General features: G+C 41.8%; 1 pseudogene; it reads left to right on the top strand.

Moving 5' to 3' along the window:
- The first annotated feature begins 38,276 nt into the window (after positions 1 to 38,276).
- On the top strand, positions 38,277 to 50,354 carry LOC149974421 (uncharacterized; annotated as a pseudogene).
- The last annotated feature ends 21,735 nt before the right edge of the window (positions 50,355 to 72,089 follow it).

Here is a 72,089-nt window from a genome sequence, read left to right as displayed (position 1 = left end):
GGTTTAAGCACTAACTCAGAATTTTTAAGGTTACGGTTGAGGCACTAACTCTGAATTTTTAAGGTTACGGTTGAGGCATGAACTCTAAATGGTTAAGGTAAGGGTTAAGTCCACCCCCCCCCCCCCCCCCACCCCCCGGTTTCCAAGTCATCTCCCGACATCGTCAGACATGGATGGACGTTGAATTATAACTTGTTTCATGGGCAACCTGGCTGGTTTAATCACCTGTACGTGTTTTAAATTGGAGAAGTATTTCAGATGAGTGTACTGTACTCAAAACTATTTTTGTGTACTTCAACCATGTTGGGAATCCAATTGGCCTGCCATAATTACACTTAAACACCTTTGTCTAGATATAGCAGACTGGAATGGCAATACCAAATATTCCAAGTCACGAGCCTCTGAGGATCAATGAAGCAGCTTGGAGGCTTTAACGAAAGGAAAGAGAACCCTGGACATGCTTTCCCTAGCTCTACAACTTGCCCCCACAGTGGTATAACTTGTGCCTCCAGGATCGGGCTCTTAACTCAACTCATTATTTCGAAGTAAGGTTTGATTCATTGCTAGTCCAATATGGCTGCCTGAATACAACATGACCTTCCGCTGGCTCGTTGTATTTGTGATGGGCATTGAGATGTTCCTGTAAACTCGTGCTGTTTGGGTTGGGCTGGAACATTGCAAAAAAAAAAAAACATGTTCACCATCCTGGCTGTCTGACCTGGAGTTCCCGAATATGGTCACTTGCTGCCACATCTGGGGGCCCATTCAACAACCTAAATACAATCAAAATACAATCTGGAAGGTGCTGACTCGCCCTGAAGTGCGTGTCACCAGTCCGGTGCCACCTGTACCGGCACCACGCACTCGGCCTCCAGTGCGCAACCCCAGTCCAGAGCTTCCGGCGATGGTTCATAGTCCAGAGCTTCCGGCGATGGTTCATAGTCCAGAGCTTCCGGCGATGGTTCATAGTCCAGAGCTTCCGGCGATGGTTCATAGTCCAGAGCTTCCGGCGATGATTCATAGTCCAGAGCTTCCGGCGATGGTTCATAGTCCAGAGCTTCCGGCGATGGTTCATAGTCCAGAGCATCCGACGATGGTTCACAGTCCGGAACCTCGTGCGACGGTCCACGGTCCAGAACCTCCAGCTCCAGGGCAGGAACCTTCCTCTGCGCCGATGCCCAGTCCAGGCACGGTGTCCAGTCCCGCTCCAGGGCAAGAGCCTTCAGTCCAGGCACGGCGTTCTACCCGGCTCCATGGCCGGACCCGTGGTCTCGGCGTGGGCAAAGTCCCGCCGATGCTGGATCCGCTGGATGAGTGGGTTCCTCGTCCCGCACCAGAGCCGCCACCAATGCTGGCGGATCCGCTAGCGGAGTCGGTACTTCACCCCGCACCGGAGCCGCCACCGACGCTAGATACTCACCCGGACCCTCCCCTATAAAGTCAGGAGTCTGCACCTTTGGAGGGGGGGGGGGGATACTGTCTTGCCCTGACCATAGAAAGCCTTTTTATTCTATTTTTTGGTTGGGTCGGGTATGACTAGGGTGGGTAATCTAGTTTGTTTTATTTCTATGTTGGTCTGGTATGCTTTTAACTATTTTCTACATTGTAGAATAATAGTGAAGACAACAAAACTATGAAAAAACACACATGGAATCATGTAGAAACAAAAAAAAGAGTTACATCTAAATATGTTTTATATTTGAGATTCTTCAAAGTAGCCACCCTTTGCCTTGATGACAGCTTTGCACACTCTTGGCATTCTCTCAACCAGTTTCACATGGATTGCTATTCCAACAGGCTTGAAGGAGTTCCCACATATGCTGAGCACTTGTTGGCTGCATTTCCTTCACTCTGCAGTCTAACTCTTCTCAAACCATCTCAATTGGGTTGAGGTTGGGTGATTGTGGAGGCCAGGTCACCTGATGCTGCACTCAATCACTCTCCATCTTGGTCAAATAGCCTTTCCATAGCCTAGAGGGATGTTGGGTCATTGTCCTGTTGAAAAACAAATGATAGTCCCGCTAAGCACAAACCAGATGGAATGGCGTATCTCTGCAGAATGCTGTGGTAGCCATGAGGTGTGCCTTGAATTCTAAATAAATCACTGACAGTGTCACCAGCAAAGCACCATCACATCTCCTCCTCCATGCTTCACGGTGGGAACCGCACATGAGTAGATAATCCGTTCACCTTCTCTGCGTCTCACAAACACATGGCAGTTGGAACCAAAAATCTCAAATTTGGAATCATCAGACCAAAGGACAGATTTCCACCGGTTTAATGTCAATTACTTGTGTTTCTTGGCCCAAGCAAGTATCCAAAAAAGTGTTAAACAAATCAAAATATATTTTAGATTTTAGATTCTTCAAAGTAGCCACCCTTTGCCTTGATGACAGCTTTGTACACTCTTGGCATTATCTCAACCAGATTCACCTGGAATGCTATTCCAACAGTCTTGTTGGCCTCTTTTCCTTCACTCTGCGGTCCAACTCATCACAAACAATCTCATTTGGTTTGAGGTCGAGTGATTGTGGAGGCCAGGTCAGCTGATGCAGAGCTCCATCACTCTCCTTCTTGGTTAATTAGCCTTTACACAGCCTGGATGTGTGTTGCGTCATTGTCCTGTTGAAAAACCAATGACAGTCCCAGAAGCGCAAACCAGATGGCATGGCGTATCGCTGCAGAATGCTGTGGTAGCCAGCTGGTGAAGTGTGCCTTCAATTTTAAATAAATCACAGACAGTGTCACCAGCAAAGCACCCTACAACATCACACCTCCTCCTCCATGCTTCACAGTGGGAACCACAATTGCGGAGATCATCCATTCACCTACTCTGCGTCTCACAAAGACATGGCGGTTGGATCCAAAAATCTCATATTTGGACTCATCAGACCAAAGGACAGATTTCCACTGGTCTAATGTCCATTGCTCGTGTTTCTTGGCCCAAGCAAGTCTCTTCTTATTATTTGTGTCCTTTAGTAGTGGTTTCTTTGCAGCAATTAGATCCATGAACGCAGGATTTATTTGTGCTGCAATTTGCAGCAGAGGTAACTCTGGGTCTTCCTTTCCTGTGGCGGTCCTCATGAGAGCCAGTTTCATCAAAGCGCTTGATGGGTTTTATGACTGCATTTGAAGAAACTTTCAAAGGTCTTAAAATTGACCGAATTGACTAACCTTCATGTCTTAAAGTAATGATGGACTGTCGTTTCTCTTTGGTTATTTGATTTGTTCTTGCCATAATATGGAATTGGTATTTTACCAAAAAGGGCTATCTTCTGTATATCACTCCTACCTCGTCACCATACAATTCATTGGCACAAACGTATTAAGAAGGAATACAATTCCACAAATTAACTTTTAACAAAGCACACCTGTTAATTGAAATGCATTCCAGGTGACTAACTCATGAAGCTGGTTGAGAGAATGCCAAGAGTGTACAAAGCTGTCATCAAGGCAAAGGGTGGCTACTTGATTCCGTATGTGTTATTTCATGTCTTCACTATTATTCTACAATGTAGAAATAGTACAAATAAAGAAAAACCCTTGAATGAGTAGGTGTCCAAATTTAGCATTGGTATTGTACATACATAATATATGCTACAGTAGAAACGACAACATTATATACAGAAAATAAGGCACTTACTTTAATAGGAACGCACAAATGTCCAAAGTTATTATTTGTAAGGAAAACAACAATACAACAATGCGAGCCCCAGGCAGAAAATGTGCCAGTTCGTAAAAGACTGCGCAAATGTCTACATACTTGATGTGCTTAAAACATGGGGAAGGGCTCTTCTCAAAGAGGGAAGTTTGTCTGAGGGAAGTTTGTCCGGCTCAGTAAAGCCTCAAACATAAATTGTCCGCAACACTGAAATGGGCTACTTCTATGTGAATTAATGAGGAGGCGGAACACACCTCAATTCAAACTGTTGCTAGAAAATAATTTGAAATGGACGAGTTGAAACATAGGCTTTAGATAACAAACAGGCAATACATGTTAACTGTCCTGTAGGTAACAATCACATTTTCGAACAGTGAGCACATTCTAACATAACGTGCATAAAAAATGTCACGCTGGAACTCACGTGTGAAAAGGTTTATAACAAGAAAAACGATTTCTTACCTTCTACAACTTTATAAACAGTTTTTTGGCTCCCCCTCAGAATGATCAGTCCCTCAGATGCTGTCGAAAAACTCTAACAGCTACTTTACCACACCTCTATCAATGAGGTAACCCTAAGAATTCGTCCTACAATTTCCATTAACTGAGTATAATAAAATCTAAATGTAAGTATAATAAAAATGTAAATAGGTATATGGGCTAGGGGACAGTATTTTCACGTCCGGATGAAAAGCGTGCCCAAAGTAAACTGCCTGCTACTCAGGCCCAGAAGCAAGGATATGCATATTGTTAGTATATTTGGATAGAAAACACTCTGAAGTTTCTAACACTGTTTGAATAATGTCTGTGAGTATAACAGAACCGATTCGGCAGGCGAAACCCCGAGCACAATCCATCCAGGGGAAAACATTTTTGAGCTCAATGTGTTTTCCATTAAATTTCTATGGTAATCCCTTTTTAATAGAAATATACTTGCAATTCCTATGGCTTCCAATAGATGTCAACAGTCTTTAGAAATTGGTTGATGTTTTTCCTTTGAGAAATGAAGTAGTAGCCCTGTTCTTTCCATGTGTCACACAAAGGGACTCAAGTCTTTTGGAGCGTGCTTCACTTTGTTTTCGTCCGGTATTGAGCACAGTATTTCCCGTCTTAAATTTTATAGATTATTTACGTTTTAGTATACATAAATTTGGATTAGGAACGTTGTTTGAAATGTTTGGACCAAGTTTACAGGTAACTTATTAGATACTTTGTAGGCATGTTGGGCGAGTTGGAACCGGTGTATTTCTGAATTAAACGCGTCAAATAAATGAACATTTGGGGGATTTAATGAAGGAATCTATCGAACAAAAGGACCATTTGTGATGTTTATGGGACATTTTGGGGTGCCAACAGAAGAAGATCTTCAAAGGTAAGGCATGAATTATATCGTTATTTCTGATTTTTGTGTAGCACCTGCCTGGTCAAATTTGATTTTCATGTGTTTGTATGCGGGGTGGTGTCCTCAGATAATCGCATGGTCTGCTTTCTCCATAAAGCCTTTTTGAAATCTGACAATGTGGCTGTATTTTGATGTATGTTTAATGAATTCTTATTATGAGTATTTCTGTTTTTGAATTTGGTGCACTGCAATTTCACTGGATGTTGTCAAATCAATCCCGTTAACGGGATTCGAGCTTGAATGGGGTGAAGGGATCGCTAAATTAAGCTAAAAAGCTACGGCAGAAATCTTCTTCCAGCAGGCGACAGGTTCTTCTAGCAAACTCAAAAAGAAAGTTCCCCATTCTCCCAAATCATGCCTCCTTTAAATCCTCCATCTTCCTTTTTGTTAACGCCCCATGACGCATTCAGTGGTTAACACCTAAAGTGGACATCACTCCTTTCCCCGCCTAGGCAGGACGTTCGCTTACACAGGACGCTGGCCTCCTCCAGGGAATTTCCAATGCAAGCTAGAACAATTGTTAGGTTGTTAGGTTCTAAATATCATAGTAAGAACTCGATGGACACTATGAAAGCTCAAACCAAGTTAATTCATCCCAAAGGATCGAACAGCTGAACTGACCAAAACATACTCACACAAGCACTGATATTTAACCCTTTCTCCTGTGCTGAGTCTCCTCCTACACATCTGAAAAGCCAATGCATCTCTGTTGCTCGACAGAACCTTAGTGATATCTGTTCTTCCTCACTTCATCTGACCTGACTTCTGCCCCAAAGTGCTCACTCCTCCCAAACTCACGGCAGTCGTGGTGACTGGTACCAGACTGTCTCTTCTCCTCGCAGAGGATCCCTCCCATATGATCCCTGGTGGCTAACAGAACCCAATACTACATCATCATTAACTTTTAAACCATTACATTATTAAACATTAGCATTCCCTTCTTTGCTCAATTATAATCTTACTCCAACCCAAATTATTACTCCCATTACATCTTAAACCTCCAGCAACTTAAACATTTCATTGTTACAACATCTGAACCTTAACTGACCAACCTCCTACAGGCCCTAAGGCCTTGTTCATCTAATCTTAACAAACAGTCTATAGGCATCATACCTTAAAGCAAACAACATTATAACGTTAACCATTTTACTGCATTACTTCAATCACCCTTTAATATTCCCCACATTATGTTACCCCATGCTTTCAACATTTACCATATTTAACCTTTAATTATTATTTTTTATAAATCAATGTCAATTCTCTCTCAATGTTCCTTCTTCTTTGTGCTCCGTGTGTGTGTGTGTGTGTGCGTGTGTGTGTGTGCGTGGGTGGGTGTATGCTGTATGTGATCATGGTAGCTTGGGCTTGACTGTGAGATAGTGGTCTCTGCTTGATCGGTTCCACCACCTCTGCAACCCCTTTACTTTCCAACAAAGTCCATGGATCATCTTCAAATGTTAAAGGTAAAAGGTAAGGTAAATAAAGGAAACAGTTGAGTAAATTAGGGATACAATGTATATTGAAAGCAGGTGTTTCAACACAGGTTTGGTTGCTGAGTTAATTAAGCAATTAACATCCCATCATGCTTAAAGGCAAATTCCACCCCAAAACTATCTTTGGTATTTGTTTCATTAGTCCATTGCTGACATTGTCCCAAAATGTTTTGCTTGTCAGCAATCAAGTCTGTATTTTGAAATCATCCCAGATGATTACATTTTGGGACTATGCCAACAATAGACTAATGAAACAATGAAACAATGGAGTGGAGTTTTCCATTAAGACAATGTATAAAAATGCCCAATTGCTCATTACTTTGACTACCATGGCTAGAAGAAGAGATCTCAGTGATTTTGAAAGAAGGGTCTCAATAGAGCATAGGGGTTTTAAAGGGTGTGTGTGTGTGTGTGTGTGTGTGTGTGTGTGTGTGTGTGTGTGTGTCTCAGTCATCAGATCTCAACCCAATTGAACACTTATGTAAGATATTGTAGCGGTGCCTGAGACAGCGTTTTCTACCACCATCAACAAAAAACTAAATTATGGAATTTATTTTGGAATGATGGTGTCGCATCCCTCCAATAGAGTTTCAAACATTTGTAGAATTAATGCCAAGGCAAACTGAAGCTGTTCTGCTGTCTTGTGGTGGCGCAACACCCTATTAAAACACTTTATGTTGGTGTTTCCATAATTTTGGCAGTTACCTGAACAGTGCATTCGGAAAGTATTCAGACCCCTTGACTTTTTCCCCAACTTTGTTACATTACAACCTTATTCTAAAATTGATTAAATTGTTTCCCCCTTCATTATACACACAATATCCCATAATGATGACGCAAAAACAGTTTTTTATACATTTTTGCAAATGTATAAAAAATGTCAAACTGAAATATCACAAGTGTTCAGTTACTCAGTACTTTGTTGAAGCACCTTAGGCAGCAATTATGGCCTCGAGTCTTCTTCGGTATGATACTACAAGCTTGGCACATCTGTATTTGGGGAGGTCTGGATGGGGAGCGTCACAGCTATTTTCAGGTCTCTCCAGTAATGTTAGATCTGGTTCAAGTCCAGGCTCTGGTTGGGCCACTCAAGGACAATCAGAGACTTGTCTCGAAACCACTCCTGCGTTGTCTTGGCTGTGTTCTCCTGTTGGAAGGGGAACCTTCACCCAAGTCTGAGGTTCTGAGAGCTCTGGAGCAGGTTTTTATCAAGGATCTCTCTGTACTTTCCTCTGTTCATCTTCCCCTCGATCCTGACTAGTCTCCCAGTCCCTGCTACTGAAAAACATTCCCACAACAGGATGCTAACACCACCATGCTTCACTGTAGGGATGGTGCCAGGTTTCCTACAGATGCAGGGCATTCAGGCCAAAGAGTTTAATCTTGGCTTCATTAGACCAGAGAATCTTGTTTCTCATGGTCTGAGAGTCTTTTCATGCCTTTTGGCAAACTCTGTCTTTTTACTAAGGAGTTGCTTCCGTCTGGCCACTCTACCATAAAGACATGATTGGTGGAGTACTGCAGAGATGGTTGTCATTCTGGAAGGTTCTCCCATCTCCGCAGAGAAACTCTATAGCTCTGTCAGAGTGACGATCGGGTTCTTTGTCACTTGCCTAACTAAGGCCACCAGACCAAGGCTTGGATTTTTCTCTGACATGCACTGTCAACTGTGGGACCTTTATATAGACAGGTGTGTGCCTTTCCAACTCAATGTCCAATCAATTGAATTTACCACAGGTGGACTCCAATCAAGTTGTAGAAACATCTCAAGGTTGATCAATGGAAACAGGATGCATCTGACCTCAAAAGAGTCTCATAGCAAAAGAGTCTGACTACTTATGTAAAGAAGGTATTTCTGTTTATATATATATATATATATATATATATATATATATATATATATATATATATATATATATATATATATATATATATATACATTTGCAAAAGTTTCTAAACCTGCTTTGTCATTATGGGGTATACGTGTGTAACGTAACAAAATGTGGAAAAATTCAAGGGGTCTGAAAACTTTCCGAATGCACTGTACATATGTGTGCCTTTGTGCAACATCCTTCATAACCAATGCTTCATAGTCGTAGTCTATAAGCTACACTTTAAGTTAACCTTTAGTTAACCTGAGGTCGCCCTTACGGCTTCTGTTACTCTCCTTATCTCCTGTTAGGCCTGCCCCAGACCATAATTACAGCCAACTATCCAAAGTAAATATCAGCCAAATTATAATCCTACCCAAATTCCTAAGGAATATAAAGGAATAAGTAGAACGTGTCCTGCAGGACTTTTTGCCACACTCAACATACAAAATTCCAACCACAGGTCAATTAGGTGTTGGGAAGATCTAAGGGCAGGTCTGTTTGTAACAGCCCGTTCACAGACTGTCCTTCACAACCAGACAACCAACCATTTCAATAATGGAGTATCCCCAGCATCAGTCAGGCTGAGATAACATTAGTCAATGGGTCTCATTGGCATGCAAGCTGCATGTGCTGAGTGCCTGCACCCAACTGTTGTAGAAATGGAAACGGCAAAATCTAGGGAGGCCCCAACGATAATCTGTGACACCCCCCTACCTAAATTACAAGAGTAGGGGCTAACGATACAAAATCCGTCAAGGAACCTTGGACCCCAAAAAAATTCATTTCGATTTCTGAGCCCACTTTTTATGCTTGGAGTCGATTACAATAGCCACAACATCAAAAGACAGTGTAACTGTATGTATTTTTTGAAGGCCCATAAAGCACTGAATGCGAGCAAATTTTACTTTGAAAGTTGTCTATTAATTAGCTACCAAAAAGTAAAGCTAACATTCATCATAAATATTCATACAGTGGCAAGAAGAAGTATGTGAACCCTTTGGAATTACCTAGACTTCTGCATAAATTGGTCATGAAATTTGATCTGCTCTTCATCTAAGTCACAACAATAGACAAACACAGTCTGCTTAAACTAATAACACACAAACAGTTCTACTTTTTTACGTCTTTATTGAACACACCGTGTAAACAATCACAGTGCAGGGTGGGAAAAGTATGTGAACCCTTGGTTTTAATAACTGGTTGACCCTACTTTGGCAGCAATACCCTCAGACAAAAGTTTTATGTAGTTGCGGATCAGACCTGCACAACGGTCAGGAGAAATTTTGGACCGTTCCTCTTTACAAAAGTTTTTCAGTTCAGCAATATCTTTGGGATGTCTGGTGTGATCCACTCTCTAGAGGTCATGCCACAGCATCTCAGTTGGGTTGAGGTCAGGACTCTGACTGGGCCACTCCAGAAGGCGTATTGTCTTCTGATGAAGCCATTCTGTTGTTGATTTGCATCTGTGTTTTTGGGTCGTTGTCCTGTTGCATCACCCAACTTATGTTGAGCTTCAATTGGCGAACAGGTAGCCTTACATTCTCCTGCAAAATGTCTTGATAAACGTGGGAATTCATTTTTCCATCAATGATAGCAAGCTGTACTGGCCCTGAGGCAACAAAGCACCTCCAGACCATGATCAATCAAATGTATTCATAAAGCCAGTTTTACATCAGCCAATGTCACAAAGTGCAGAAGCACAGCCTAAAACCCCAAACGGCAAGCAATGCAGGTGTAGAAGCATGGTGTCTAAGAAAAATTCCCTATAAAGGCAGGAACCTAGGAAGAAACCTAGAGAGGAACCAGGCTCTGAGGGGCGGCCAGTCCTCTTCTGGCTGTGCCGGGTGAAGTTTATAACAGTACATGGCCAAGATGTTCAAACGTTCATAAATGACCAGCAGGGTCAAATACTAATAATCACAGTGGTTGTAGAGGGTGAAACAGGGCAGCACATCAGGAGTAAATGTCAGCCGGCTTTTAATAGCCGATCATTCAGAGTTAGAGACAGCAGGTGCGGTAGAGAGGGAGAGTCGAAAACAGCAGGTTCGGGACAAGGTAGCACATCTGGTGAACAGGTCAGGGTTCCATGGCCACAGGCAGAATAGTTGAATCTGGAGCAGCAGCATGACCAGGTGGACTGGGGACGGCAAGGAGTCATTAGGCCAGGTAGTCCTGAGGCATGGTCTTTGGGCTCAGGTCCTCCGAGAGAAGAGAGATGAGAGAAAGAGAGAGTTAGAGGGAGCATACTTACATTCACACAGGACACCGGATAAGACAGGAGAAAAACTACACATATAACAGACTGATCCGTGCCCCCGACGCGTAAATTATTGCAGGATGAATACTGGAGGCTGAGACGGGTGGGGTCGGGAGACACTGTGGCCCCGTCCGACAATACCGCCGGACAGGGCCAACCAGGCAGGATATAACCCCACCCACTTTGCCAAAGCACGCCACACCACTAGAGACATATCCTCAAACCACCAACTTACTACCCTGAGACAAGGCCGAGTATAGCCCACGAAGATCTCCCCCACGGCACAAACCCCAGGGGGGCGCCAACCCGGACAGGGAGATCACGTCAGTGACTCAACCCACTCAAGTGATGCACCCCTCCTAGGGACTGCATGAAAGAGCACCAGTAAGCCAGTGACTCTGCTCCCTTCACCATACTTTACAGTTGGGATGAGGTTTTGATGTTGGTGTGCTGTGCTTTATTTTCTCCACTCATAGTGTTGTGTGTTCCTTCCAATTAACTCAACTTTAGTTTCATCTGTCCACAGAATATTTTGCCAGTAGTGCTGTGAAACCTCCAGATGCTCTTTTGCGAACTTCAGATGTGCAGCAATGTGTAGCCTGGGGGTTCACATACTTTTTCCAACCTACACTGTGAATATTTAAATGATGTATTCAATAAAAACAAGAAAAATACAATCATTTGTGTGTTATTAGTTTACGCAGACTGTGTTTGTCTGTTGTCATGACTTGGATGAAGATCCGATCCAATTTTATGACCAATTTATGCAGAAGTCCAGATAATTCCAAAGGGTTCACAAACTTTTTCTTGCCACTGTATTTGATATTGTATCTCTGTGTTTACAGGTATATATTTCCAAGATACATTAAGATATCCTAATGTTGTGTATGTAGGACAGACAATGGACTACTTGCACTCCACATTTTAGCAATATCAGAGCTTGCAATATTGGGTTACATGAGTTTATGTGGTCACTCCCCCCTCCAGCCAGACATTATTCTGCACTGTTTGAATTTAGGGGGTGTCACAATATCTATCAATTGAACCACTTTTGCAGTAAAATATTTTTACACAACCATCCATTTCATAAATGGGAGACATAAGAGATGTTTAAAAAAACATGGTTGTGTTTTGTTGTTCCACAGGTAGGGGTATCTCCAAAAATGTGGAGGCCTTGCTACTAGCCTAAATGGAACCAACCACCAATCAAATGATCTAACATACACTTAACACTTTTTGCAAAGACAATGTCCTAGACAATCAATTTAACTAAATACAACAAAAAAAATTATTACCCCCTCTGCTCTACTCCTCTCTCCTCAATTGAGCTGGTTAAAGGTCAAGTGCAGCCGGGTTTTTTAAAATTTCAAATATCAATATAATTTCTGGGTAACAATGACGAACCTTACTGTGATTGTTTTCAATTAAAAAATAAATAAAAAATTGCTTCTTGGCAAAGAACAATTTCTCACGCAACAATTTTGCTAGGACTGTCTGAGTGGGGAGGGGAAAAACTGAAAACTAACAGAAATGTGGAACTCTCTTTATTGGTCTTTTAAACTAATTTATCGCCTGGTGATACTCCATCCCACCAAAACAGGCAGTCTATTCAAACAATTTCACAGTATTATTCCAACCTCATAGTGTGGAAATATATATAAAACACAAGAAAAATCACATTTTTGACTGCACTGGGCCTTTATTAATGAGTTTCCTCCTATCCAATTCATGCACACCCAGCGGCCGCTGACAATTTACTGTGTCATCCCACAAATCACTTAATGCCATTCCTTAATGAAATCACAAAGTGATTGGATGTTTTCAGCACATGTGCCATACATAACCTGTGAGTGTTCCCTATTAAGGCTTAATCTCTGACCTGACCCGTTCCACTATTCTCCTGCAAATAGTACAATGTGTAGCGGTATCAGCCATGTTGCCCTCCCAGCACATTGGGGTCAACCTTCAAAATTAAAATTAGGTTTCAGATTAGAAGTGCAATTAGACATTTCAGCTTTATCTGCCGGTGTGCTGTATCAATTCCCCGTATTAAGGTAATACACCTCAACATCAATCTTTGCACTGGGGAAGAAAAATGTGTGAGGAATTATAAAAGATAATTGTTTGACTAAGTGATGTATTTCATCCATTCAGGACTGTAGGATTTGCGTCATTTGGAGAGGCCATGTGCCTTCGAAAAGTATTCAGACACCTTGACTTTTTCCACATTTTGTTGGTTTTTTTTATATTATATTTAACTAGGCAAGTCAGTGTCGTGACGTTGTATTAGTTAATGTGACGACTGTTGCTCATCGAATGATTACAAGTTTCTAATTACATGATTAACTGAATCAAGCAATTATTAACTCATTAACCTGGGGCACCATGGGAAAACTAGTTTTTATTGAAATTCTATTTCCCAAATTAACTCAAAGAATATCAGAATATTGATTTTACAACAGCCGCAAATTAACCAGTTGCCTCTATCAGTCTCATAATCTGAACACCGTACAGCCCTTGAATCTGCACGGACCCGGGTCCCACTAATGAATTCATACCACACCAATCTTAATTGAATATTTATTTACTAAAAAGCTAAAATGATGATAAAAGATTCACATAGACAAAACACATTATAGGCTATTGATTAGAACTTAGTATAACGGGCCAACACACTATGGCGCGTGTTACCCACAATGGGAATTTCAAAAGAGAGAGAAAAAGAAGTACACGAGAAATATACATTTGGGTGAATTTATCAGCTATTCTAACCCTAGCCTTGCCTCAAACTGCCGCTCTTATGGGTCAGAATATAATGATGTAATTACGTGGGGATGATCTCCCGTGATTATCTGCGTGTACTGTTCAGTTGTTCGATGACACACTTCTCATGCGCACCTCGTTGCTCGTCCTCCCGGTGTCCATGTCCCTTTTGGCTTAGGAGTCCCCCCCCCCCCTTTTCTCTGGAAGGGGTCTTCTGAGGACAGGCAGCTCTGTAGCTCAGAGCTCACAGCATTGGAATGAAACCCTTTAGATACCACGATTCGATGGGAGATGGAGGCTAGGTGGTTCGACTTGAATTCACCTGCTTAAACACAGCTACTCATCATAGCTTGGGTAGAAAAGGATTTCTTTGTCCTCAAACTTGCGTTGCGTTCTGAGTTGGTTGACTTTTTCAGACCCTGCTGCAGCTGGGGTCACGTAGTCCTGTCGTAAATTCTATACTCACAGGTTTTATACCCTTGGGTCAGAAGTGGGCGTAACCGCCTTTAGGGCAATTCTCAGGGCGTACCAAGTTAATGAGGCAAGGGCTAGATTTTTCTCAAATCCCATTTTAGACAACTAACTTAACATTTCATCTTCCCCAAAACATTCTCTTTGATTTGGATATTTTCCATACAACGTACAATGTATAAACATCAAACATATACTAGGAAAACTCTTCATGTTACAATGTTTTCGTAATAATGTAATCTATTAACCTTTAATAACAGAACAAAAATTCCATACATTTTCATATTTCATCTATTGTCATGACCACCATTGTGGCTGACGGAAACCATTGTTCCAAAGTCCCTTTATTTCACGTTTAATGTTCTGAGGCTGGTTCTCCATAGTGACAGGACAAAGGAATTTGTCTGTGGCCTGAGATTTACCAGCGGCGTGAGGGGCCATAAAACCCCCCACATCTTCAGACCCACAGATCTCTCCTCTATTGGGGTTGAGAGATAATCTGTAGGGTTGTGGTCTCCTGTAACCTGACCTGATCAAGACAGTCATGACATCAGCTAAGAACAAATTATTATTTACAATGACGGCCTAGGAACAGTGGGTTACCTGCCTTGTTCAGGGGCAGAACAACAGATTTGTTTCAGTTACTGAATCAACGCTCTAACCACTAGGCTACTTGCAAGTTACAGTCTTATTCTAAAATGTATTAAAAAAAAAAAATTCTCATCAATCTACACACAATACCCATAATTACAAAGCAAAAACTGTTTTTTAGAAAAACTTAAACATCACAGTTTTCAGACCCTTTACTCAGTACTTTGTTGAAGCAACTTTGACAGCTATTAGCATCGCTGCACAGCTATTTTCAGGTCACTCCAGAGATGTTCGATTGGGTTCAAGTCCGGGCTCTGGCTGGGCCACTCAAGGAAATGCAGAGACTTGTCCCGAACCCACTAATGCGTTCTCTTGGCTGTGTGCTTAGGGTTGTTGTCCTGTTGGAAGGTAAACCTTCATCCCAATCTGAGGTCTTGACCACAGGAAATTCATCAAGGATCTCTCTGTATTTTGCTCCGTTCATTTTTGCCTTGATCCTGACCAGTCTCCCAGTCCCTGCCGCTGAAAAACATCCCACAGCATGATGCTGCCACCACCATGCTTCACCGTAGGGATGGTGCAAGGTTTCCTCCAGAAATTACATTTTGCATTCAGGCCAAAGACTTCAATCTTGGTTTCATCAGACCAGAGAATCTTGTTTCTCATGGTCTGGGAGTCCTTTAGGTGACTTTTGGCAAACTCCAAGCGGGCTGTCCTGTATTTTACTGAGGAGTGGCTTCCGTCTGGCCACTCAATCATAAAGGCCTGATTTGTGCTGTGTTACAGAGATGGTTGTCCTTCTGGAAGGTTCCTCCATCTCCAAAGAGGAACTTTAGAACTCTGTCAGAGTGACCATCGGGTTCTTGGTCACCTCCGTGACCAATAAACTGTTGTTGTCCAAGATGGCGTAGCAGTGCAGATGTTTTTGTCATTGTCCCGTGTAAATGTTATGGTTTTTTTTTTGTCCTTTTTGTATAGATTTCAATATATTTAAATCTCTTTTTCCATTTTTAAATTAAATATACCTTCCGGAAACCCGCCTCACCCATCAGAAGCTTGCCATCAGAAGCTTACCAGCTCATTAGCTACTAGCTATTTAGTCATTCTTAGCCACTGCTAGCGGCCTTTACCTTTAGCTCAGACACCAGCTGCTTTTAGCCTGGATAATACCTGCCCGTCTGTACAGCTCGATATCAACCCTGAACATATTGGACTGTTTTTCTCCACTACATCACCGGATTCCTGCCGTAAGCTCTGGACCATTACTCCGGATCATCACAGCTAGCTGCTACCGAGTGGCCCAGCCCCAAAGGTAGCCTTGAGCCAGTTCTATCTCCCGGCCTGCTCAGTGGACATTATGATCACTTGGCTACACAGCTGATGCCTCACGGATTCTTCACTAACATGACTAGAAAACATTACATCACCGGATTCCTGCCGTAAGCTCTGGACCTTTGTATCGGATCATCGCAGCTAGCTAGCTGCTACCAAGTGGCTATAGTGGCTAACGCCCTTGTCCCGAAGCTAGCAACAGTTAGCCTCGAGCCAAGCGCATCTCCCGGCTAGTGAACAAAATTACTCCAGCTACAATACCTCTTTTGCCATTTGGCCTTGACCCTTTGTCGACAAGGAGCCCCGCCGATCGATCACTACTGGTCTGCCGACATAATTCTGTTCGATGTGCCCTCAACCGGCCTTTGCCGTATGTCGGTGAAGACGCTTCTGCTAGCCCCAGCCTGCTAACTGTATGAACACCCTGTCTCCCAATTGCTAGCGTGGTAACAACTACTTAACAGCTTCCCTGTTTCATATATTGCTGTTCACTGGAACCTATGATCACTTGACTACATAGCTGATGCATGCTGGACTGTTCATCAACAGTACTCCATTTAGTTAATTTTGCTTATCTGTCGGCCCCAGCCTCATACTAAGGCCATGTGTGTAGTTAACTGAGCTTCTCTGCCCATTCATCACCATTTTACCTGTTGTTCTTGTCTTAGCTGATTAGCTGTTGTCATCTTACCCGTTGTTGTCTTAGCTAGCTCTCCCAATCAACACCTGTGATTGCTTTATGCCTCACTTAATGTCTCTCTCTTATGTCAATATGCCTTGTATACAGTTGTTTAGGCTAGTTATCATTGTTTTATTTCACTACGGAGCCCCTAGTCCCACTCAACATGCCTCAGATACCTATTTTGTCCCACCTCCCACACATGCGGTGATCTCACCTAGCACCTATCGTCACTCAATGCCTAGGTTTACCTCCACTGTACCCGCACCCTACCATACCTCTGTCTGTACATTATGGCCTGAATCTATCTTACCACTCCCAGAAATCTGCTCCTTTTATAGTCTGTCAATAACGCACTAGACGACCAGTTTTGATAGCCTTTAGCCGTACCCTCATCCTACTGCTCCTCTGTTCCTCGGGTGATGTAGAGGTTAACCCAGGACCTGTGTGTCCCCAGGCGCTCTCATTTGTTGACTTCTGTAACTGTAAAAGCCTTGGTTTCATGCATGTTAACATAAGAAGCCTCCTCCCTAAGTTTGTTTTATTCACTGCTTTAGTAAACTCCACCAACCTTGATGTACTTGCCGTGTCTGAATCCTGGCTTAGGAAGGCCACCAAAAATTCTGAGATTTCCATCCCCAACTACAACACTTTCCATCAAGATAGAACTGCCAAAGTTGAGGATTTGCAATCTACTGCAGAGATAGCCTGCAAAGTTCTATCGTACTTTCCAGGTCTATGCCCAAACAGTTCGAGCTTCTAATTTTAAAAATGAATCTCTCCAGAAAAAAAGACTCTCACTGTAGCTGCCTGCTATGGACCCCCCTCAGCTCCCAGCTGTGCCCTGGACACCATATGTGAATTGATTGCCCCCCACCTATCTTCAGAGTTTGTTCTGTTAGGTGACCTAAACTGGGATATGCTAAACACCCCGGCCATCCTACAATCTAAGCTAGATGCCCTCAATCTCACACAAATTATCAAGGAACCCACCAGGTACAACCCTAAATCCGTAAACATGGGCAGCCTCATAGATATTATCCTTACCAACTGGCCCTCCAAATATACCTCTGAGGTTTTCAATCAGGATCTCAGCGATCACTGCCTCATTGCCTGCATCCGTTATGGGTCCGCGGTCAAACGACCACCCCTCATCACTGTCAAACGCTCCCTAAAACACTTGTGCGAGCAGGCCTTTCTAATCGACCTGGCCTGGGTATCCTGGAAGGATATTGACATCACCACGTCAGTAGAGGACACCTGGTTGTTCTTTAAAAGTAATTTCCTCACCATCTTAAAAAAATAAGCATGCCCCTTTCAAAAAATGTTGAACTAAGAACAGATATAGCGCTTGGTTCACTCCAGACCTGACTGCCCTCAACCAGCACAAAAACATCCTGTGGCATACTGCACTAGCATCGAATAGTCCTCGCGATATCCAACTTTTCAGGGAAGTCAGGAACCAATACACACAGTCAGTTAGGAAAGCAAAGTCTTGCTTTTTCAAACAGAAATTTCTTTCCTCTAGCTCTAACTCCAAAAGGTTTTGGGACACTGTGAAGTCCATGGAGAATAAGAGCACCTCCTCCCAGCTGCCCACTGCACTGAGGTTAGGAAACACTGTCACCACCGATAAATCCACGATAATCAATAATATACAATAATCAATATCAAAACAAATCAAATAATACACGATAATCAATCATTTCAATAAGCATTTCTCTAAGGCTGGCCATGCTTTCCTCCTGACTACCACAACACCGGCCAACCACTCCGCACCCCCCGCAGCTACTTGCCCAAGCCTCCCCAGCTTCTCCTTCACCCAAATTCAGATAGCAGAAGTTCTGAAAGAGCTGCAAAACCTGGACCCGTATAAATCAGCAGGGCTAGACATTAAGGACCCTCTCTTTCTAAAATTATCCGCCGCCATTGTTGCAACTCCTATTACTTGTCTGATCAAAATCTCTTTCGTATCGTCCGAGATTCCAAAAGATCGGAAAGCTCATCCCCCTCTTCAAAGGAGGAGACACTCTAGACCCAAACTGTTACAGACCTATATCCATCCTGCCCTGCTAAAGTCTTCAAAAGCCAAGTTAATAAACAGATCATCAAACCTTTTCGAATCCCACCGTACCTTCTCTGCTGCGCAATCCGGTTTCCGAGCTGGTCATGGGTGCACCTCAGCCACGCTCAAGATACTAAATGAAATCATAACAGCCATCGATAAAAGACAGTACTGTGCAGCAGTCTTCATCGACCTGGCCAAGGCTTTCGACTCTGTCAATCACCGCATTCTTATCGGCAGACTCAACAGCCTTGATTTCTCAAATGACTGCCTCGCCTGGTTCACCAACTACTTCTCCGATAGAGTTCAGTGTGTCAAAGCAGAGGGCCTGTTGTCCGAACCTCTGGCAGTCTATATGGGGGTGCCACAGGGCTAAATTATTGGGCTGGCTATTTTCTCTGTATATATCAATGATGTCGCTCTTGCTGTGGGTGATTCCTTGATCCACCTCTATGCAGACGACACCATTCTGTATACATCTGGCCCTTCTTTGGACACTGTCAACAAACCTCCAAACGAGCTTCAATGCCATAACAACACTCCTTCCGTGGCCTCTAACTGCTCTTAAATGCTAGTAAAACTAAATGCATGCTCTTCAACCGATCGCTCCCCGCAACTGCCCACCTGACTAGCATCACTACTCTGGACGGTTCTGACTTAGAATATGTGGACAAATACCTAGGTGTCTGGCTAGACTGTAAACTCTCCTTCCAGACTCATATTAAGCATCTCCAATCCAAAATTAAATCTATAATCGGCTTCCTACTTTGCAACAAAGCCTCCTTCACTCACGCTGCCAAACATACCCTCGTAAAACGGACTATTCTACCAATCTTTGACTTCGGCAATGTCATTTACAAAATAGCCTCCAACACTCTACTCAGCAAACTGGATGCAGTCTATCACAGTGCCATCCGTTTTGTCACCAAAGCCCCATATACCACCCACCACTGCGACCTGTATGCTCTCGTCAGCTGGCCCTCATTACATATTCATCGCCAGACCCACTGGCTCCAGGTCATCTATAAGTCTTTGCTAGGTAAAGCTCACCATAACAACACCCACCCATAGCACGCGCTCCGGTAGGTATATCTCACTGGTTATCCCCAAAGCCAACAGCTCTCTTGGCCGCCTTTCCATCTAGTTCTCTACTGCCAATGACTGGAATGAATTGCAAAAATCGCTGAAGTTGGTGACTTATATCTCCCTCACTAAATTTAAGCATTAGCTATCTGAGCAGCTAACCAATCGCTGCAGCTGTACACAGCCCATCTGTAAATAGCCCATCCACATATTATTTTTATTTACTTTTTTAATATATTTTTTTATTTTTCTCTTTTGCACAACAGTATCTCTACTTGCACATCATCATCTGCACATCTATCACTCCAGTGTTAATTTGCTAAATTGTAATTACTTCGCTGCTATGGCCTATTTATTGCCTTACCTATTTACTCCATTTGCACACATTGTATATATGTTTTTCTATTGTGTTATTGACTGTACTTTTATTTACCCCACATGTGACTCTGTGTTGTTTATTGTCGCACTGCTTTGCTTTGTCTTGGCCAGGTCGCAGATGTAAATAAGAACGTGTTCTCAACTGGTCTACCTGGGTAAATAGAGGTGAATAAATACATTTAAGGATCAGGAACACGAAATTTAAATTGATTGGACTCCCCACCCCAAAACTCTTCCTAATGAATGAACATGCTATCCAACACAAAGTCTGCCGTGTAATCTCAAGTCCAAACCAACCAGTCCAACACTGCTTTGATATTCTCCCATTAGGTGGGAGATAACAGAAAACGTAAGAGCGACTGTCCTTCAATAACACCTAATCTCTTTGAAAAATGGCCTATGTGGCATCGATATGAGTCAGAAACCTTTATTCTAGTGTCGAACTTGACTACAAAGTGTAAATAGGATCATTTTCACAATAAAGTAAGTCTTGTCTGAAACGGAATTTGGAACCTCAGTGCATTACAACAAGTAACTGAAGGTTGGGTTTGGATTACAATTATGTCAACAAATCATGCCCCTTTTCGCCCACCCACTCACTTCTCTTCCCTTCATTGAACGGGGCTCCGTTGTTTCAATGTGTTCAAAGGATCACAGTCATTTGAGTCTGAAAAGCCCTAATGGATTGACCATGCAATACATGCTTCCAGCAGGATGCAAGGCCGACAACTATGATTTGCATGCCCTACCAAAGGGCTCTATCATGCAGAATAAGTGGTTGGAGTTCGTTGGTCCCCAGTGGTGGTGAGTATACCAGTAGATAGACCACAGACTGCTGATTATGTATCTGGTTATGTATATTTTGATAATCATTGTCACTATCATCGCTAGCATAGCTGGGAGACAAATTCACTTTTCAGCAGGACAATAACCTAAAACACAAGGCCGAATATACACTTGAGTTGCTTACCTAGACAACATTGAATGTCCCTGAGTGGCATAGTTACAGTTTTGACTCAGCTTGAAAATCTATGGCAAGACTTGAAAATGGCTGTCTAGCAATGATCAACAACCAACTTGACAGAACTTGAATAATTAAAAAAATAATAATAATATGAAAATATTGTACAATCCAGGTGTGCAAAGCTCTTAGAGACTTACCCAGCAAGACTCAAAGCTGTAATCACTGCCAAATGTTATTCTGGCTGTAACACAACCAAATTAGGAATAAGTCATGGGGTATGAATACTATCTAATTGCATTGTAGATATTTTGTATGTGTAATGTCTGAGCTGTGCCAAGATTTTCTCTTGTAGGAAAACTAACATGATTCTTATTTTTAAGTTCAAGTTTATTATTCCCATTTGTAGGGAAATAATCCATACTTTAATTTGGAATTTCAGTGTTGTAGAGATCAACAGAAAAGGAAAGAGAGTAGAAAGAAGAAGCAAAAGTGTTTTTCCTCGTTGCTGCTCTGTGTCTATATTATCATTCTTCAGGAAACAATGTTTTTTACTCAAAGATGCCAACAACAACAGACACAAATTGACACGAAAATGACAACGCCAAGACCTTACGAGAGTCACAAGAGCATTGTTGACCTTAATGCCAGTGGAACCAAAAGACACCAAAGGAAAAAGAATGTGTGCTATGTATACTATATTACTACTGTAATAAAAAAAAGAAGAGGAATCCCAACAATATGTCCAATCCAGAGAAAGAGAGAGAGAGAGAGGAGAGAGGAGAGAGGAGCAGAGGCCATGCTGCATCCACACAGTGGGTGAAGAACAGACCATGTAGTGTTCTAAACAACCTGGGAGTAATTTATTAATAATCTACAGAGGGAGACATGCTGTATTCTGACAAAGCATTACACTTTCATGGCCCCTCCACAGAAGCTCAGGCTCAGGGCTGGAGGTAAGAAATCATTATCCCCTGCACAATCCCCCTCTGTGTCAGGCAGGCAATATTGCTCTCTCTTTCTGCTCAGGTTTTTGGTTTGTTTTGTGTTTTTCACCTTTTTCATTTGCCTTGCTGCATTTCCCCAAAAACTTCCAGGAACTATACAACACTTGTAAGTAATACTTTATGTCCTTTTAGGCCTTATTTATAATTTATGGTAATAACCTGTTAAGAAATATCTTATTACTTTATATATAATTAATGATACTAGATTTACAACATTACTTTCAGATTGTCACGCCTACTCCAGTTTCCTCTCTCAGGTGCTCAACATTTCCGGTCTACTAACCACCGGTCCTGGCAACCCACATTACGCACACCTGGTAACCATCATTACGCACACATGGACTTCATCATTACCTTGATTACTTCAATTTTATTTAGCCCTCAGTAGCCTCAGTCTTCAGGCAGTAATAGTTTTGTTCACGTTCAGTACCCTTCTCCTGTTTTCTTTATCTGCTTATTCTCCTTTTTAAACTTACCTTCTGCACCTGCTTCCTGACTTCTAGAGTATACGTTACACATACTCACAATAAAGCTTTACAGCAACTGGGGTCTCCACAGTATGTGCTCTTGGATTTCATGTCTCCTTATTTGTCTCCTTTTCTGTAAAAGGGTCCTTCATGGGTACTTTCCCTTAAAAGTACTGTGTGCTCTAACAAATTCCCAAAAGTGTCAATGTAATATTTTGGACAATTTTAAATGAGTAATGATTTAGTTTGTAGATTCAGGTCCAGGCCGCGAACAAATTGTAAGAGTTTTGACACAAGGATGGGGCGAGGACCAAATGAGGAAAGAAGTGTCCATTTGAAGGAGAAAATAGCCACTTCAGTTCCAGATCACCTGTGGATGTTTTCTGTTGAAACATATTTTTTGATTGTTTGACAAGGACATGCAAAGTCTGAAAGGAGGGCTGGGGCATAATGTTCCGGGAACATTAAGTATAACACATTGGTCTGTGCTCTTTTTCAATGCCAATTTTTCAAAGACTATTATGATATCTACCTTCAGTGAATGGTAGCCCAGAGTGGTTATCAGAAGTATTTACCCCCCTTGGATTTATTCCTTACAAAGTGGGATTAAAATGGATGTAATTGTATGTTTTGGTCAATCATCCACACAAAACACTGTAAAGTCAATTTTTTTTTGGGGGGGGGGGGGGGGGGGGGGAAATGTATGGAGAAAAGAAAAATGTATATACCTTGATTAGAGAAGTATTCACCCCCTGAGTCAATACATGTTCGAAACACCTTTGGCAGCGATTACAGCTGTGAGTCTTCTTGGGTAAGTCTCTAAGAGCATTGCACTCCTGTATTCTGCTATATTTGCCCATTTTTCTTTTCAAAATGATTCACGCTCTGTCAAGATGTGCCATAGATTTTCAAGCAGATTTAAGTCAAAACTGTAACTTAGCCACTCAGGAACATTCACAGTCTTCTTGGTAAGAAACTCCAATGTAGATTTGGCATGGTGTTAGGTTATTGTCCTGCTGAAAGGTGAAATCCTCTCCCAGTGTCTGATTTAAAGCAAACTGAAGCAGGTTTCCCTCTAGGATTTTGCCTGTACCTTGATCCATCCCATTTAATTTATTTTTATCCTGAAAAACTCCCAAGTCTTTGCTGATGTCAAGCATATCCATACCATGATGCAGTCACCACCATGCTTGAAAATAAGGAGGCAGTTACTTAGTGATATGCTGTGTTGGATTTGCATTTAGGCAAAAAAATGTATTCCCTTGCATTTCTTTTCTTTTCACATTGACATAATGAAATATTTTGTGTATATTATTGACAGAAATCGCAATTACATTTATTTCAGTCCCACTATGTAACGCAACAAAATGTGGGGGGTGAATACTGTCGTGGAAATTCAGTACTGAGAGAGACTTGGTCATTCCTTCAAACAATAATCTTTATTTAATATTGATTAATTATTGCAATAATGAGGCTGGTTGACCCCACACCCTTGAGTGTTAGGCCGAGTAACCTAACCTTTACACTAGAGCAGAGTGGTGGACCCGTGACCTTCCGTCTACCAGGGTAGGAGTAAGTATACCATTATCATCGTTTCCACCAAACCCCTACTGGACTCATGGACTCCCTCACGTCTCTGACACTAACAATGCTCAGTCATAGTTGGTTCAACCACCCTCATGCAGACCAAGAAGTATTATAAGCCACTCTGGGTTCATCCTGTCGTTATCGGCACGTGAGTTGTTGTCTTAAGTTAAGGCTAGGGTCTATTTTCCTGAATTTTCGCCTGACTGAAGTGCCCAAAGTAAACTGCCTGTTACTCAGGCCCAGAAGCCAGGATATGCATATAATTGGTGGCATTGGATAGAAAAGACGTTGAAGTTTCTAAAAATGTTAAATGTCTGAGACTATAACAGAATTGATATGGCAGGCGAAAATCAGAAGAAAAACTACCAGAATTGTTTTGGTGTTGAGGTCCCAGGCTCTTATAGTGGAAAGCTATTGTTCCTATGGAATTCCGGCTCCCAGATTGCAATTCCTATGGCTTCCACTAGATGCCAACAGTCTTTATTGAAGGCTTGTTTCTTCAAAAACGAGCAAGAATTTGTAGTTTTTGTGAAGAGACCACCGGAACAATATCAGTCTTTCGGCGCGTGAGGAAGAGGGCGCGTGCCAACTAATTTTCCTTTCCTATTTAACATACTACTTTCTGTATGAAATAATATAAATTATTTACATTTTATGGTACCTGAGGATTAAATAGAAATGTTGTTTGACTTGCATGTACAAGGTTTAGCGGTAGCTTTTTGGATTCCTTTGTCTGCATGTTGAATGAGTGGATTACTGAAATCAATTGCGCCAACTAAACTGACTTTTTGGGATATAAAGAAGGATTTTATCCAACAAAACGACCATACATGTTGTAGCTGGGACCCTTGGGATTACAAACAGAGGAAGATTTTCAAAAGTAAGTGATTTATTTCATCGCTATTTTTGATTTTGTGACGCCTGTGCTTGTTGAAAAATATGTTTGTGGGGCGCTGCCCTCAGATAATCACATGGTATGCTTTCGCTGTAAAGCCTATTGTAAATCGAACAAAGCAGTTAGATTAACAACAATTTATGCTTTTAAATTATATAAAATACTTGTATGTTCGTGAATGTTTAATATTACGATTATTTATTTGAAATGTGCGTCCTCCAATTTCACCGGATGTTGTCGACGGGACACCTATCCCTAATTAATATCAAATAGATCAGCTAAATACCCAGCGTATATGCAGAGTAAACCCTCCAACACATCTACCATTCTTAGTTTTCCTGAGAATGGTCCTTCTGTAACTCACGTCTCTATGCATCAGGGAAGGATGTCTCTTAAATGGTTGCCATACAGTAGCTGGGTCTCAGATTGTTCTGAAATCATTTCTGTAGTTAGAAACAGATGAGATTAGCATTCCTGCAACATTATTTTGTTTATATTTAATTTGATCTCTGAAAAAGTAGGCTCATTGATTGCACCCAAATTGTCCATTTCAATGAATAGGATTTGAATTTAAAGTATACTCAATAAATATAGTACCTATCATCCGATTTGGGCCAAACTTTTTTCTAACATGGAGTAAGACATGAGGGATCCAAAGAAACAGTCAAAGCCACCCACCACACCCCATGCCAATCCCACCCCAACAACGAGTATATATTTTCTGTCTGACAAGGTTAGTAGTATGGAGCTGCGGTTCGGAGTGTTGTTTCTTCATCCTATGTAATGTATTCTCAGCCAACTTGGTGATGTTTTTTTCCCTCCTGTTCAGAGAAATGAGTCATTGAAGTTGTTAGGTTTATGTCCCGTCAAACACTTATTTTTCTTAAAACTGCATTGTTGGTTAAGGGCTTGTAAGTAAGCATTTCACTGATGTATTCGGCACATGTGACAAATCTAATTGTATTTTATTTGATATTAACAGGTTCTGACCACTCGATGGGACTGTTCCTGCTATTAGGTGATACAAAAATCAAATAATAATCCCCCCCGTTAATGTTAAATGGATAGTTCACCCAAACTACAAAATGACAAAATGTAGTTTTATTAGCCTGTAAACAGTCTATGGACTAGGTACGACAGCAACCTATTCTTTGGTTTTGGTTTCCTAGCCAATGTTTCAAAGGCTAACTTTTTTTGCATTTTTGGCACAAATCTACCTATATTTGCATTTTCACACTTCATATCCAAATCATCTATAAGTAACATCATTGAGTTACACACTACATTTTTGATACATTATGATGATTTGGATGTGAAGTGTGAAAATGCTAATATAGGAACCATTGACTTGCATTGGAATTATATCACAATGTGGAAAAAGTTAGCATTTTAAACAGTGGCCATCGAAATTAAAGCATGGGTTGTTGTCATACCTTGTCCATAGGCTGCTTACAGGCTAAGGAAACCAATATGTAATTTTGTAATTTGGGTGAACTATCCATTAACTTTGAGGGGGCGGTGCTATTCACTTAATAGAGGGAACAGCACCATTTAGCATTTAGTGGTCAGAGACTGGTAATATCAGGACGTAGGATGGAACATGAACCTGACAACTTCAATGACTAATTTCTCTGAACAGAGGGAAAAAAACAAACAAATTCACTGAGAAAACATTACATGGGATGAAGAAACAAACCTCCGAGCCATAGTTCCACACAACATGTCAGACATAGAGAAATGATACTATATACTCACTGTCGGGGTGGAATCGGATGCAAATCGGATGTTAGGTACTATATTTATAATATATTATATGAATCCTGTCAATTCAAATGTCCAATGGGTGCTGTCAATTATCTTAATGTATCAGAGATCCAATTATATTTCAACAAACTAATGTTCAGGAATGCTAATCTTTCTATCAACAGAAACGATTTCAGAATAATCTGAGATGATGGGTATCAAAGTCCTTTATTTTGTGCTTTTTGAGGTGGAATAACCCAGCTGTAGACCATTAAACACTGCCTTAATAGCCTTGGCCTCCTTCTCCTCTCCGCTTTGGCGTCACGCGGCGAGCTGCATTGTCCGGACATTTTGTTTACTAAGGAAGCAGAATCACTCAGTTCACGGGTGGTGTGGTGGCCTAGTGGAATCATTTAGCACCTCGATAGTGTATCTGGATTCCTCGTTGAAGAAGCTGGGTTCAGCAGACAGTGTATGATCTAGGAGCAGAAGGGGAGGAAGTTGTGAGGAGAGAAGAGAGAGATCTGATCCTGTTCTCACAGTGATAGCAGTGAGAACAGTGTGGCAGATACTCCTGAAATTATTTAAAGACTTATCATTTATTTTGCAACGTTTTCACCTGTTTGGGGAGCAGAATATGTTATAAAGGTTGAAAAAAATTGAGAAAGTGAATAAAAATGCAACACAGTCTTGGAACCTAAATAAAGTGTCATGATCTAGCTCGCTTATTTAGCCGTTCCCTTATGGCACTAACAGGTGCAAACCTAGCACCGCATGGCTGCACAAAATGTATACATTGGGCTCTAGATGCATGCAATAGTGCATGATATTTCAGTCTCACTCTGCCTCAAAGGGATAGGTTAACATGATTGACCACAACAGAATATAAAACAGCACTAAACATAAAACAGTATATATGAATGATAAACTGTATATCAATGTGTTACAAAGTGAGTGTTATTACGAAGTCTCTGCGCTTAAAGCAGCAAAGCTGACTCATCCTTTAGCTTCATCAGCCAGTGGATATGTGACAGTTCCCTCTAGCTTGGACATTTGTTCCCCAGCCATATTACTGATGTGCTTTGCCCTGGGATCTATGTGTAATGACAGAATTTAAAAGAGCAATGAAATGCAAGCTAGACTCAATTCAGTCTGCTGACATGGTCCGATGTGGACTGTAAAACCAGGTGTCAAAAGCACTTTGTCTAGTCATGCAACAGCCAAGATTCAGCACGTACGGAGCAGTCATGCTCTACAAGTCAAAGACACGTCAGCCCGATGTGACTCTGTGATGCTATTGGTCACTTTGTATCTCCTTGTATCTGTGGTTCATCCAATCATTTGGCAGTTATTCAGTCATGAGAAAAAGCGAAATGACTCCAGAACAGTGGATGGTTTGGAGGATATTATAAAATGTTTTCAGATATGCTGTTTTATGTCCATGCTTGCGACAGGTTACAAACAGTGACACATTTCTTAAAATGCACCATCAATCAGTGAGTATGTTCTGTCCTATTGTACCTGGCTCTAATTACATGAATGCCATCATCACAAATATCTAGTTGAATATCCCCTTTAACCATGTATTGCTTAACCTTTGAACTGTCAACTTGTTGGACAGTTGGCACTTAGCCCTCCTACAGAGATAAAACCAATAGGAGCTAGCCTGTTGGAAACTTCCTTGTCTAATCAATCCAATTGTCAAAGTGACAGTGAGGTAGCCATCCAAAGTGCACATGCGACCCCCTGGCTAGGTGCAGCATGCCCACTCACATTGGATCAGAGCTCAGCATGTGAAGAAATACATTGGAGCAGTTCACGGAATTGGTACATTGTTACATTTCCAGTGTTGACTGAGCACTCAGATGGCTTCACAATATACTTCACTGTGTTCACCCCACTCTTGTGGAAATTGAATCTAACATACAAGAGAGTCACTACTTTAGAATCAAACTTTATTTCAGATTAAACAAAATTAAGTTTCATTAATGCAACAATTCTTAGAAAACAGAAAAATGATATATTCATATTATTATAATTAGATGCCAAAAAGCGAAATGTAAATTGTCATATCCACACTACCGGAATATGTATCACAGGTAGGGCATTTGAAATACTTGTTCACCTTTTTGCCAATTAATAGTTGCAATACAACTGTTAAGGCCTGGTTTGTATGCCAGGCCTTAAGCTAATGTGCATAAGCAAAAGACCTGAGGCTGTTTTCAGACTATGTTTACACTGCTCTTGTTTCTGCAATAAAACAAATATTCTGTGTTTACATTGCATCAGTGAATACATTTAAGGTAATTGTTTAAAATGAGGTGTTTTCAGTCAAACAGTCAAAACACATACTCTTTTACCTGTTCATCAAATAGCATACAGTAGCAAAACATGCTCCTGCATTTCAAACAGATTGGTTTCCTAGGATCAGGGAGTCAATGCCATATGGTAAATGGATTCCATTTCACTATCCAGGGGTAAAATCCATCATGGTGAAAAATGCTGACTAATCTCTACGAGGGCAGACTTACTGAGCGGCTCGGGGTTTCCTTCCCAGGCAAAGTGATCAGAGGCTATTCATCTTACAGGGGACACATGTATACACATGGAATTCCTACCTGATAAGGGTGCAGTTAACTAGATAGTGCATCATTCTCCATTAACATTCTTAACCATGGACAGGACTTATTTCTATTGACTCAGGTTCACTCAATGGCATTTACTTACAATGTTGTCTAATGGACAGAAAAGTACATTTTCACAATTTTTTCCCCCATTCAATAAGAACACTCTGTTGTTTCTAAATATTTGACATGGTTTGTATTTTAAGTGTGGGCTGGCCGGAGCTTAAAAATGTATAGTATCTGATCATTGATCATATCTGGGGGACCATCCATGGGCGTATGATGAGAGAATAGTAATTACCCAAATGCATTCATGCAAAGCCGAAGAGCACAGCTCGAGGTACACATACTCATTTATAACTTGAGTGGTCAAATGAGATATAGTACAATAAATCCATCAATATGTCAGCCTGTTAAAGAACTATGAAGTGCTAACACATTGATCGATCTCCATATCCATCTATCAGAAGGATGAGTTTGTATCACACGCAACAAGCGATCAGCCCATACCTGTTCCCCGGCCAATGTGTTTTATCATCCTATGGTGTTTTATGGCTCCCTAGACGTATACGGTAGTACAGTTGAACATTTTAAAAGGGAAGCAAGTCTCAGAAGAACAAAACTAAAGCTTTACATAATAAACTTTCAATATCAGCGGTTTGCCCTATCACACCAAAGGGTGTCCTCTCTCTCAAAGTGGAAATTAGAATATTCAGAACAAAAATATATTGGCACGAAAGGATATTGCTACTTCAGATGGCATTTACAGACAGAAAAGTCTATTCTTATTCCTGGATAACTGTCGGTTTTATGGGTTCATGAAAAAGGATTCTCTGAACAGACATGGTATTAGATTATTAGTGACTTTGTCACCTCAATCAGATTATGTAACACCTTTCAGTTGAGCTGAAATGATTGCAAAATATACTGTATATATTATTCTATAGAGTCTTATGCACATACTGCCTATCCCTTAGACATGCCATTTAGAAATGCAATGGTCATGCCTTTGCCAAACTTCACACTGGAGTATGTATGCTCAATAACTGACATGGCCAAATGAGTTGGGTAACCCTTTGAAATGAAATTGGTGGCATCTATGGTGATAATATCAATGGTAACCTACAACTGACCTCCTTGGATTGCCAGATTCACCGCAATCAAACCACCTAATTGTGACATTAATCTGTAGAAATTGTAGGAATGTAGAAATGGTTGTAGAGAAAGGTTGATTGGGTGAACAAGAACAGATGGAGAGAACATTGACCCTGGGAAAACACAGGTAATCCCAACAGTATCCCATTAGTATTACACTGGAGTAGTTTGAACAATCCTGTTTTAGCTTCTCATATTTCAGCAATAGAGCTCTACATGGAGGGCCTCAATTATTTTCCATCATCAGGATTCACTGCAGGTGGAAAATAAATACTTCCAACCTACAATAAAATGTAAATGTGATGTTCAGATTACCATGGATATTGGTGAATAAGTATGAATTAACGCAGTGCATTTCCAGTTTCCAGTACGTACAGGACATTTATGTGAACAGATGATAATGGGGATCTATTCTAGTACCAAATACTTATAAAGTTATCCAAATCCATTACATCAATATAAATGCATCAGAATTAACCCCAGTATATCAAATACATTGTTCCACGCTGTTGATGAGGTTAACTGCATTAAAATCACATTTCAGTGGATCTAATTAGTGCAATGTCAATACGGTAGAATAAAAATACTAAAAGTATCTTAATGAAAATAAAACCACTAAAACCTGCATTATGTAACGATGAGCCCCCTCTGGCAAGAATGCCGTTTTTTTCTAGATTTGAATACAATATCCCAGAAACCCCAGATCTCATTGGTAGTCACAGCTGGGATGACGCAGCCTCAACATCCGCTCTGAGACTTTGGTAACTGTGGTAACTAGTGACAACCCAACAGAAACAAGAAATTTAAGACTATGGATGCCGATACGATAACAATTACATGGGGGTACCGGTACAGAGTCAATGTGCGGAGGCACCGGTTAGTCGAGGTAATGGTTGTAATACTACCTTCGAAAAGTTTGAGGGCACTTTAGAAATATCCTTGTTTTTGAAAGAAAATCAAATTTTTTGTATATTAAAAGAAAATCAAATTGATTTAAAAAAATACAGTGTAGACATTGTTAATGTTGTAAATGACTATTGTAGCTGGAAATAGCTGATTTTTAATGGAATATCTACATAGGCATACAGAGGCCCATTATCAGCAACCATCACTCCTGTGTTCAAATGGCAGGTTGTTTTAGCTAATCCAAGTTTATAATTTTAAAAGGCTCATTTAAAAGGCTAATAACCACCTAACTGAGGAACTCAATTGAACCTTGCGCAATACCCAAGATGCAGTTGCACCCCTAAAAACTAAAAACATTTGTCATCAGAAACTAGCTCCCTGGTATACAGAAAATACCCGAGCTCTGAAGCAAGCTTCCAGAAAATTGGAACGGAAATGGCGCCACACCAAACTGGAAGTCTTCCGACTAGCTTGGAAAGACAGTACTGTGCAGTATCGAAGAGCCCTCACTGCTGCTCGATCATCCTATTTTTCCAACTTAATTGAGGAAAATAAGAACAATCCTAAATTTATTTTTGATACCGTCGCAATGCTAACTAAAAAGTAGCATTCCCCAACTGAGGATGGCTTTCACTTCAGCAGTAATAAATTCATGAACTTCTTTGAGGAAAAGATCATGATCATTAGAAAGCAAATTACGGACTTAAATCTGCGTATTCCTCCAAAGCTCAGTTGTCCTGAGTCTGCACAACTCTGCCAGGACCTAGGATCAAGAGAGACACTCAAGTGTTTTAGTACTATATCTCTTGACACAATGATGAAAATAATCATGGCCTCTAAACCTTCAAGCTGCATACTGGACCCTATTCCAACTAAACTACTGAAAGAGCTGCTTCCTGTGCTTGGCCCTCCCATGATTAAATAAATGGCTCTCTATCCACTGGATGTGTACCAAATTCACTAAAAGTGGCAGTAATAAAGCCTCTCTTGAAAAAGCCACACCTTGACCCAGAAAATATAAAAAACTACCGGCCTATGTCGAATCTTCCATTCCTCTCAAAAATCTTTGAAAAAGCTGTTGCGCAGCAACTTACTGCATTCCTGAAGACAAACAATGTATATGAAATGCTTCAGTCTAGTCAGTCTAGACCCCATCATACCATTGAGACTGCACTTGTGAAGGTGGTAAATGACCTTTTAATGGCGTCAGACCGAGGCTCTGCATCTGTCCTCGTGCTCCTAGACCTTAGTGCTGCTTTGATACCATCGATCATCATATTCTTTTGGAGAGATTGGAAACTCAATTGGTCTACACGGACAAGTTCTGGCCTGGTTTAGATCTTATCTGTTGGAAAGATATCAGTTTGTCTCTGTGAAGGGTTTGTCCTCTGACAAATCAACTGTAAATTGCGGTGTTCCTCAAGATTCCGTTTTAGGACCACTATTGTTTTCACTATATATTTTACCTCTTGGGGATATCATTCAAAAACATAATGTTAACTTTCACTGCTATGCGGATGACACACAGCTGTACATTTCAATGAAACATGGTGAAGCCCCAAAATTGCCCTCGCTAGAAGCCTGTGTTTCAGAAATAAGGAAGTGGATGGCTGCAAACATTCTACTTTTAAACTCAAACCAGAGATGCTTGTTTTAGGTCCCAAGAAACAAAAGAGATCTTCTGTTGAATCTGACAATTAATCTTGATGGTTGTACAGTCGTCTCAAATAAAACTCTGAAGGACCTCGGCGTTACTCTGGACCCTCTCTTTTGACGAACATATCAAGACTGTTTCAAGGACAGCTTTTTTCCATCTATGTAACATTGCAAAAATCACAAACTTTCTGTCCAAAAATTATGCAGAAACATTAATCCATGCTTTTGATACCTCTTCGTTAGACTACTGCAATGATTTACTTTCCGGTTACCCAGATAAAGCACTAAATAAACTTCAGTTAGTGCTAAATACGGCTGCTAGAATCCTGACTAGAACCAAAAAAAAGTATCATATTACTCCAGTGCTAGCCTCACTACACTGGCTCCCTGTTAAGGCAAGGGCTGATTTCAAGGTTTTACTGCTAACCGACAAAGCATTACATGGGCTTGGTCCTACCTATCTTTCTGATTTGGTCCTGCTGTACATACCTACACGTACGCTACGGTCACAAGATGCAGGTCTCCTAATTGTCCCTAGAATTTGTAAGCAAACAGCTGGAGGCAGGGCTTTCTCCTATAGAGCTCCATTTTTATGGAATGGTCTGCCTACCCACGTGAGAGACGCAGACTCGGTCTCAACCTTTAAGTCTTTACTGAAGACTCATCTCTTCAGTGGGTCATATCATCGAATCAAATAAAATGTATTTATATAGCCCTTCGTACATCAGCTGATATCTCAAATTGCTGTACAGAAACCCAGCCTAAAACCCCAAACAGCAAGCAATGCAGGTGTTGAAGCACGTTGGCTAGGAAAAACTCCCTAGAAAGGCCAAAACCTAGGAAAAAACCTAGAGAGGAACCAGGCTATTAGGGGTGGCCAGTCCTCTTCTGGCTGTGCCGGGTGGAGATTATAACAGAACATGGCCAAGATGTTCAAATGTTCATAAATGACCAGCATGGTCAAATAATAGGTCTGGGACAGGTAGCACATCCGGTGAACAGGTCAGGATTCCATAGCCGCAGGCAGAACAGTTGAAACTGAAGCAGCAGCACGGCCAGGTTGACTGGGGACAGCAAGGAGTCATCATGCCAGGTAGTCCTGAGGCATGGTCCTATGGCTCAGGTCCTTCGAGAGAAAGAAAGAAAGAAAGAAAGAGAGAATTAGAGAGAGCATACTTAAATTCACACAGGACACCGGATAAGACAGGAGAAGTACTCCAGATATAACAAACTGACCCTAGCCCCCCGACACATAAACTACTGCAGCATAAATACTGGAGGCTGAGACAGGAGGGGTCAGGAGACACTGTGGCCCCATCCGATGATGCCCCCGGACAGGGCCCAACAGGAAGGATATAACCCCACCCACTTTGCCAAAGCACAGCCCCCACACCACTAGAGGGATATCTTCAAGCACCAACTTACCATCCTGAGACAAGGCCGAGTATAGCCCACAAAGATCTCCGCCATGGCACCGCCCAAGGGTGGGCTCCAAACCAGACAGGAAGATCACATCAGTGACTCAACCCACTCAAGTGATGCACCCCTCCTAGGGACGGCATGAAAGAGCACCAGTAAGCCAGTGACTCAGCCCCTGTAATAGGGCTAGAGGCGGAACGGAAGTATTTAGCTAGCTAGCCAATAACAGAGTGGTTTTCAGACCAGACAAAAGACATATAACACAAGGTCAAATAACATTATACACACACAAGTTAGCTAGTTACGACGAACTAGTGAAGCAACATTTTTTATTCAAATTAAACAAACCAATGTCACAGTCTGCTAACAAGCTACTAGCGAACATTAGCTAGCTAGCTAATATGAACTATTGCATGTGTGGCTTGAAAACAATCAAAACAAGTCATCCCAAAATATTACTCACATACATATTTACAACTAAATAGCATAATATAACTTTATATTTAAAAATATATATTATCCAGCTAGTTATGTTTTGGTTGGTTTGGTCGGTTTTGAATCCCTTCAACTCCCTCAGTTCTCTTCACTGTGTGAACGCAAATCCATCTTGGCCGGGGCTATATTGTTTTCCCTGTTTACCTGTCTGCTCTCCAAATTTCTCTGTTTCTGTGGCTTAGATGGAGGAGTAGTTGCTGTCAGGTCGTTTGCCCCTCATGTCTGCCTTGTCTGTAAGCTTGCGATCATGTCTGTAAGCTAGCCATTAGCCAAGTGTTGGCCATAGGTTCCGACCCAACAGGGAAAATTAAAACCAATGAATACAGCAGTTCTCATGCAGGCTAGAGGCGCACTATTGTCACTGTTGCACCACTAGTAACTTTTAGGAGCCTTTGAACATAAAAAAAAAATACAAGTTGTAACTATTTGCAATCACTGCAGTATTGGCATGCTGAATGAAAAGTTCTAACGCAAAAAATGAAAAGAAAAGAATAGAAACACACCAGACAAATCCTACCTGTACTGTATCTTAAGTCAACGGAACAGAATAGATAATTGATTACCGTAGCACATCGAGTGTTTTCCCTGATATTAACTTTAATGGGCCAACTCGACATTGTACGGTGGGGCCCCCTACTGCAACTTGTCTCTATTTGAAGGTGGAGTTTCCATTAGCCTGAGTCATCAGGCAGCTAAGTAAGTGGACCAGTGTCCCTCTTCCTCCTCTTCCCCAGCCCAAACCGGTGTCTGGCTGATTGATGAGTGCTCATCAGCCTGACAGGCAGATTCACTCCTCTCTCTCCTCTCCCTCGCCTGAGAGATGGACCTGGGTGACCTCTCACAGATTATGATGTAATGAGTGCATCTGCCGGAGACGGCCTGCAATTAAATGCCATGAAAATGAATGTTCCTGCTGTACCCTCTGTGCCATGCAACAGTGCCTTGCCCCAAAAAAACGTCAGAGGGAGAAAATTGATGTTCTGCCCATTTTTTTGCTGTAAAACTTTAAAACTTTTTGCACTTTCAGAAGTTCATGTCTGAGGAATGAAAGGTACCTAGCCGATATAGACTCAGTCAACCTAGCTACACTTATCTGTCTATACTATATCTAGACTTGCTCAGCTCTGCCGAGAGAGAGCTACGCAGGCATGATGGAGTTTCCCCATTAAACAACGGGACTCAGTGTGCACATTTCTGTATGTAGGGAGCATGCTGCTCGGACAACAGATATCACTGGAACACCAAATCGTACCTTCATGGTTGAGCATCGTATGTTGGCTGCACTAAGACATTACGGCTATCGGTTTGTCTCCCTCCTCAATATCGCTGACTGAGATTGGTCGTGGTTGAAAACTCAATAGCAACAGTCGTTAATTCAAATCTGCTAGGTCAGGACACGTGCCAGTGACAACTCCCTGTGTGTAGGGGGAGAGAGAGTGGGAGGGAGAGAATAATAGAAGGCGAGAAAGAGAACGAGTGGGAGAGTAGGAAGGTAATGAAGTGCAGACAAGGAGAGCCTGTTTGTTCTCTTGTTAACCTCCAAGAGAAGATAATTCAGTCCCAAGGCGAGGCTTTTGGCGGAGACAGGCAAGGTGCTTTGTATTTGCTGGCTGGATGGCCAAAGCTCCAGCCCTTGGACTTTAGCCAATCTCACTTTAGCCATCTACATTTTCCCTTGCGTGAAGAGGAGCTATTTTACATAACACAAAATCTAAAAATGGATTTGTAGAGACACATGTCACACTCCTTGACTTCGATTACGATGTAGGTTATACAATACACACTTGAGAAGCAGCATTTAATGGTAAAGGTGATTAGAACATATTGAGGTCAGAAAGTTCTGTAAAAGCAGACATGCACAGTTTTTCTGTTATGTTGTTGTGCATGATGAAATTAAAGTATTGTTCATGTACATGAAACACTTTGTTCTATAGGCTACCTCTGAGCAACATAAAAAGACTACCTATGAACAGAGACAATACAAAGACATTAACCAGGTATTTACCCAAGTTCCCACTTATATGCATTGGGCTACCCACTGGCACAGATGTCAATTCAACATCTATTCCACATTGGTTCAACGTAATTTAATTGAAATGACGTGGAAACAATGCTGATTCAACCAGTGTGTGACCAGTGGGTTGGGTTTATACCAGTTGTCAGAACCGGTTAGGGGGACAGAACCCGAAAACCAGAAAATAAATTTTTCAAGGAACAGAAATGGAACCGGGAACGATAATTATCCATGCTGTTCCGGAACAACAAGAACTGTTATTTTAAAAACATTGGAACCGGTTAATAATGTTATTTTATATTCTAGTCATTTTTTTCTAGTCCCAAAACGCAACAAAGCGCCTATGCAAAGCCCTCCCTCTGTCACTCAGAAATGCATTCCAGTGTCTGCCTGCAAGCTGAAAATCTTTGCAAGTGTGTGTGGATGTTTAGGAGGCCTGCCCCTCCTCCCTTCCAAAGCATAGGCTACTCTACTGACGTTACAAGCGTAATTCAAAGTTCCTCCATAGAAGCCACTCCTAGGTATAATTATGTGGGCCTAGTTCTGATAACGCATGTCACAAGATGCCCAGCACTTCAAGCCTCCTCTTCAACCCTCTCTGGCTCTTTCCCCACCTGCAAAATTTCAGTCGCATCTTGCGCCATAGGCTACACTTGTCTGTCCATCACGCATGTAAATAACTAGCTTGCCTGCTCTATCCACCCTGATTTCTGAAGTCATTTAATAAGCTAAATGTTTTTAAAAAAACTGTTGATTTAACAGGTTAAATCTGGTTCAGAACTGTTTCTTGCTGGTTGGAACAATAGAATGGAACGAAAATAATTCTGGTTCGGTCCAAAATGAAACTATTGGAAAATAATGTTTTTTACCCAAAGTTATTTAAGTGACTTTGAAGAAACATTATTGTAAACAATATGTATTGTGACTTTTTTTTTTTTTTTTTTTTTTTTTTACCTTTATTTAACCAGGCAAGTCAGTTAAGAACAAATTCTTATACTTAGACTGTGAATGTCTCCATCAACAAAGTAAGAAATAAAACTACTGCCACGTGACACACAATCCTCAATTACCTCCCGACACATTCTCAAATTTACATTATGGGTCTAATGTAAAAATGTAACCACACCAATTATTTTCCTTACTTCATTAACCAAACCAATTATTTATATGGGGAAGTACATAACACAGTGGTCAGGGGAAAACATATCAATCCTCCAACATCTACTAAAACTTGAGACACAACTCCAGTCATTAGCCAAAATGGCTGTCCTGATTCAGATACAGACCCATCTGAAGGAATGACCACCACTCCAGCTGAGATGTCTAGTGTTTCCCCAAGCGAGGCAGCTCTGATGTCGGATCTGCTGCCAGAGGGAGGGTACGGTGGCCACACAGATGTTATCAGGCTGTCCACAGACGTGTGGGCCGGCTGATAAAGGCAGCCTCATGGGTTGACGCTGAAAGTGACAGAATCTCAGGCACTGGAACACACAACGTATCCCTCCACGGCTCAACCACTGCTGCCTGCCAAGCCATGCAGGGAGGGCTGTGCAGGGAAAAGACACAGGGATTCATATTTATCTAACATGAATTATAAGCTGCCATTCAAATGAATACAACCTGCTGTGCTAACTGTAGGATGTCGTTTTTCGCTGCTTCAGTCACCAGAGCATCAATTCATAACATGTAATTATGCCAACGTGGAGAGAAAACAAATATAAAAATCCTCATGGTATGCTATGCCCTTGGGGGAAATCCTGGTGATCCTTATCATATGCATTATGCACTTGAAATGACATGATAAGGGCACAAATAACTTTGATTTGTTAATTTATCAGACGACTTTATTGAGTTGGGTATTGGGTGAGAAACCACCCTTGTCTCCAAAAATCGATGGTTACTTCTCTTCTCCCCTTGCTGTGATCATCCTTTGATTATCTCTGTCACCATCTGTTCCTCTCTCCGAAGCCTTCTTTATACCTGCCGCTAACAGTTGTCCAGTGTCTTGATTGTGTCCACATTCTTATTGTGCCCACATTTGTGCCCAGAAATGTGTCTACACATGGCATTAAAATGTGTCTCTTGTCCCTCCACCAGGTCACTCTCTGTATGCAAATTATTTGACTGCTATTCGTAAAATATATACATATTTTTAATTGATGGCATAAGTCAATGGTCTATGAATAATGATCCGTCTACATTTGAGCTGATCTGATTGGTCAAAATATCAATTAGTGAAAAAAATATCGGAATTGGCTGCCTGTCTAAACGCAGCCATAATACGTACCTGATTACCTCTGGGGGTGGTCAGGAAGCTCTGATCACAATCAGGTCACAATGCGTCTTAACTGCAAATTGTTTATATATCCGTACAGGGCGTAATTATTCAATGTGGATTCGAAAAGTCTTTGCTGATACAGTGCATTTGGAAAGTATTCAGACCTCTTGACTTTTTCCACATTTTGTTATGTTACAGCCATATTCTAATATTGATTAAATTGTCATTTTTTCCCTCATCAATCTACACACAATACCCCATAATGATAAAACAAAAACAGGTTTTTAGATTAAATTGTTTTTATAAATACGAAATATGACATTTACATAAGTATTTAGAGCCTTTACTCAGTACTTTGTTGAAGCACCTTTGGCAGCGATTACAGCCTCAAGTCTTCTTGGGTATGGCGCTACGAGCTTGGCACAACTGTATTTGTGGAGTTTCTCCCATTCTTCTCAGCAGATCCTCTCAAGCTCTGTCAGGTTGGATGGGAAGCGTTGCTGCACAGCTATTTTCTGGTCTTTCCAGAGATGTTAGATCGGGTTCAAGCCCAAGCTCTGGCTGAGCCCCTCAAGGACATTCAGAGACTTGTCCCAAAGCCACTCATGCGTTGTCTTGACTGTGAGCTTAGGGTTGTTGTCCTGTTGGAAGGTGAACTTTCACCCCAGTCTGAATTCCTGAGCGCTCTGGAGCAGGTTTTAATCAAAGATATCTCTGTACTTTGCCTCCGTTCATCTTTCTCTCGATCCTGACTAGTCTCCCAGTCCCCGACGCTGAAAAACATCCCCACAGCATGATGCTGCCTCCACCATGTTTCACCGTAGGGATGGTGCCAGGTTTCCACCAGACGTGATGCTTGGCATTCAGGCCAAAGAGTTCAATCTTGGTTTCATCGGAAAAGATAATCTTTTTTCTCATGGTCTGAGACTCCTTTAGGTGCCTTTTGGCAAACTCCAAGTGGGCTGTCATGTGCCTTTTTACTGAGGAGTGGCTTCTGTCTGGTCACTCTACATAAAGACCTGATTGGTGGAGTGCTGCAGAGATGGGTGTCCGTCTGTAAGGTTATCCCATCTCCACAGAGGAACTCTGGAGCTCTGTCAGAGTGACCATCGGGTTCTTGGTCAGCTCCCTGACCAAGGCCCTTCTACCCTGACTGCTCAGTTTGGCCAGGAAACCAGCTCTAGGAAAAGTATTGGTGGTTCCAAACTTCTTCCATTTAAGAATGATGGAGGACACTGTATTCTTGCGGACCTTCAATGCTGCCCAAAAAATTGTTACCCTTCCCCAAATCTGTGCCCCGATACAATCCTGTCTCAGAGCTCTAAGGACAATTCCTATGACCTCGTGGCTTGGATTTTGCTCTGACATGGACGGTCAACTGTTGGACCTTATATAGACAGTTGTGTGCCTTCATGTCCAATCAATGGAATTTACCACAGGTGGACTCCAATCAAGTTGAAGAAACAGCTCAAGGATGATCAATGGAAACATGATGCACCTGATCTCAATTTCGAGTCTCATAGCAAAGGGTCTGAATACTTGTGTAAATAAGGGTACGTTTTTTTGTAACTGTAATTGTTTTTTGTACATTTGCAAACATTTCCACAAACCTGTTTTCTCTTTGTCATAATGGAGTATAGTGTGTAGATTGATGGTATTTGTATTTGATTTCATTCATTTTAGAATAATGCTGTAACTTAACAAAATGTGGAAAAAGGGAAGGGGTCTGAATACTTTCCGAATGCACTGTAGATACTGTCTGTGTTTTGGAAATCGTCTTTTGATTCTGTTTACTGTGGCAGCACCATTTCACCAAATTTCAGGTGTATGTACATTTTGGGAAAAAGGTTACATATAATATGAGCCAATATTAGGGCTATTACTCTGACCATATTACCGCCACACCGGCGATCACAAGCCTTGATGGCAGTCAAATTCCATGTGACCAATTAGTCACAGTAATTAGGCTTCTCCCAGCTCTGATGCTGCTTGTTAAGCACATTGTTTTGATAGCAGTCACGTTCGTCTTGTTAGTTTGTTTGTTTGTTAGTGTACTTCGTGTTTTTATTTGTCCTTTATTAAAAATCATGCATTCACACCACGCTGCGCTTTGGTCTACTCTATACGATGATCGTGACATCACTCTGACACAATGCAAATGTAATCAAAAATTGAATCAAACACTTCATCAGAGCCCATGAGTCATGTTTGCAACATTTCTATAGGTTATGCAATTGCGTGAGAAAACAGAGGGATGGCCTCTATTAAGAAGAGGAGTATCCCATCAGCTTTCTATAGCTACAGTGCCTTGCGAAAGTATTCGGCCCCCTTGAACTTTGCGACCTTTTGCCACATTTCAGGCTTCAAACATAAAGATATAAAACTGTATTTTTTTGTGAAGAATCAACAACAAGTGGGACACAATCATGAAGTGGAACGACATTTATTGGATATTTCAAACTTTTTTAACAAATCAAAAACTGAAAAATTGGGCGTGCAAAATTATTCAGCCCCTTTACTTTCAGTGCAGCAAACTCTCTCCAGAAGTTCAGTGAGGATCTCTGAATGATCCAATGTTGACCTAAATGACTAATGATGATAAATACAATCCACCTGTGTGTAATCAAGTCTCCGTATAAATCCACCTGCACTGTGATAGTCTCAGAGGTCCGTTAAAAGCGCAGAGAGCATCATGAAGAACAAGGAACACACAAGGCAGGTCCGAGATATTGTTGTGAAGAAGTTTAAAGCCGGATTTGGATACAAAAAGATTTCCCAAGCTTTAAACATCCCAAGGAGCACTGTGCAAGCGATAATATTGAAATGGAAGGAGTATCAGACCACTGCAAATCTACCAAGAACTGGCAGTCCCTCTAAACTTTCAGCTCATACAAGGAGAAGACTGATCAGAGATGCAGCCAAGAGGCCCATGATCACTCTGGATGAACTGCAGAGATCTACAGCTGAGGTGGGAGACTCTGTCCATAGGACAACAATCAGTCGTATATTGCACAAATCTGGCCTTTATGGAAGAGTGGCAAGAAGAAAGCCATTTCTTAAAGATATCCATAAAAAGTGTTGTTTAAAGTTTGCCACAAGCCACCTGGGAGACACACCAAACATGTGGAAGAAGGTGCTCTGGTCAGATGAAACCAAAATTGAACTTTTTGGCAACAATGCAAAACGTTATGTTTGGCGTAAAAGCAACACAGCTGAACACACCATCCCCACTGTCACACATGGTGGTGGCAGCATCATGGTTTGGGCCTGCTTTTCTTCAGCAGGGACAGGGAAGATGGTTAAAATTGATGGGAAGATGGATGGAGCCAAATACAGGACCATTCTGGAAGAAAACCTGATGGAGTCTGCAAAAGACCTGAGACTGGGGACGGAGATTTGTCTTCCAACAAGACAATGATCCAAAACAAAAAGTAAAATCTACAATGGAATGGTTCAAAAATAAACATATCCAGGTGTTAGAATGGCCAAGTCAAAGTCCAGACCTGAATCCAATCGAGAATCTGTGGAAAGAACTGAAAACTGCTGTTCACAAATGCTCTCCATCCAACCTCACTGAGCTCAAGCTGTTTTGCAAGGAGGAATGGGAAAAAATGTCAGTCTCTCGATGTGCAAAACTGATAGAGACATACCCCAAGCGACTTACAGCTGTAATCGCAGCAAAAGGTGGCGCTACAAAGTATTAACTTAAGGGGGCTGAATAATTTTGCACGCCCAATTTTTCAGTTTTTTATTTGTTAAAACTGTTAAAATCATGTCTGTGAGTATAACAGAACTGATATGGCAGGCGAAACCCAGAGGACAAACCATCCAGGGATTTTTTTTTTTTAGGTCATAGATTTTTCCATTTATTTTCTATGGGATACCCTTATTATTAGGAACCTGATTGTAGTTCCTATGGCTTCCACTAGATGTCAACAGTCCTTAGAAATCGTTCAATGTTTTTCTTTTGAGAAATGAAGAAGTAGTGCTATTCATTATAAGTGTCACTCCAGGTGGACTCTACTGTTTTGATGTGCGTGAACTGGAGCGAGCTTCACATTGTTTTTATCCGGTACTGGAAACAGTTTATTCCATCTTAAATGTTATCTATTATTTACGTTTTAGGGTACTTGAGGTTGGATTAGGAACGTTGTTTGAAATGTTTGGACCAAGTTTACAGGTAACTTATTAGATACTTTGTAGGCATGTTAGGCGAGTTGAAACCAGTGTATTTCTGAATCAAACTTGCCAAATAAATTGACATTTTTGGGACATAAAGAAGGACATTTTCCAACAAAAGGACCATTTGTGATGTTTCTGAGACATTTTGGAATGCCAACAGAAGAAGATCTTCAAAGGTAAGGCATGAATAATATCGCTATTTCTGACCTTTGTGGTGTACCTGCCTGGTTGAAATATGATTTTCATGTGTTTGTAGGCGGGGCGCTGTCCTCAGATAATAATAATGGTTTGCTTTCGCCGTAAAGCCTTTTTGAAATCTGACACAGCGGCTGGATTGACAACAAGTTACGTTTTATTTTGATGTAACAAATATATTTTCAAGAATGTTAAATATTTGAATGAGGTATTTTTGAATTTCGCGCTCTGCAATTTCCCATGATGTTGGCCAGGTGGGACGCTACCGTCCCACCTGCCCATAAGAAGTTAATCCGCTTTAGAACGGGTGTAGAGCCTAACTGATACATACACAGCGTGTGAGATTCAAGTTTGACCATTTTCACCATAAAAATGCACATTTAGAATAAAAGCATTACATGCATTATTGCATTTCCGGTCACTTTTGAGAATGGTGTTTTCCCACTAATTGATTGCGTTTAGGAACATTTGGGCTTCTAGCCTACTGTCGTGTGCGCATTGCTGCACTTATAATGTGAGGAAGTAGCCGAATAGTTTATCAACATTTTAAGCTAAATGTTCTGGTCTGTTGCATTAGATTCATTGCTTAAAAAACGTTTTTTTTTATGCTTGTCGTTTTATTAATTTGGGATCTATTGCATCCCACAACTGTCCCAGACTATGTTACAAAATATTTATTTCTCTCACAGAATAGGTAAACTTTTGAACTATGGAAGATAGTAGACTGACGTAGGCTAGTGATTTTGCTATTCATTAGGCCTACTTATCTTGTTGGCTGATGAAAAGTAAATGTAGACAGTTCTTCCAACATCTTCAATATGCGCCTCAGAATTGGATAAGGACACACACAGTTGTGTCACAGAGTATGTGGCAGGCATTGGCTAATAAGAATTGAGCTATCTTTTATTTAACCCTTATTTTACCATGTAAGTTGACTGAGAACACATTCTCATTTACAGCTACAACCTGTGGAATAGTTACAGAGGAGATGAATGAGCCAATTGTAGTTAGGTGACCATGATGATATGAGAGCCAGATTGGAATTCAGCCAGGACATCGGGGTTAACACCCCTACTCTCATGATAAGTGCCATGGGATCTTTTAGTGAGGACAGTCAGGACACCTGTTTAACATCCCATCTCAAAGACAGCACTCTACACAGAGCAATGTACCCAATCATTGCCCTTGGGCATTGGGATATTTTTTTTAGACCAGAGGAAAGGGTGCATCCGACTAGCCCTCCAACACCACTTCCAGTAGTATCTGGTCTCCCATCCAGGACCAACCCTGCTTAACTTCAGAAGCAAGCCAGCAGTGGGAGAGCAATGTCAGTGAGAGGTGCTTCAGAGCACGCAGCTGGGAGAAGGGATGTATAATTATTATATTCAGCCCATTGGCACAACGGCCACTGCCCGCAGAAGGCATGGATTTTTTTAGGGGCATTACGGCCAGAAAGGGGATGCCACCGGGAAATTTGAGGCATTATCAAGTGGTTGTAAAATTGTGAATGAGAGACTGATAAAATGTGTGCAGTCTATGCAAATAACAAAGCAGAGCTCATGCCTTTCATTCAACTTTTTTCAAATCATTACAGTCGCATCATGCAGCCTTAGAATGTATTAAAAATAAAAACGTTGGGCAATTTGTTTTGATCACAACTAAAGTTGCATAAATAACCCTACATTAAGAATACAGGAAGACCTGTTTCTTTGTTAACCGCTCAACACAGAATAGCAGGCATTAAACACAGGTATAAATACACATTGGATAATGGGGCAGATGGGCGACACCTGGAGGGGGGTGGAGACAAGCACAAAGGCAAGTGAAACAGATTAAGGTGTGACAATGCATGAAATCCAGGAGCTGCTACAGTGGTTTCTCCTTTAAAAGTGGCCTCATACTGCAGCACACCTTGCGGGCTGCTGCAGCATTCTGTGGCACGTTATCTAATTGTCAGCCATTTTTTCTGTTAATGCAAGTTAGTGCTAGTTTGACCACCAGAGGGCATCTTTGAGAAGCATTTGATAGTCTTTCATATTGGCATTACCAAATAATTTTAAACTTTTTTTGTAATAACACAGTATATGGGATTGATTTTAAGAAATGTGGCTTAATTTGAGTAAAATTATGGTGTTTCTATACCTAGAAAACAAAAAATGAAACCCTCTGGGTTTCCGTTAGGATGGAATGAAATATTTGGCGCTGTACAACGTGACGGTCGGGAGTAGGCTACAGCATGAGAAGATTGGAGGATTCTTTCTTCCAATATTTCTATCAATCAGTGATATTTATTCCCGTAGTAATTCGTTATCAATCCATAACTAAATCAACATCTGCATTTTGAAAGAGTATTTTTATCACTATTTTATTAACGAAAGCATAAAAATGCTGATTAAGAAATACTGTTCTGTACAGTATATGCTTTTACATTTGGTTAATAAAGCACTTAAAGCATTTTGAAGAGCATTTTGAAGATATAAGCCACCTGCATTTGTTTATTAGGCTACTGTGCAGTCTGACAAGTAAACATAGCCTACAATACATACTGTAGTAAACATGGGAAAGTGCCTAATTCCTTACATAAGGCTATGCAGGCATGCGAGAGACCGGGGTTCAATTCCCTTACGGGAGGAAGGAGTAGGCTGTCCTTACAAATAAGAATTTAACTGATTCCATATGTGTTATTTCATAGTTGTTATGTCGTCACTATTATTCTACAATGTAGAACATAGAAAAATACATTCTGGAATGAGTAGGTGTGTCCTGTTAGGATGGAAAAATAGATTTTTTTGAAAACAAAAAAATGTTTTTGAAAACAAAACTCCAATTTAATTTCGCTATCAACCACCCTCCATTTTGGCAATTTCTTGAGTGTCAGTTTGGCTACAACCAATACTGTTCAGTCTTTCTTTCCGACACAAAAGAAGTCATAGCTTACTCCTATGAAGGACTGTGTGATGATGGCATCTCAGATAAGCATTCTTCCGTCCAACTTCTACATAGCTAGTAGTTAGCTCCTACGATTCACTGTCGGTTCATAACGTTCTACTATATTACATACTGTACAGTACATACATACATACCATAGAATGATAAATCATGCAATTATTATTCTCAAGCTAACTTAAAACATTTAGCTACGAATGCCTGTTCTCGCCATTTTCAGTTGAATTTATCTAACTTTCTTTCATGGCAACTCATAAGCAGGCCATGTCCTATTTTTCATAGTCAATCTATTTCATGACAGTGTAACGGTTAGCTTTTTTTTTTACAGGAGGATGAAAGAACACAATATGTCTGTCAGGGAATGCTATTCTGATATGTCAGATGAAGAGTTAGACCAGAAGGTCAGGGCCATTAAGGCAAGGATGCCCCATCCGCATGATGAGGAATGGTCTGTAGGAAGTCTCAGAGCAATTGGCCATCGTGTACAAAAGAGTTAGGGAGTCTCTGCAGTGTGTAGATGGTGTAGGTATCATTGCCAGAATGATCCAGCTTTGTTGCATTGCTCTGCCAAGATACTCTGTTCCTGCTCCCCTGTCTCTCATCCACATTGACACACATCATAAATTGATAAGGCACTAAGATATATAATGTCTCCATCAAATCTAAGAAGTCAATTTAACTTTTCTATTCTTACTTATTTGTAGACAAATGTTCAATGATGTATTGGAGTTGTTCTTCATCAACTGGTAATACATACATTTGAAGCAGGTTAATAGGTTAAACATTTCACTTTTAATTCCAATGCTTTTTTTCAAGATGAAACATTGTCATCACTGGCGGTATAGATGGATTTTCAATGAAGGTAAGTATATTATTTTGTATGCATATGGCATATTTCCCATCACCTAATAAACAACCACAATACCAGTCTGATGTTAAGCGTAGGTTCCCTCTTGTATAGATCTTCTATCTGGACACTGCGGCCAATAACAAAGCAGCACCTACTTTTGGATACTTTATGGAAGGAGTCGGCAGAAATGGATGGCTTTCAAGGTAAATAGAGTAGAATGAATAAAAAATTACTTGTATTATGCATATTGTAACATCTTGTGAGGAGTTACTTTCTGTGTAAAAACCCTTGACATCTTCCTCATCAAACCTCGTAAGATTGCTTTCTGTACTGTACTGACGTATCCTGAAAATGACATCTGCTGCTTTAGATTGAACGGTGATATCTCAGTTATTGTTTTCATACAAAAAATAAGCTATTTTCTTTACTTTTAGAGTGCGCGCTGATCAAGGGGTCGAAAATGTAGATATTGCCAGATGTTCACTGTCCGAGGAACAGGCCGTGGAAATGTAACGGATGTGAAACGGCTAGTTAGCGTTTCAATACGGTTACGTCTGAGACCTTGAAGTAGTAGTTCCCCTTGCTCTGCAAGAGCCGTGGAGCGGTGGGTAACGATGCTTCGTGGGTGACTGTTGTTGATGTGTGCAGAGGGTCCCTGGTTCGTGCCCGGGTATGGGCGAGGGGACAGTCTAAAGTTATACTGTTACATTGATGCTGTTGACCTGGATCACTGGTTGCTGCGGAAAAGGAGGAGGTCAAAAGGGGGGTGAGTGTAACGGATGTGAAACGGCTAGTTAGCGTTTCAATCGGTTACGTCACTTGCTCTGAGACCTTGAAGTAGTGGTTTCCCTTGCTCTGCAAGGGACGTGGCTTTTGTGGAGCGATGGGTAACGATGCTTCGTGGGTGACTGTTGTTGATGTGTGCAGAGGGTCCCTGGTTCGCGCCCGGGTATGGGCGAGGGGACGGTCTAAAGTTATACTGTTACAGAAGCTTTATTGCTGGTAAAAGTGTCCATAACCAGAGGTAATTAAACTGTTCTGTGTTCTTTTTCTCTCTTCCTCTCTTGCCTGTCTTGTTGTACATGGAACCTGTATCACATGCATTAATTAAAAACCCTTAAGATTTTCAGATTCACACCACATAAACACTCAGCCATTTTCACTGGACTATCAAGCCCCTATTGCTGCCAAGTCATGATTTCCCTGGGGGTCAGCCTTGCAATAACCAAGTGGTGAGACACATAGCCCTCTATATTTAAATGTTTAAGGTACACTCAGATAGTTGTCTGTGTCACATACAGTCAGTAACCTCTCACAGAGGCACACACAACTTGCATTTCTATAACCTCGGACCCACCTCAGTGTTCACTATTCATGGAGGAAGACCACAGGACCACAGAGATTAGGTTCCTCCCCCCAACTAAAACTTTTCTTTCTCTCTGTTAGAGTGGAATGCTTATGGAGAGATGTTTGGAGTGCTGTGACATGTCGGTACTACAACTTGCTGCACAGTTTGGAGGAAGAAGGCTACCTTGACCTGTCAAATTCTATCCACCTCTTCTGTGTGGGATATGTGTTCCTACCTCGTCTGTGGGAAGATCTGCAGCATTTCACAAAGAGTTGGAATAACCACCCTTTAAGTACAGAGGCGAACCTGACATCTCACCAGCTGTGGCATATCGGAATGCTCCAAACCACCTGGCTGAGCCAGACTATGCAGAGGTACTGTATGTGTCTTTGTGATATGTGAATGGCTTGACAGATCTTCCTTTAAATTTATCGTCACTAATACAGATTTGTTTCTTTTGAGCGCTCACGATTCAGCAGGTAGAGGACCTGCTTTATCAGGAGGATAATCTAGAAACACCGACAATGGGGTCATTGTTCCTGACATCCCATGCCCCCTGTCTACTGAGAATCTTGCTGTGCTGCAACGTCAAGTGGACTCTACCACTGACTCCTCATCTTTTGGTCAAGACATATTTACAAGCAAGCTCTTCGATTAGTTATGAGTCTCCAGCATTTTTAGGTGCAGTCATCCAACACAATGTAGGATATTGTTTTAGCCCCAGTGTCACTCTTGATAATAGCAAAATGTTGTATTTTTTGGAAGAGGGTGAAAGGATAGCAGGCCCAACTGTCAAAGTGAAAGAGTAGGCTATTCTGGATCGAGCAGGTACTTTTGTGTAGTCTATTTATTGTGAGGTGTTCTGCCCTGAGATACAGAGAGCTGTGAAAGCCTGTCTGCAGATTAAGAGGTCCCAATGAAGAGCAGTGGATCTCAGTCCTGGTCCCGGGGACTCAAATGGGTGCACATTTTTGTTTTTCCTTAGCACTACACAGCTGATTCAATTGATCAAGTCATCATCAAGCTTCAAGTGGTATTTATGTATTCATTTGTGACACTATCATTGATATGATCCTGCTATTGTCACATGCTACACATGCACATGTATTGTATCTACCTATCAAATGTTATCATGATTTTTAATAAGGGATATAATGTGTATATTATACAGGAAGTATTATTATGGAGATGTTTTACATTGAAATACAGATAGAGATGTAGTAGTCACAGAGTTAATGATCCAAGATCAGTTTTGCATTTCACCTCCAGATGATTATGATGACTGACCATGTTATATATTTTTTTTAAACAAAGCTTAATCATGCTCTCTCTCTATCCATCTGTCTCTTGTCTGCAGGTATGTTTTGATGTGAGAGAGGAAGTCAGTCCCATCATCGCCACCTCACCCGCTCTTAAGATAACCTTCGGGCTGACTGGGAGCCCAAGGCTGGTTAGGAGACACTGCTAGAGACACTATGTAATTGTGATGAACTGAGAGAATATTAGGGTAGCACTGTAATTCATTAATCATAAGCTGTTTTCCCTGTTCCTCTGTTTTACCTCTTTCTTCAACACCTCTGTCCACACCTCCTCTTTCCTCCTCTGTTTTTATAATGCACACCATATGTGCATTGAAGTACAGATTTAACTTGTATTTATAATACAATACTACAATTATAATATTTATAATGCAAGTATGATCTATTTATAACACCTGGATAATGAACTTTCAATAAAGCTTTTCACATTCTCCACTGGTTCAAACTAAGTATAATTGTAATACATACATGCAGACACAGAATAATTCAAATAATGGAGTTTGATATGACTGAAAAATAATGTCTCACAGACATTCATACCTGAACTGCACCTTTATTTGCCAAGGAAGAGTACATGATCAGTGAACATATTCAATGTACATGCTACAATGTGGGGATCTCATGCGTGGTATATACTGTAGGACTTACATCCTTGGCACAATAAAGTTATTATATTCTACTCAATCCACAGGCTTCAATAATGCCATTCAACCTGAAGTTGATACAACAACTATGATAGCTGAGGTTCATAGATATGTTCTGAACTAATATTCATACCAAACGTTTTAGGGTCCATACACAGATCGGCTACATACTGTAGGCGTACAGTTATTTTTTATCCTCCACTACACAATAATCAAATCAATAGTTAGCTAGCTGCAATTGTGCAATTGTGTATGCCAGGCAAGCTTACTCAATTGTACATTCAATTTGCAGTAAATGCTTTAGCTAGCTAGATTCTTTACATCCACTGTTTCACAAAATGACATCCTGGTTTGCTGGTTTTCTCAGGAGTCCCTAAAACATTAAACAACACGCATTTCAAATTCATACTCATGTCATAACACTAGCTAGGTAGCTGGCTAATGTTAGCTAGTCAGCTAACTTGCTAAATAGAAATTTTCGTAAATTAACTGAATGACACAAAAATATGCACAATCGTCTGTCACTACATGAACTAACATATTCCCCTTAATTGTACATTGTTTTGCTTGACTCGTTATGACGTTATAATTACTTACATTTGCTTCCACCGTAATCTTTTGTCAGCCATCTTTGCTGAAGAAAGTCACCTGCGACGGGTGGCTCGTGTGAAATTCGTCATTGGAACCACTCGATATGATTGGTCACATAAAAATATTGGGAGTGCTCTAACTCCCCCTTGTGGTGGTCTGGAGCAATGACGCTGTGATGCTGGGTACCTCTAAGTCCCGCTGTGTAAGCTCACAGCTTTTAAAGGAGGAACCACTGTAAATGGGTTTATGTTGTTTAACGGTCAATTACCGTCCGACCGGAAGTTATTTGCTTGACAATCACCGACTAACAAAATGTCATGACCGCCACAGCCCTAGCCAATAGCGACATTAATGTGTAAACGTGGTTTCCAGTGAAATGCACTTATCTGTAAACATAGCCATCAAGCTAGGCTGATGTCAAGCTGAGCTGAGACTCCTCCAGCGAGGGTTATTTGTAAAGTGTTGAATACAAAGCAAAAACCTATGAAGTGGTGATTGGATCTCGCTTTGAAGCTATCTCGAAGGAATAATCATTGCTTCGTTGTTGTTTTTCACGAACCCAGCCAACCATCAGTAAGCACACTTTTCAGATGCCTTTTGCCACATAAACATTCAAGGCTACATTGTCTGCAGAGAAGAGAAAGGCAATTCAAACTCCTATATACTTTACTTGGTGGCTAGTCTGAAAACAGGCGCTCACGCATTATTATTTGATGAGCCCAATTCAGCACTATTGATGGAAGGTTTCATGAGAGATTGCTAAAGCAGAGATACAGTGAAAAAAGGATAAAAAGGAATAATTTCAAAGACAGATATTCTGGTATTATTCTGGTATAATGTTCACATATTATATAGGCCTGAAGTACTTCCTGTGCATTCCACCCAAACATCAGAATAAGAATTAACAGTAAAATACCATCAAAACCAGCTGGACAATCCCATTACATTGTCTCAACTAAATGAGAAAATAAATGCCCACAAGAGGGGTAAAGCCTGTGGGCCAGACAGCATTCGAACAGAAATAATGAAGCACAGCAGCCCTAAGCTGAGAGAGGCAATTCTCAAGCTGTTTAGTGATGAGGGTAGGCTACTTTCCTGAGATCTGGAGCCAAGGCTTTATCACAGCTATATTAAAAAAAAATTGACAAGTTTGACCCTAACAACTATAAAGGCATCTCTTTTAGTAGTAAATTAGGGAAGGTTTTCTGGAGCTTAAAGAACGCCAGAATTCAGGCCTTCCTAAGTGAACACAACATCTGAAGTAAAAGTACAATTGGATTCGTCCCAAAACACTGAACAACAGATCACTTTTATGCCCTCCACACTTTGGTCCGAGAGCAGGTGCAACAAACTCACAAAGGAAAAATATGTGCCTGTTGTATAGACTTTAAAAGGGCTTTGATTCCATATGGCATGGTTCTTAAAACTCCTTCAAAGTGGTATAGGAGGCAAGGTCTAGGATCTTATTAATGTGATCTATAAGGAAAACAAATGTTGTGTAAAAAATTGACAACAAATGAACACAATTCAATAGGTTTCAATATTAGTCCAATCTTAATCAACATTTATATAAATCTACAGGCTACCATATTACAAAAATCTACATCTCTGGAAGACAAATAAAGTTTATTTCATATGCTGATGACTTTGTAATTTTGTCACCAACAGAACAGGGGCTGCTACAACAAATCCTGTCCTTGCTAGAACATGGAAAAAAACAAAGTAACGATCTTTCAGAAAAAGTACAGATCTCAGGAAAGTAGATACCATATCAACCTATGAGAAACAACCCTGAAACACACCACCAACTATACTTACCTTGGTCTCACTATAAATTAATCTGGGCAGTTTGGCATGGCTATAAAATCTTGAACAAATGAAGCACACACAGCATATTTTGCAATTAGAAAGACCCTGTATAAATTGAACCCACCAATTAGAATGTGGTGCCTCCTTTACAATTTAAAATACACATCATGGGACAAAAGCCCCACTGGAATTTTACACCTGGAATATTGAAATAATATTCTAGGTGTGCACAGAAATGCCCCAAACCTTGCTTATAGGGCATCATTTGGGAGATTCCCCCTAGCACTCCAAATTGAGAAAAGAGCCACCAAATTCTGGGCTCACCTAACACACTGTGTGTCACGCCTGGTTTATTTCTCTATTTGGTGAGGTCAGGGTGTGATGTGGGGTGGGCATTCTATGTTTTGTATTTCTTTGGTTTTGGCCGCGTGTGGTTCCCAATCACAGGCAGCTGTCTATCGTTGTCTCTGATTCTTAGGTAGCCTGTTTTCCCACCTATTTTGTGGGATCTTGTTTTTTTTTTTGGTTAGCGCTGTGAAGCTGGAAGAACATGACGTTTGTTATTTCTTTTGTTTGGTGTTCTGAGTATTGAAGATCATGAACACTTACCACGCTACACCTTGGTCTACTTCTTCAGACGAACGTTACACTGAATATTATCATCACAAGGCTTTCTTATGCGAACATCGCAATCCAGAGTGACCCTTTAGAGCAACTGGCCCAAGAGCACTGACTAAATTCTTCCATTTGACCACAAATAACAAAATGCAAACAAATAGACAGTACACTAATTATTGGCAAAACAAAATTCAGTTTAATGACAAAGTTCAATGTTACCAAATTCTAAAAAGAAATATCAAATTAGCACAACATCTTGTCAGATTCAAAGAATTCAAACAAAGGAAAACATGAACAATGTACAGACCATATCCCGGCAATAGAGACAGGACGCCATGGAAATACACGGAAGGACAGAGAAGACTATTTAAGCACGGTGGGTAATCATCTATTTATTTACCAGAGGTATTTATCTCCTGAAATTTAAAAGAAAGAATTGCAGGATTTATTTTGTTAAGCGAAAACCTAGAGACAGTTTATCTTGCTGCAGATTATGTCCTGGCCTGTCATATAAGAGAGACGATATCCCCCACCATGTCATACACATGAGCCTAGGAACATTAGGAACACCTGCTCTTTCCATGACAGACTGACCAGGTGAAAGCTATGGTGCCTTACTGATGTCACTTATTAAATCCACATCAATCAGTGTAAAGGGGAGGAGACAGGTTAAAGAAAGATTTTTAAGCCTTGAGACAGTTTTGTTTTTTTATTTCACCTTTATTTAACCAGGTAGGCTAGTTGAGAACAAGTTCTCATTTGCAACTGCGACCTGGCCAAGATAAAGCATAGCAGTGTGAACAGACAAGACAGAGTTACACATGGAGTAAACAATTAACATGTCAATAACACAGTAGAAAAAGAGAGTCTATATACATTGTGTGCAAAAGGTATGAGGAGGTAGGCGAATAGTTACAATTTTGCAGATTAACACTGGAGTGATAAATGATCAGATGGTCATGTACAGGTAGAGATATTGGTGTGCAAAAGAGCAGAAAAGTAAATAAATAAAAACAGTATGGGGATGAGGTAGGTAAAATTGGGTGGGCTATTTACCGATAGACTATGTACAGCTGTAGCGATCGGTTAGCTGCTCAGATAGCAGATGTTTGAAGTTGGTGAGGGAGATAAAAGTCTCCAACTTCAGTGATTTTTGCAATTCGTTCCAGTCACAGGCAGCAGAGAACTGGAACGAAAGGCGGCCAAATGAGGTGTTGGCTTTAGGGATGATCAGTGAGATACACCTGCTGGAGCGTGTGCTACGGGTGGGTGTTGCCATCGTGACCAGTGAACTGAGATAAGGCGGAGCTTTACCTAGCATGGACTTGTAGATGACCTGGAGTCAGTGGGTCTGGCTACGAATATGTAGCGAGGGCCAGCCGACTAGAGCATACAGGTCGCAGTGGTGGGTGGTATAAGGTGCTTTAGTAACAAAACGGATGGCACTGTGATAAACTGCATCCAGTTTGCTGAGTAGAGTGTTGGAAGCTATTTTGTAGATGACATCGCCGAAGTCAAGGATCGGTAGGATAGTCAGTTTTACTAGGGTAAGTTTGGCGGCTTGAGTGAAGGAGGCTTTGTTGCGGAATAGAAAGCAGACTCTAGATTTGATTTTAGATTGGAGATGTTTGATATGAGTCTGGAAGGAGAGTTTACAGTCTAGCCAGACACCTAGGTACTTATAGATGTCCACATATTCAAGTCGGAACCATCCAGGGTGGTGATGCTAGTCGGGCGTGCGGGTGCAGGCAGCGAACGGTTGAAAAGCATGCATTTGGTTTTACTAGCGTTTAAGAGCAGTTGGAGGCCACGGAAGGAGTGTTGTATGGCATTGAAGCTCGTTTGGAGGTTAGATAGCACAGTGTCCAAGGACGGGCCGGAAGTATACAGAATGGTGTCGTCTGCGTAGAGGCGGATCAGGGAATCGCCCGCAGCAAGAGCAACATCATTGATATATACAGAGAAAAGAGTCGGCCCGAGAATTGAACCCTGTGGCACCCCCATACAGACTGCCAGAGGACCGGACAGCATGCCCTCCGATTTGACACACTGAACTCTGTCTGCAAAGTAGTTGGTGAACCAGGCAAGGCAGTCATCAGAAAAACCGAGGCTACTGAGTCTGCCGATAAGAATATGGTGATTGACAGAGTCGAAATCCTTGGCAAGGTCGATGAAGACGGCTGCACAGTACTGTCTTTTATCGATGGCGGTTATGATATCGTTTAGTACCTTAAGCGTGGCTGAGGTGCACCCGTGACCGGCTCGGAAACCAGATTGCACAGCAGAGAAGGTACGGTGGGATTCGAGATGGTCAGTGACCTATTTGTTGACTTGGCTTTCGAAGACCTTAGATAGGCAGGGCAGGATGGATATAGGTCTGTAACAGTTTGGGTCCAGGGTGTCTTGGGGATCTCAGACGATATGAAAGAGAGGTTGAACAGGCTGATAATAGGGGTTGCGACAATTGCGGCAGATAGTTTCAGAAATAGAGGGTCCAGATTGTCAAGCCCAGCTGATTTGTACGAGTCCAGGTTTTTAAGCTCTTTCAGAACATCTGCTATCTGGATTTGGGTAAAGGAGAACCTGGAGAGGCTTGGGCGAGTAGCTGCGGGGGTGGCGGAGCTGTTGGCCGATGTTGGAGTAGCCAGGAGGAAGGCATGGCCAGCCGTTGAGAAATGCTTGTTGAAGTTTTTGATAATCATGGATTTATCGGTGGTGACCGTGTTACCTAGCCTCAGTGCAGTGGGCAGCTGGGAGGAGGTGATCTTGTTCTCCATGGACTTCACAGTGTCCCAGAACTTTTTGGAGTTAGAAGCTGGCCTTTGCTTTCCTGACTGACTGCGTGTATTGGATCCTGACTTCCCTGAACAGTTGCATATCGCGGGGACTATTCGATGCTATTGCAGTCCGCCACAGGATGATTTTGTGCTGGTCAAGGGTAGTCAGGTCTGGAGTGAACCAAGGGCTATATCTGTTCTTACTTCTGCATTTTTTTAACAGAGCATGCTTATCTAAAATGGTGAGGAAGTTACTTTTAAAGAATGACCAGGCATCCTCAACTGACGGGATGAGGTCAATGTCCTTCCAGGATGCCCGGGCCAGGTCGATTAGAAAGGCCTGCTCACAGAAGTGTTTTAGGGAGCGTTTGAAAGTGATGAGGGGTGGTCGTTTGACTGCGGATCCGTAGCGGATACAGGCAATGAGGCAGTGATCGCTGAGATCCTGGTTGAAGACAGCGGAGGTGTATTTGGAGGGCCAGTTGGTCAGGATGACGTCTATGAGGGTGCCTTTGTTTACAGATTTAGGGTTGTACCTGGTGGGTTCCTTGATGATTTGTGTGAGATTGAGGGCATCTAGCTTAGATTGTAGGACTGCCGGGGTGTTAAGCATATCCCAGTTTAGGTCACCTAACAGAACAAACTCTGAAGCTAGATGGGGGGCAATCAATTCACAAATGGTGTCCAGGGCACAGCTGGGAGCTGAGGGTGGTCGGTAGCAGGCGGAAACAGTGAGAGACTTATTTTTGGAGAGAGTAATTTTTCAAATTAGTAGTTCGAACTGTTTGGGTATGGACCTGGAAAGTATGACATTACTTTGCAGGCTATCTCTGCAGTAGACTGCAACTCCTCCCCCTTTGGCAGTTCTATCTTGACGGAAAATGTTATAGTTGGGTATGGAAATCTCCAAATTTTTGGTGGCCTTCCTGAGCCAAGATTCAGACACGGCAAGGACATCAGGGTTAGCAGAGTGTGCTAAAGCAGTGAGTAAAACAAACTTAGGGAGGAGGCTTCTGATGTTGACATGCATGAAACCAAGGCTTTTTCGATCACAGAAGTCAACAAATGAGGGTGCCTGGGGACATGCAGGGCCTGGGTTTACCTCCACATCACCCGCGGAACAGAGGAGTAGTATGAGGGTGCGGCTAAAGGCTATCAAAACTGGTCGCCTAGAGCGTTGGGGACAAAGAATAAAAGGAGCAGATTTCTGGGCATGGTAGAATTTATTCAGGGCATAATGCGCAGACAGGGGTATGGTGGGGTGCGGGTACAGCGGAGGTAAGCCCAGGCACTGGGTGATGATAAGAGAGGTTGTATCTCTGGACATGCTGGTTGTAATGGGTGAGGTCACCGCATGTGTGGGAGGTGGGACAAAGGAGGTATCAGGGGTATGAAGAGTGGAACTAGGGGCTCCATTGTAAACTAAAACAATGATAACTAACCTGAACAACAGTATACAAGGCATATTGACATTTGAGAGAGACATACAGCGAGGCATACAGTAATCACAGGTGTTGATTGGGAGAGCTAGCTAAACCAGTAGGTGAGACAACAACAGCTAATCAGCTAGCACAACAACAGCAGGTAAAATGGCGTTGACTAGGCAGAGAGAGTCGGATTAACTACACACAGAGCCTGAGTGCGGCTGGGGCGGACAGATAAAACATAAACAAACAGAATGGAGTACCGTGATTAATGGACAGTCCAGCAGGCATCAGCTATGTAGCCAAGTGATCACAGTGTCCAGGAGGCAGCGGTGGATGGGACAGGGAAGCTAGACTGGCGAGTATTATCCAGGCTAAAAAAAACTGGCTGGCTGTGCAGAAGGTAAAAGCCGCTAGCAGTGGCTAACAATGACTAAATAGCTTGTAGCTAGTTAGCTGGTTGGCTTCTGGAGGTTCTTGAATGTGTTCTAAAAATTAAAAATAATAGTGATTCCGTGTCACATTGGGTGAGGCAGGTTACCGGAAGGTATAATCGAATTAAAAATCGAAAAGAGATTGAAAGTAAATATGGGTCCAGTGAGTGGATGGGCTGGCTGGGGACGCGGAGATTCAGACAGTTAGCAGGCCTGTGCTAACAAGCTAACAGTTAGTAGGCCGGGGTTAAACAAGCTAGCAGTTAGCAGACCGGGGCTAAACATGGATTGTGTATGTGTGCCATTCAGAGGGTATGGTAGTAGGTGCCAGGCGCACTGATTTGAGTGCGTCAAGAACTGCAACACTGCTGGGTTTTTCACACTCTACAGTTTCCTGTCTGTATCAAGAATGGTCCACCACCCAAAAGACATCCAGCCAACTTGACACAACTGTGGGAAGCATTGGAGTCAACAAGGGCTAGCATCCCTGTGGAATGTTTTTTTTAACCTTATAGAGTCCATGCCCCGATGAATTTAGGCTTTTCCTAGGGCAAAGGGGGGTGCAACTCAATATTATGAAGGGGTTCCTAATATTTTGTACACTCAGTGTATATTAATATGGTTACTCAAACATATTGTTAATTTATATACAGTGCCTTGCGAAAGTATTCGGCCCCCTTGAACTTTGCGACCTTTTGCCACATTTCAGGCTTCAAACATAAAGATATAAAACTGTATTTTTTTGTGAAGAATCAACAACAAGTGGGACACAATCATGAAGTGGAACGACATTTATTGGATATTTCAAACTTTTTTAACAAATCAAAAACTGAAAAATTGGGCGTGCAAAATTATTCAGCCCCTTTACTTTCAGTGCAGCAAACTCTCTCCAGAAGTTCAGTGAGGATCTCTGAATGATCCAATGTTGACCTAAATGACTAATGATGATAAATACAATCCACCTGTGTGTAATCAAGTCTCCGTATAAATGCACCTGCACTGTGATAGTCTCAGAGGTCCGTTAAAAGCGCAGAGAGCATCATGAAGAACAAGGAACACACCAGGCAGGTCCGAGATACTGTTGTGAAGAAGTTTAAAGCCGGATTTGGATACAAAAAGATTTCCCAAGCTTTAAACATCCCAAGGAGCACTGTGCAAGCGATAATATTGAAATGGAAGGAGTATCAGACCACTGCAAATCTACCAAGACCTGGCCGTCCCTCTAAACTTTCAGCTCATACAAGGAGAAGACTGATCAGAGATGCAGCCAAGAGGCCCATGATCACTCTGGATGAACTGCAGAGATCTACAGCTGAGGTGGGAGACTCTGCCCATAGGACAACAATCAGTCGTATATTGCACAAATCTGGCCTTTATGGAAGAGTGGCAAGAAGAAAGCCATTTCTTAAAGATATCCATAAAAAGTGTCGTTTAAAGTTTGCCACAAGCCACCTGGGAGACACACCAAACATGTGGAAGAAGGTGCTCTGGTCAGATGAAACCAAAATTGAACTTTTTGGCAACAATGCAAAACGTTATGTTTGGCGTAAAAGCAACACAGCTGAACACACCATCCCCACTGTCACACATGGTGGTGGCAGCATCATGGTTTGGGCCTGCTTTTCTTCAGCAGGGACAGGGAAGATGGTTACAATTGATGGGAAGATGGATGGAGCCAAATACAGGACCATTCTGGAAGAAAACCTGATGGAGTCTGCAAAAGACCTGAGACTGGGACGGAGATTTGTCTTCCAACAAGACAATGATCCAAAACATAAAGCAAAATCTACAATGGAATGGTTCAAAAATAAACATATCCAGGTGTTAGAATGGCCAAGTCAGACCTGAATCCAATCGAGAATCTGTGGAAAGAACTGAAAACTGCTGTTCACAAATGCTCTCCATCAAACCTCACTGAGCTCGAGCGGTTTTGCAAGGAGGAATGGGAAAAAATGTCTGTCTCTCGATGTGCAAAACTGATAGAGACATACCCCAAGCGACTTACAGCTGTAATCGCAGCAAAAGGTGGCGCTGCAAAGTATTAACTTAAGGGGGCTGAATAATTTTGCACGCCCAATTTTTCAGTTTTTGATTTGTTAAAAAAGTTTGAAATAGCCAATAAATGTCGTTCCACTTCATGATTGTGTCCCACTTGTTGTTGATTCTTCACAAAAAAATACAGTTTTATATCTTTATGTTTGAAGCCTGAAATGTGGTAAAAGGTCGCAAAGTTCAAGGGGGCCGAATACTTTCGCAAGGCACTGTAATTCTTCATATACAGTACATTTCTTTGGCAACAGTGGCAACCACCCATTCATGCCAATAAAGCATTTATTGAATTTCATTGAGAAATAGAGTGAGAGAGAAAGAGAGCGCTTGCTGATGTGAAAAGACCAATGTCCATGTGCGAGGATTACTACACGAGACAGGGAGACGGTCCTGACGTCATCCGATCCCATGCGGTTGTGATAACAGCCGTCGGCTTGTGTTAAATCACATTAAAGACAGACCTAATGCTGAGAGAAGCCACAGTGGCTCTCCTTTTGATTAGTCTCTACCTCTCCAAGCACAATATACACGGTTCCACACGTGAGCCCTTTGATACAGGTTAAAAAAACTGTTGATTCCAACTCTCTGTCTTTGTGTGTGTGTGTTTGTGTGTGCACATTTCATGTAAATACGTTCAATGAGCATGTGTGTGCATGTTTCTAATGAGTATGCTTGAGCAATGTGGCTTCCTCTGCCCTGGGTATCATACTATGATACTATAACAATGACCTCCCATATAAAGAGGTCACCGAAGGTCAATTCAACATTTAGATATTCGTCTCTCTTATCCTACCAGAAGGTGCTCGTGTGCACAAATGGGTTGTCGTGCTCATTCGTCAATACACTATACAAACACACATCACAGAGCCTCGTTGGCCCCCTATCCTATGCATGAGTCAGAGTTTCCGTTTTATCCTGTTGAGATGGTGTAGGCCGGCGGTAACAACATGGTGTTCTTTTTCTGTTCATGTCTTGATACGTTTCTCTCCCTCTGGGCTGCTTTAAGCCTGTAATTAGTATTATGCCAAAGACAGGTACCCAGCGATGATGCCATTGTCGTTTTAGTTGTTATTGTTGTTGTTCGGTGGAAGTATCCTGAGGCAGTTGGAAACATTGTTTCTGACTGACACAATTCATCCCTGCAATAGTGTGTGTGACAGAGGCAGACAGTGAGTGATGCTCCTTCCAGCATCAACGTTTGTTCACTGGGTATGTGTACAGAAGGTCACCTTTTCGTGACAGAGTTGTGAACCATGTCTCCCGATGCAAGGGGTCACACACACACACACACACACACACACACACACACACACACACACACACACACACACACACACACACACACACACACACACACACACACACACACACACACACACAAACAAACAAACAAACAAACAAACAAACACTCACACCCATAGGGCAGCTTGTTTTTCCACTCTCCTGATTTTCATTTACCACATGTTTCGTGGGGCCTGCTTGTATATTCACTGGGTCCTCTTGTATGGAAAATAACTAAGTGAGAATTTAGCTTTGGTCTTCCGGCTCATTAGGTAAGAACATTAAGGGGATTGTGTCATGTTAAAATGTATTGTGATGTCATCTGGGGTGCAGTGAATGTGTTAACGCCATTGAGGAAACACAATTGCATTTTTTTGGTTGATTTCACGTTAAATTCACATTAATTGACAACTCAACCAAATGTAAATCAAAACTAGATGTTGACGCCTGTGCCCAGTGGGGATGTACTGTAGTCATCAGGGTAATAAATGATATGGCAGCCTGAAACAATAGCAGCCCCTGCTAAATATGCTGTATCACTAAATACAGCATGTTTAGCAATATACCATCGTTTCAGTCTTCCATCTTCAGTGTAAGAGTGTTAACCATTCAGTGTAAAGAGGTACAGAATCAGATTGGGTGTATAAATTGTGTATAACCAATAATGTCAAATGATTCCTTAACAAAGTATCAGAGGGTTCTGAGTTAATTAAGTTACATCTGATGATTTGCTACTAAGATATCATTATTCTCTCCCTCAATCACAAGTAGTAAGACTTGATACCGTCACTCAAACCTACAATCAGTCTGGTTCTGAAGCGGTCAAGTCCTATGGGAGCTCTCTGTGAACAGTGCCTTTTCATTGATTTTGTTAGTCACTCTCACTCAGATATCAAATCAGATCTGGGGGAGGGGGGGGGGGGGCAAATCTTGCTTAGGGCCCCTAAAATGCTAGAAATGGCCCTGCCTGTGAGCAGCTAGATTGAATGCAATGCAGGGGTGGAATCCCTCATTGTCTCAAGTGTCTGCCCTCCGGGGGTTGGCTGTGGACATTAGCACCTTACCCTAAAGTGGTGCCATTTGATATACGAACTCCACCACATTCTGGAAGGAGAAGTGAAGCGTTGGAAATCCAATTTGCTGAACCTCACAGTGAGACATAATAAGGCATGGGGAATGTTGCGCAAATCACTCTGAACAAAGTTACATAATTATAATTCCCAGAACTAATTAGACTCTATTTTAATATATGGCCACGGTGACCGGTTTGTTCACTTTTTACAAGCCTTTTTGCTGGTATGTCCACTTTCAAGTCACGTAGTTGTGAAGTATGTTAGAAGTGAAGTTGTGGTTGAGAAGCTGTGAGGGAGATTAATGTTGCGAGACTAGCCATACACATCTTCTTGTGTGACAGATTTAAAAGGGGGGAGGAGTGGCTGTACAGTACAAGTGAAATCAACTAGGGGCATCATGTTCTCTAAATATCACTATCCCCGAAAAATGTTAGCTTTTGGTTATAGATGTGGCCATTAGCCAAAATACACATTTATCTGTTGCAGGGATTTACAGCCCGCTCACTGCACTGGCAGACGTTGTTGGTACTATTTCAGAGTATTTAAAACCTTTTCTCTCATCTGAATATGTCGTTTTAGGGGATTATAACTCAGATTGGCTTACCCCTGCCTCAGACCATTTTAAGAATATTTGTCTTGACTTTAACCTGACTCAACTGATTGCAAAACCCACACGGATTCATGTAAAAAATCCAGCAAACTTCTCGCTGATTGACCTTATTCTGACAAATAGCCCCACAAGCACTTGTCTAGTGGTGTCTTTGCTAATGATCACACTGTCCTATTGCATGTATTTGAGATACCAAAAAGATTAACACTGATCCTCACATAATTATGAAGAGAACATTTTCACATTTTTCCCCACATTCTTTTCTTCATGATATAAATTGCACAGTGAGGTGAAATTCATGCTCGAGCACGGCATTGCGCAACGTGGCAACAGTCCGTGGAGTTCACCTTGTATATTACTACCTGAGGTGGATGGGTTTCTGTTTTGATCAGATTTTCGGAAGCTCAATGCCGTCACTAAATCGGACTTGTACCCTTTGCCTAGAGTGGACGACTGTGTTGGCGGTTCTAAATATGTTAGCAAGTTCGATCTGGTGAAGGGATTTTGGCCAGTCCCTCTAACTGAGCGAGCCAAAGAGCTTTTGTCACTCCTGATGGTTTGTTTTCCTACCTTCGTCTTCCGTTTAGGTTATAAAATGTTAAGACCCTTATGGTCTCTGCACCGGTGCTAGCTGCTTTGTCCGTTTGCTTTGTACACCAATGCTAGCGATGTAGGATCAGAGTCTGTGCTCCTACAGAAAGACGATAACAATGTTGAGCACCCTGTGTTGTACTTTCTAAAGAAATTGGCCTCATATCAAAAACACTACTCGATTATCGAGGAGACGCTCACTTTGGTACTGGCTCTTCAGCACGTTGAGGTTTATGTATCAGTCTCTATATCTCTGGTGGTCTATACCGATCGAAACCCTCTTGTTTTCCTGCAAAAGACGAGCTCCATGAACCGCAGACTCTTTCGCTGAAGTCTCATATTGCAGGAGTTTCCCACTGAAATCAGATATATGCGTGGTAAGGACAACTTAGTTGCTGAATGTCTTTCAAGGGTGGGCAGTCAAGAAGTTTTGTGTTTTGTGTTCTGCCAGTGTGTAGTCCTGGCTTTCAATTTATTTTGACTGTTGCTGTTTTGGAGCTTTGTTCTGGTTGCGCTCATTCCAAGTGGATGAGAGTTAGAGGAACGAACATGATTTGAACCTTTTCTCAAAACGTGTGCGTTTTAGGCAACTATAGAAAAGGGGAAAAATAAGGAAATTATAAAAAATATTGTAAGATAAAATAAAGGTGATGAAGGTGTCCGTTCTGTCTGGCCTTTAATTGTTGACAGCCAGTAGACATAATGTTTATATGGGATAAGGCAAAGCATTTAAGTAGCGACACATTTCAATTGATCATGTTTTGAAATGGAAGTCATTCGCTGTTGCTTGTGATCAAACTTGCCCAACAAAAATATAGGGTATATTTGTTGTCATAAGGTGGAAAGTGTTACAGGCTTTGGTTTTTCCATTCATATTTCGAGGTTGGACATTAGCACGTGGGGCGCACAGACTGGTGTCACCTCGTTAGTCAGTATGTGTTACACCTGCGCTGGTTAGTATAAAGGTGGTCTTGTTAGTATAAAGATGTTTCACCTGTACTGGCCCAGGTGATATTTGAGAGTCTCTGGCCCAGTGCGCCAGTGGTCTTGAGGGACATGGAGGATTTAACACCTTTAATTAGTGCTCCCTATTTGAGTTCTAGACAAACAATTACTTTATCTGATCTTCCCTGTTTTGTTTCACTTTTGGTTTGCTTCCTGTCTTTAAGTTTGGTGTGGGTTTTTCGTTTGTTTGCCTCTTCCTGGGCACATTTAATGGGCGCTCATGGTGGGTGTCTTTTAGGTCCCAGTGCCTAACTTGTAAGATTGTATTGTTGGCAATAGAGCATGCCCACCTGACCCAGATCGCAATTTTATAATGGTCAGTTTTTGAATTGCGTAAACAGTAATTGTGTGATGGTGGGGATGGAGGGTTGTGTTCCCAAATGAAACTACAAGTATGCTTGCACTAGTTCCTCAAGCCAGGAGAGCTCAAAAAAGTACCTTTTTATAGTTGACTCTTTGAGTCATAAGTGCATTTAAAATGCTTAGGAACTGTGCACACTTTGAAGAGGTGCGTGGCCACTTTAATATGCCAGTTAGTCCTCTCACTCAAACCCTTGTCATTTTTTTCTTATGTTGCACCTACCCCACATTTTCCAGGAGTAGTCTTATCTGGCATCATTACTGAGAAAAAAATTGATGGGTGATTGTTAATAATCAGCATTTTATCTCAGCAGGCTTTTAAAAAAAATAAATGGTGCTTTAATTGACCCTTGTCAGTCAGTCGACTGCCTGCCCCTCTCCCAGCCTCTGGTTGGCTTCTAGTGAATCTTTGCTTTCATTTTGGCAACGTTCTACTTGTGATCGATGACTTGTGCAAGATTGATGTAAAACAAATCCACTGGAGCTGATTTGCTTGATCCTTTCTTGCTGCAGCTTTCTGCTCCTCTGATTGCAGAGTCGTTAAGATTTTTTTTTTTACCTAACTATTTCTGGTACCATCCCCAGGGTCTGGAAGGCGGCCCATATACTTCAAAGGTGGTGACCCGTGAGACCTAAGTAATTATCACCGAACAACCAAACTCTTGCCTAGCCAAAGGTCTAGGATCCTTGGTAAATACTCAAACTTATTTTACATTTATTTAACTAGGCAAGTCGGTTAAGAACAAATTCTTATTTTCAATGACCGCCTAGGAACAGTGGGTTTACTGCTTTGTTCAGGGGCAGAATGACAGATTTTTACCTTGACAGCTCAGGGATTTGATCTTGCAACCTTTTCAGTTACTAGTCCAACACTCTACCATCAGAGCTTCAACCTGCTTTTATTGCAGAAAGCACTAGTTGTACTGAAATTGGTACTTAAAGCAGGTAAAACCAAGTGTGTTATTTTCCAAATCACTTAAAAATGGGCATCTGCCTTGGCGAAAAGCAATCTTTCAAAAAGCATGCTGAGTTAAGGAATTAGGAACATGTCCTGTCTTATATTAAATAGCAGAACAAATAATTCAGTCAACATTCATTCCTGTCATTGACCATGGCAATATTTTCTAAATGAATGCAGCTGCCACTGTATTGAAGCCATTGGCCAGAGTTTATCATAGTGCTTTATTACGGTTGACAGCTTCAGCACACATCATTGCACTTTGTATCAGAAATTAGGCTGTCCCTCATTGTTAACCTTCAGACGGTTAAGTCACCAGACCTGGAATCGGGGACGGCTAACCCTGGAGATCCCTTCAATCTTCTTCGAGTTAGGTAAATCGTTTTTTTATTCATTATTATTTGTGCCACTCACATGGAATTAACCAAGTTTGTGGAGTTGGTTCCACCCCTGTTCCTGGAGAGCTACCATCTTGTAGGTTTTCGCTCCAACCCAAATCTAGCACACCTAATTGTAATGCTTAACTGGTTGATAAGCTGAATCCGCTTAGTTATACAACTGGTGTTGGCTTGAAAACCAACAGGACGGTTGCTCTCTTAGGAACAAGGTTGGAGAGCCCTGCTCTAGAGAAATTCAGGTGGATGTTTGAGGGCCTTTTTTAATGAAGAATGTGTTTGTTTCATATGATTGTTTTGCTTTTCATGTATTGTGTAATTGTGTGTATATAGTGCCTTCAAAAAGTACACCGCTTGACTTTCTCCACATTTTGTTGTTACAAAGTGGGATTGATCTTGTTTTAATTCTCATTTTTGTCAACGATCTACACAACATTCTAAACATTTGTCAAATATGAATGAAAAATAAATCACTATCTTGATTAGACAAGTATTGTGTGCTTGTTGAGAGGAAAGAGATGTAGCGTACAGAGTTTCTCTCCAAGATCGCATAGCAGTTCAGACGTCTTTTGTCCTCGTCTTGTCGTGTCCTGTATATATATATATATATATTTACAACTTTTTTCACATACATTTTATTTTTATTTTCCATCAACTCATCTTCTAAACACTCTCCTGCAACCAGCCTCACCAATTTATATTTATAAAAAATTATTATTTAACTCAGATCTGTAATCCTCCAAGAAGCTAGCCAGAAACTCCAAGAAGCTAGCCAGAAACTAGCCAGAAGCTAGCCAGGAGCTAGCCCAGAAGCTAATCCAGAAGCTAGTTAGCTTCTTTACTGGCAAATCGTTAGTATTCAGCTAACCACGGTTTGTGGTCATCAGCTATCCTTTAGCTCGAAAATCTATCGCCAGTTTTGTACGGCGCAGCGCGGCTCGGAACGGAACATACCGGACCAATTTTTCTCTCCATGTCCCTGGATTTCAACTGCTCTCTGGACATTCATACCCGGATCTCACAGCTAGCTAGCTGCTATCCGTGTGACAGTCGGCTTTCGTCGATTCCGGAGCAAACATCGATTGTTCCGGTGCTAGCCAGCTCCGTCAATCACTCCTGAGTTCCATCATTCACTCCTGGGCTGCAGTCACCTATCCGGACCCGTTTCACTGCCTACGCGGAGCCCCACCGGGCCTTCACAACTGGACTGCCGACGTTATCTACCTGAAGGAGATCCGGCTGGCTCCTCTGTCGCGACGTTACCTGAACGCCCATCTGCGGCCCGCTAACCGTTAGCTGTCTTACCGGCTGCTATCTGAATAGACAATCGGACAATTTATTTATTTTTATTATTATTATGTTTTCTTCTCGGGCCTCTATAACTATATCTATTGTTCTTATTTTTGTTGTTGTGTGATTTGGATTAATCCCCTCTACCTCACGGAACCCCACTAATCTACTGACCGAACGCAAGAGGTGGCTAACAACAGACTCCATCCTATGCTAGCTTGCTACCGGTTGGCTTGGCTAGCTGTCTAAATCGCCGTGACCCTCAACCAACCTCTCCACTCACTGGACCCTTTTGATCACTCGACTAAGCATGCCTCTCCTTAATGTCAATATGTCTTGTCCATTGCTGTTCTGGTTAGTGTTTATTGGCTTATTTCACTGTAGAGCCTCTAGTCCTGCTCACTATACCTTATCCAACCTATTAGTTCCACCACCCACACATGCAATGACATCTCCTGGTTTCAATGATGTTTCTAGAGACAATATCTCTCTCTTCATCACTCAATACCTAGGTTTACCTCCACTGTATTCACATCCTACCTTACCTTTGTCTGTACATTATACCTTGCTGCTATTTTATCGCCCTCAGAAACCTCCTTTTACTCTCTGTTCCAGACGTTCTAGACGACCAATTCTTATTGCTTTTAGTCGCACCCTTATTCTACTCCTCCTATGTTCCTCTGGCGATGTAGAGGTGAATCCAGGCCCTGCAGTGCCTAGCTCCACTCCTATTCCCCAGGCGCTCTCTTTTGACGACTTCTGTAACCGTAATAGCCTTGGTTTCATGCATGTTAACATTAGAAGCCTCCTCCCTAAGTTTGTTCTATTCACTGCTTTAGCACACTCTGCCAACCCGGATGTTCTAGCTGTGTCTGAATCCTGGCTTAGGAAGACCACCAAAAATTCAGACATTTTAATTCCAAACTACAATATTTTCAGACAAGATAGAACTGCCAAAGGGGGCGGTGTTGCAATCTACTGCAAAGATAGCCTGCAGAGTTCTGTCCTACTATCCAGGTCTGTACCCAAACAATTTGAACTTATACTTTTAAAAATCCACCTCTCTAAAAACAAGTCTCTCACCGTTGCCGCCTGCTATAGACCACCCTCTGCCCCCAGCTGTGCTCTGGACACCATATGTGAACTGATTGCCCCCCATCTATCTTCAGAGCTCGTGCTGCTAGGCGACCTAAACTGGAACATGCTTAACACCCCAGCCATCCTACAATCTAAACTTGATGCCCTCAATCTCACACAAATTATCAATGAACCTACCAGGTACCTCCCCAAAGCCTTAAACATGGGCACCCTCATAGATATCATCCTAACCAACTTCCCCTCTAAATACACCTCTGCTGTCTTCAACCAAGATCTCAGCGATCACTGCCTCATTGCCTGCATCCGTAATGGGTCAGCGGTCAAACGACCTCCTCTCATCACTGTAAAACGCTCCCTGAAACACTTCAGCGAGCAGGCCTTTCTAATCGACCTGGCCGGGGTATCCTGGAAGGATATTGACCTCATCCCGTCAGTAGAGGATGCCTGGATATTTTTTAAAAATGCCTTCCTAACCATCTTAAATAAACATGCCCCATTCAAGAAATTTAGAACCAGGAACAGATACAGCCCTTGGTTCTCCCCAGACCTGACTGCCCTTAACCAACACAAAAACATCCTATGGCGTTCTGCATTAGCATCGAACAGCCCCCGTGATATGCAGCTGTTCAGGGAAGCTAGAAACCATTATACACAGGCAGTTAGAAAAGCCAAGGCTAGCTTTTTCAAGCAGAAATTTGCTTCTTGCAACACTAACTCAAAAAAGTTCTGGGACACTGTAAAGTCCATGGAGAATAAGAACACCTCCTCCCAGCTGCCCACTGCACTGAAGATAGGAAACACTGTCACCACTGATAAATCCACCATAATTGAAAATTTCAATAAGCATTTTTCTACTGCTGGCCATGCTTTCCACCTGGCTACTCCTACCCCTGTCAACAGCACTGCACCCCCAACAGCAACTCGCCCAAGCCTTCCCCATTTCTCCTTCTCCCAAATCCATTCAGCTGATGTTCTGAAAGAGCTGCAAAATCTGGACCCCTACAAATCAGCCGGGCTAGACAATCTGGACCCTTTCTTTCTAAAATTATCTGCCGAAATTGTTGCCACCCCTATTACTAGCCTGTTCAACCTCTCTTTCGTGTCGTCTGAGATTCCCAAAGATTGGAAAGCAGCTGCGGTCATCCCCCTCTTCAAAGGGGGGGACACTCTTGACCCAAACTGCTACAGACCTATATCTATCCTACCATGCCTTTCTAAGGTCTTCGAAAGCAAAGTCAACAAACAGATTACCGACCATTTTGAATCTCACCATACCTTCTCTGCTATGCAATCTGGTTTCAGAGCTGGTCATGGGTGCACCTCAGCCACGCTCAAGGTCCTAAACGATATCTTAACCGCCATCGATAAGAAACATTACTGTGCAGCCGTATTCATTGATCTGGCCAAGGCTTTCGACTCTGTCAATCACCACATCCTCATCGGCAGACTCAACAGCCTTGGTTTCTCAAATGATTGCCTCGCCTGGTTCACCAACTACTTCTCTGATAGAGTTCAGTGTGTCAAATCGGAGGGTCTGTTGTCCGGACCTCTGGCAGTCTCTATGGGGGTGCCACAGGGTTCAATTCTTGGACCGACTCTCTTCTCTGTATACATCAATGAGGTCGCTCTTGCTGCTGGTGAGTCTCTGATCCACCTCTACGCAGACGACACCATTCTGTATACTTCCGGCCCTTCTCTGGACACTGTGTTAACAACCCTCCAGGCAAGCTTCAATGCCATACAACTCTCCTTCCGTGGCCTCCAATTGCTCTTAAATACAAGTAAAACTAAATGCATGCTCTTCAACCGATCGCTACCTGCACCTACCCGCCTGTCCAACATCACTACTCTGGACGGCTCTGACTTAGAATACGTGGACAACTACAAATACTTAGGTGTCTGGTTAGACTGTAAACTCTCCTTCCAGACCCATATCAAACATCTCCAATCCAAAGTTAAATCTAGAATTGGCTTCCTATTTCGCAACAAAGCATCCTTCACTCATGCTGCCAAACATACCCTTGTAAAACTGACCATCCTACCAATCCTCGACTTTGGCGATGTAATTTACAAAATAGCCTCCAATACCCTACTCAACAAATTGGATGCAGTCTATCACAGTGCAATCCGTTTTGTCACCAAAGCCCCATATACTACCCACCATTGCGACCTGTACGCTCTCGTTGGCTGGCCCTCGCTTCATACTCGTCGCCAAACCCACTGGCTCCATGTCATCTACAAGACCCTGCTAGGTAAAGTCCCCCCTTATCTCAGCTCGCTGGTCACCATAGCATCTCCCACCTGTAGCACACGCTCCAGCAGGTATATCTCTCTAGTCACCCCCAAAACCAATTCTTTCTTTGGCCGCCTCTCTTTCCAGTTCTCTGCTGCCAATGACTGGAACGAACTACAAAAATCTCTGAAACTGGAAACACTTATCTCCCTCACTAGCTTTAAGCACCAACTGTCAGAGCAGCTCACAGATTACTGCACCTGTACATAGCCCACCTATAATTTAGCCCTATCAACTACCTCTTTCCCAACTGTATTTAATTTATTTATTTATTTTGCTCCTTTGCACCCCATTATTTTTATTTCTACTTTGCACATTCTTCCATTGCAAAACTACCATTCCAGTGTTTTACTTGCTATATTGTATTTACCTTGCCACCAAGGCCTTTTTTGCCTTTACCTCCCTTCTCACCTCATTTGCTCACATTGTATATAGACTTGTTTATACTTTATTATTGACTGTATGTTTGTTTTACTCCATGTGTAACTCTGTGTTGTTGTATCTGTCGAACTGCTTTGCTTTATCTTGGCCAGGTCGCAATTGTAAATGAGAACTTGTTCTCAACTTGCCTACCTGGTTAAATAAAGGTAAAATAAAAAAAAATAAAAAAAAAAATTGTTCGTATCACCTTTGCAGCAATTACAGCTGTTAGTCTTTCCACACCTGGATTGTGCAACATTTTCCTGTAATTCT

This window comes from Oncorhynchus mykiss, chromosome 20 (genome assembly GCF_057628025.1).
Source record: "Oncorhynchus mykiss isolate SJ-2025 chromosome 20, ASM5762802v1, whole genome shotgun sequence".
Classification (NCBI taxonomy): domain Eukaryota; kingdom Metazoa; phylum Chordata; class Actinopteri; order Salmoniformes; family Salmonidae; genus Oncorhynchus; species Oncorhynchus mykiss.
The sequence above is the reverse complement of the archived record's forward strand: the minus strand, read 5'-3'. Positions and strand labels throughout refer to the sequence as shown.